Genomic DNA, 72,089 nt, shown 5'->3' on the forward strand with positions numbered 1-72,089 from the left:
TCTTGGCATCACTGACCTGGCCCTCTCCTGGATCACATCATACCTCACAGACCGGACGTTTAGTGTCTCCCACTCCCGCACCACCTCCTCGTCTCATTCCCTCTCTGTTGGTGTCCCGCAAGGCTCTGTCCTAGGACCCCTGCTGACGACACACAAATCTACCTCTCTGGTCCAGACGTCACCACCTTACTATCAAGAATCCCACAATGTCTATCTTCTATATCATCCTTCTTCTCCCCTCGCTTTCTAAAACTTAACATGGATAAAACAGAACTCATCCTCTTTCCCCCATCTTGCTCAACCTCCCCAACAGACCTATCTATCACAATCAATGGCTGCACACTCTCCCTGGTCAACAAAGTCTGCTGCCTTGGAGTGACCTTGGAGTCTGCCCTCTCCTTCAGAACACACATCCAAGCCCTTTCCACCACCTGCCGCCTCCAACTCAAAAACATCTCCCGCATCCGCGCTTACCTTAACTTGGAATCTGCGAAAATGCTTGTACATGCCCTCATCATCTCCTGTCTAGACTACTGTAACACTCTCCTCTGTGGCCTTCCATCTAGCACTTCTCCAATCTATCCTCAACTCTGCTGCCCGACTAATCCACCTCTCACCCTGTTACTCCTCTGCCTCTCCCCTCTGCCAATCCCTTCACTGGCTCCCCATTGCCCAGCGAATTCACTTCAAAGTACTAACAAATACATACAAGGCCGTCCATAACCTGTATCCTCTCTACATCTCTGAGCTACTATCCTGATACACCCCCACACGCACTCTCCAATCCTCACAATACCTCCTTCTCTCCTCTCCTCTTATTGCCTCTTCCCACAATCGACTCCAAGATTTCTCCTGTGCATCCCCCATACTCTGGAACTCGCTACCCCAACATATCAGACTCTCACCTACAGTGGAATCCTTCAAAAGAAACCTGAAAACCCACCTCTTTAGACAAGCCTACAACCAGTGACCCTGCTGCCTCTATACCGCCATGACCAACTTCACCCGCACCTACTGTGTCCTTCTCCCATACCATGTAGATTGTAAGCCCTCATGGGCAGGGCCCTCTCTCCCTCTGTACCACTTTGTAACTCATCTTGTTTATGATTAGTGCAATTGTCTGGAGAGAGTTCAGAGAAGAGCTACTAAACTGGTACATGGATTGCAGGATAAAACTTACCAGGAAAGATTAAAGGAACTTAACATGTATAGCTTGGAAGAAAGACGAGACAGAGGGGATATGATAGAAACTTTTAAATACATAAAGGGAATCAACAAGGTAAAAGAGGAGAAAATAAAAAGAAGAAAAACTGCTACAAGAGGATATGGTTTTAAATTAGCGGGGCAAAGGTTTAAAAGTAATATCAGGCAGTATTACTTTACTGAGAGAGTAGTGGATGCATGGAATAGCCTTCCTGCAGAAGTGGTAGCTGCAAATACAGTGAAGGAGTTTAAGCATGCATGGGATAGGCATAAGGCCATCCTTCATATAAGATAGGGCCAGGGGCTATCCATAGTATTTAGTATATTGGGCAGACTAGATGGGCCAAATGGTTCTTATCTGCCAACGCATTCTATGTTTCTATGTCTGTATTATGTATGTATACCTCTTCTCATATGTACAGTGCTATGGAATGAATGGCACTTTAATAATAAATAATAATAATAACCCCTGGATCACTGAGTTTGCAGGCTTGACCTCTGGCCAGAGCTGACACAATTTGCCATGGAACTTGGCTTGCCCCTCGTCCTCAACACATGTGACCAGTAGACCATGTTTGATTCAAATTCCTCATGACAGCCCACAAATATCCGCCACCACCCAGAACATGGTCCCTATCTTAGGTAAATACAGCGGCATAAAAGACCTTTTATGTCCGTTGAATGCCTAATTTTTGGGGCTTGTACTAGTGGCCTACACTTACTTATTTTTGCTGTAAATGGCTAATGTACCTCCAGCCACATAATACAAAGTTCCTTGCTGTCAGGTGAACGCCTGTTGGCTAATTTTTGGGGCCTGTACTGGCCGACACTTATTTATCTTGTGAATGCCTAATTTTGCTGACTGGAATTGAAAATCAATGGGTCTGTAACCGTTCAGCTAAATTGCGGGAATGGATGCGGACCCATTTTACAGACGTGTGAATGGACCCTATATGTATTTGACATGTATTTACCGGCTGCTGTCAGTTCTGGCTGATTTAGGCCGAGCTATTACACTAAAACAGAGCAATATTACAAAAACCAAAATACACGTTATAACTGTATAAACGATTTATATAACTTATTAGAAAAAAAAATAATATTTAAGGCAACTTTTCCAATAGCAGGAGCATCTCCTACACCCCCTTCATGGCCTGGCGGTGCCTCTCCTACATGGCACTTTTGCCACTTTGGCCTTTAATGTCTTCAGTACTGTTGAAAAAAATATATATATGAATATATATGAACATTATTTGCAATTCCTTTATTTTGTGGTGCATATGACTTTTTGATCGCTATTACACCTTTTTGTGATAAAAGTTGTCCAAAAAATGCCTTTTTGGAGAGTTTTTATTTTTTGTTTTGAAAGGTGTCCACCTGAGGGGTTTCTTTGTATGATATTTTTATACAGCTGGTTGTTACAGATGTGGCAAGACCTAATATGTTTCCTTATTCTTTAGTTATTTCTGTTTTACACAATAAAAGCATTGTTGAACCAAAAAGAATTCATGTTTTAGTGTCTCCATAGTTTGAGAGCCATATTATTATTTTTATTTGGCGATTGCCTAATGGTAGGGTCTCATTTTTGGCTGAATGAAATGACAGATTGGTACTATTTTGGGGGGCATATGCCTTTTTTGATAGCTTGCTGTTGCACTTTTACTGATGTTAGGTGACAAAATAATTATAATTTTTTTGTTTTCAATTTTTTTATTTTTACAGTGAATTACCCCCTTCATCAGGACAGTAGTAGGGTTTTACTGTCCTGATGAAGGGGGTAATTCACCCCCTAAAACGCGTAGACGAATTAAAGCCATTTTAGGTACACACCATCTATATGGTATCCTTGGCAGTGCCCGCAGGTTCATCTATTTTTACCCGGTACAAGTTTCACTTCAACTCCAGCACCCGTATGATTTTGGGTGCAGGTAGGAACCCAGGCTGCAGCCAAGCACCCGTTCGCTGGTCGGGTATACACCAGCAAGAGCCTATACAGCTGTTGTGACTATCTCACAACAACCTCTGGTAAGCGAATTTAATACGCATGTACATCAATATTGTCAGCAGTACCACACATGAGGCGCTGTCCTCTCTCTTTTTTTTTCTCTCCTATTTCACGATCTGTCATTATATATACATACCTATTTTGAAAGGCCCCAAAGGCTGCAACACGTAAGCAAGAGGCATCACTAACCAAACACTGCCATGGAGACCAAGGAGCTCTCCAAATAAGTGAGCGACAATGTTGTTGAAAAGTACAACTCAGGGTTAGGTTATAAAAAAATACCCAAATCTTTAATGATCCCCAGGAGCACCATCAAATCTATCATAACCAAATGGAAAGAACATGGCACAACAGCAAACCTGCCAAGAGACGGCTGCCCACCAAAACTCACGGACCAGGCAAGGAGGGCATTAATCAGAGAGGCAGCACAGAGACCTAAGGTAACCCTGGAGGAGCTTTTCTGTTATTTTGTCCAATTAGTTGTATGCTTTACAATAAACACATTTTAAAAACAGTTCTAAGTTGTGGGCATGTTCTACAAATTACATGATGGAAATCTTCAAACAATCCATGTTAACTCCAGGAGGTGAGGCACCAAAAAAAAGAACAAAGTCAAGGGGGAAGGGGTGAATACTTTTGCTTGGCACTGTATACATTTAAGAGTGTTGGCAAAACATACAAAAGGTATTTACGCATCTACCTGGGCATTTTTCGTCCCGTATTCTTTTTATAAACCGGTGGTGTCTGCGCTTCATGTCTGACCATTTTTTTATGATGGCCAGACGTCGGTGTTTTACCCCCGTTTTGCGCCAGATCTCAAATGACAGCTCCTGCACAATCCGCTGCTTCTTGGCGTGGGACCAGATGCGGTTGTATCCCTGCCCCAACAAGAAGCGCACATGGCGTCATAGCGAGTTAGCAACCAATGACACCGTGCGCTCATACACTCTGCAGGACAGCAACCTGTGTTTTTACGGTCCGTAGTAGTGAAAAAAACACGCACGGGTGCATGCGGTCTTACTGTTACGGTTAGAAGATGGGATTGTATTACGACTGTATGTGGGTGGGGTCTGAGCTATCAGATATTGTCCAGCTAAGAAGAAATGTACCTGTCTAGTAAAGTGACAGTACGGTATGGGGTATATAGCTGGTTCGCCTCCCCGTGGTGCACCCTGGGTAACTCTAAATAAACCAGCAAATACTGGTGTGCGGTATATAGTGTGTGTGTGCGGAATATAGTGTGTGTGCGTTATATAGTGTGTGTGTGTGTGGTATATAGTGTGTGTGTGTGGTATATAGTGTGTGGCTGTGTGTGTGCGGTATATAGTGTGTGTGTGCGGTATATAGTGTGTGTGCGGAATATAGTGTGTGTGCGGTATATAGTGTGTGTGCGGAATATAGTGTGTGTGCGGTATATAGTGTGTGTGTGGTATATAGTGTGTGGCTGTGTGTGTGCGGTATATAGTGTGTGTGTGCGGTATATAGTGTGTGTGTGTAATATAGTGTGTGGCTGTGTGTGTGCGGTATATAGTGTGTGTGTGCGTTATATAGTGTGTGTGTGGTATATAGTGTGTGTGTGTGTAATATAGTGTGTGTGCGGTATATAGTGTGTGTGCGGTATATAGTGTGTGTGCGGTATATAGTGTGTGTGTGGTATATAGTGTGTGTGTGTGGTATATAGTGTGTGTGTGCGGTATATAGTGTGTGTGCGGTATATAGTGTGTGTGTGTGTGGTATATAGTGTGTGTGTGCGGTATATAGTGTGTGTGTGTAATATAGTGTGTGTGCGGTATATAGTGTGTGTGCGGAATATAGTGTGTGTGTGTGTGTGTAATATAGTGTGTGTGTGTGTTATATATAGTGTGTGATTGTGTGGTATATAGTGTGTGTGTGCGGTATATAGTGTGTGTGCGGTATATAGTGTGTGTGTGTGTGGTATATAGTGTGTGTGTGCGGTATATAGTGTGTGTGGTATATAGTGTGTGTGTGTGTGCGGTATATAGTGTGTGTGTGTGTGGTATATAGTGTGTGTGTGGTATATAGTGTGTGTGCAGTATATAGTGTGTGTGCGGTATATAGTGTGTGTGCAGTATATAGTGTGTGTGCGGTATATAGTGTGTGTGAAGTATATAGTGTGTGTGCGGTATATAGTGTGTGTGTGGTATATAGTGTGTGTGCGGTATATAGTGTGTGTGCAGTATATAGTGTGTGTGCAGTATATAGTCTGTGTGTGTGTGTGCAGTATATAGTGTGTGTGCGGTATATAGTGTGTGTGTGTGTGTGTGTGGTATATAGTGTGCAGTATATAGTGTGTGTGCGGTATATAGTGTGTGTGTGTGTGTGTGGTATATAGTGTGCGGCATGACAATGGATGTGCAATGTGCATGTGAAATATATTTCTCTGCTTTCCATACAGATATGATACTAACATACTGGGTGTGATGTCACAGGAATACTTACTGCAACAATCAGTAATATCTAGTGAGACCTTATAAAATGGGAAGTTGAATGCACTTAAGAAAAATTAGAATCGCAGAAGGTCGCACTGGTGATTGAAGGTCGCACATAAAGCGATTGCTCAGACATGCAGGTGAAATGTAATCAGATACACTACTTTAATGTAAGATTACTTACAGTCACCAGGAGTTCTTCCTCTTCGTCGCTGAACTTGGTTCCAACCATCGCATCCATGTCATTTCTAGTCGGTGCAAACCAGTTGCTGTAGGCCACGTCTTCCTAGCGCATGTGCTCTTGCGATTAATACTTTCGCATATAAAAAAATAATGCTTGTCGATCGCAGATTCGCTTAATACTTCTGGTATGTCAGTGTCCATGTTGTGGGACTATGTGTGCACATCTAGTAAGTGTTTTGTGGCTGCAAATATGACCTGGAGGTTTTTCAGGTTCGCCTGCCATTAAAATAAATGGGACCCGCCGGGAACATTTGAGCACGTTCGCGCACCGTCCCAGCAGATGTTCGTCCATCACTATCACTGTAAACGTCTGGACCCTAGGAACAATGGAACTTGTCACTTATACCATTGCATGGTGAATATAGTAAAATAAATGCTTTTTGGTTTCTTTTACTAATAATTTCTTCAATATATGTACCACAAAATGGTGCCTTTAAAAACGGATGAAGAAGATAAGACTGCTTTGATGCAATGTAGATTGTAGATGAGATGTGCTGGATTGTAAAAACTCCTGTAAGCAGCTAAAAAAATTGTAATTACTGATAAACCATTAGCTCAAGCAGTAAATAAATAAAAATCCATTTCATTTCTCACGTTTTCCGTCTCTAAAAGTCTTTAGTACGATTACTATGGATGCGCCACCTCCTTTCACACGCTAGGTGGCGATAGAGCACAAGGCTATAAACTAAACACTGCTCTGCCTTCCTTGCGATTGTGCCACATCGCGCTCCGTAGCTGGAGGAACAACAGTAATGGCGTCTTCCCGTGATGTCCACGTCGAGATCTGTCACCAGGAAATTGTCAAGTATGATCTGGAGATCAAAGCGCTGATCCAGGTACAGAGATGTCTTGTGGGGATGGAGCTGGCCCTCCGGTGTTAACAGCAGGGGCTCTGCCAGTCATGTGTGGCAGCTGCCACCCAGAGGTCTGATCAGCCCTGAAAATGAATGGAAGTTAGCAAAAAAAAAAAATGCATTTCTGCCTCATGCCAGATGTCTGGATTCTATTTCTTAATTATCTTCTTCTGGGAAAGCTGGGTGACAACCAGTTCAGCTGACAGTATAATTGCCAAAATGCTTGTTGCCCATTTGTTCTGGACACATAAAAAGTGAATCTGCCTAGTTATTCAGTGATATAAAGGGGGTATTCAGTAATATAGAAAGGGGGTGTCTCTCATCAGGCAAATGGATGCCAACCTAGTTTGGGATGAGCAAGAGGAAACCTCTAATAACCAGGAGCGGCACTTAAAGAGGACCTTTCACTCATATACAAACTAAAAACTAACTCTATCTGTGAGCAGAGCGGCGTCCAGGGGTCCCCCTGCACTTACTAGTATGCCTGGGCACCGCTCCGTTCGCCCGGTATAGGCTCCGGTGTCTCAGCTCCGTCTGTTGTACTGGACTGATTTTTTGTAGGAGGCGTGTCCCTTGCTGCAGCACTGGCCAATCGCAGCGCACAGCTCATAGCCAGTCTATGAGCGGTGTGCTGCGATTGGCCAGCACTGCAGCAAGGGACACGCCTCCTACAAAAAATCAGTCCAATACAACAGACGGAGCTGAAACACCGGAGCCTATAGCGAGCGAACGGAGCGGTGCCCAGGCATACTAGTAAGTGCAGGGGGACCCCTGGGCGCCGCTCTGCCCACAGATATAGTTAGTTTTTAGTTTGTATACGAGTGAAAGGTCCTCTTTAAGTCATCCATGTCATACCACATTTCACCTGTAGTGGTCACTGCAAACTCATCAGACACATTTCGGCCTGCCGTATGCCAAGAGGACTAGACTAGGTACATGGAATCCTTGCTATACGTTTGCCATCTGTGCCGTGAGCTTTCCTGATGCATAGCACAGTGGCAAAACAATATGTCATCCAAGGAGAAGGAGAAATAAGTCACCAGTAGAAGGGAAAACAGTCATGAAAGCTTTATTGGGGATGACTCATTTCGGCACTGGTTCAGTGCCGAAATGGATTGTCGTCTATAAAGCTTTCATCTTGAACCCTGGTGGCAAGACTGTGTTCCCTTCGTCTGGTGGTTCCAACGGCTCATGTCATAATCCAGCCGTTAGATACAGAATGTCAATTCGGGTTAGTAAACATAAATCCAGCTCCAGCAATTCTTATAACCCTTAAAATTAAAAAACTTTAATTACATATCCTTAAAATAAATGGATTAATAGACAAACAGAACAATAATCACTGAGGGTCAACTCGGATAATTCCACAGCAGGCGACTATAAAGATATCAGGAGATTGGGGAGAACTATCCCTATTAACTCACCCTGGTCTATTGCTCAGCCCAGGGACGACCCCTAATGGTGGGGACTCCCTGTCCTCGAACCTGGACTGCCCTAACACAATGGAAGGGGTTAAGTATTTAAATAGGTGCCTGCAGGTGGGCAGATAAGATTTGACAAAAGACAGTAACAATACATTCACCCTCCCCTATAGAAATAGGGTCAATTGATGGACTATGCATACAGCCCTAGTGCTGTGATGAGACAGCTAACAAGGTACACAGTGCATCAAGGTATACGTCATTAAGTATACCCCATGAATAAATATACGTCATTCATAATACCCCAACGCGATTCCCCCACTATGTGGGATCATCAGGGGGTCAATAAACTTATATGAATTCTTGGATACCGGATACCAATAATAATGTAATGATATCTGTTATTTGGGTGCCCAATACCAATAATGATATATTAGTATCCGTTGTAAATATTATATCAAAACTGTAATAGGGGGGCCATTTGATGATGGCAGGAGGAGATCAGACCCATTAGGACCTAGTGTAGACCATAAGATAGAAAACAGGTCAGACGTCGATATCCAGTGGAGTTAGACTTCCATAAAGGCATAGTCTCTGTGTGCACCAAGGAGGGCCAATGATTTGTTGGATGGCATCAATACACTTAGATATCAGTCAGTCGTCCATCTCTAGGGTAAATCGTCCCCGCTCCTCCATAGGCCCATCAACTGCTCATGTCACCTTCTCATTGGATCAGCTTTGCTTTGGAGGAATACGCAGCAGCCTGCCATACGTGGTGTTCGCCATGTCGCCTTCATTCCAGTTGTGCCTAATTTGCACAACCGCTCGTGGTGAGCCTCCACCTGGTTGAGTTTCCTACACTTGTTTGAGCCATTCCTATTGGTAATACTACCCATGGTGCGCAGTGTATGATTTTATCTTCTCAAAACAGTATAGCCTAATAAAAGATACTCCCGCATAGTGATGACAGGCATCAGTTCAGAAATGGTGAACTGGCATCTAAAAAAGTTACTTTAGAAAACTTATATCTACCAAATTCCGGACAGATGCCTTGGTTAATGAAAGCATTACATACTTTGAAATGGTTTGCAGAGGGACCCATACTTCTGGGATTAGATCTTAACGTAGCTTTAAATCCCCTCTTAGATGCATCCACCTATGGCCAAAAGAGAACGGCAGAAAGAGAGAGACTCCATCCTGGCCCAAATTGCAGCACTAGAAAAGATCTGTAAAATCACAGGCCTTGTTACGGCCCAACAAGAATTAACGGATCTCAGATCTCAATAAAAACAAATTCTTGAGTCTCATTCTGTCCGTCAACACTTAGGTTTATGCCCATGGCAATGGCAAGGGAAGCAAAAAAGCTAGAGCTAAAATGCTGATTCCCTCCATCACTGATGAACATGGGACTTCTTCCAAAGATTCAAGTAAGGGTCCATTCACACGTCTATATGTGTTTTGCGGATCCGCAAAACGCAGACACCGGCAATGTGCGTTCCGCATTTTGCAGACCGCACATCACCGTTACTCCTTTAGAAAATGCCTTTTCTTGTCTGTAATTGCGGACAAGAATAGGACATGTTCTATTTTTTTGCGGGATAGAAGTGCGAATCCGGACATTCTGGCTCCATTGAAAATGAATGGGTCTGCACGGATGCGGACCCATTTTGCAGACATGTGAATGGACCCTAAGATTGCCGGACCCCTTCAGAAGTTTTACTCCAAATCTTTACCAGATAGATGCTATAACTTCCTCAGACTGAAGGCGCACTTACACACACTCAGCGGGGCTCAATTTACATGTAGTGATCACCTCCACAGTATGAGGAGAAGGAATCGCTATTGCAATCACTCGTCCCCATACAGAATCATTATTTCTGGGCAGCAGATCGCTGTTTAAACTGCACAATCTGCTGCCCAGAAATGATAATCTAGGTGCCAGTATGAACGACAGGATCCCACGATGAACGAGTGTTTGGTGCTCATTCATTGGGTGATCGGCGGCACCCCACAGATAAATTGTTGGGAGCGAGTGTTTTCGCCGTAACGTCTGTTCCTGATTTATCTGCCCGATTATCCACTCATGTAAATCCACCTTTAAACCTGTATACACTAGCAGATAATCTTGAGGCTCATCACTAACATGCGTTTTGTAGTGTAATACTGCTGCCGCAAATGCTCATTCATCAGGTAATTGGAATCTTTCATCAGGTTTAAAAATCCTTGTTTGCCGGCAGCCGATCGTGCCGTGTACTAACGCCGTGCCGTCAGCAAACAGTGATTCAGTATAAGGACGAGCGATGACATTAGCGATCACTGCTCCCCATACTGAGGAGAAGAACGCTGCATGTAATAGCAGCGGTCTCCTCCACTAACAAGCAGGCAACTTTCAGGAAGGACCGCTTTCCTTCTGACAATTGCCTGCAGGATCTAATATAAGCTTTAGACTTTATTCACACAGTCAGTGTTTGGTCAGTGATATCCATCAGTGATGGTGACCCTGAAAAGCAGGAGTGGAGCCTATGGAGAGATAAGGTAATGGAAAATTGTTCACCTGTTCTGTGTTTTTTGACCCAGACCTGGTTTAAGCTCAAAATCACTAACCAAACACTGATGTGTGAATAAGGCCTTAGATAGGACTAGAGAAGCTTTAATACAGGAGTTTCTTTAGGCTTCTTTCACACTGTCGTTAAAGGGGTTATCCCACTTCGCCTTTTCATTCTTACCTGCTGCCACCGCGCCGTTCCTGGATTCTGGCTGGGGGCGGGCTTCATCTTGATTTAAGTCTTCTCCCGGCCGGGCCGCACGCTGGACTGAACGCACACGCCGCCGCGCATGCGCCATGGTGACTTATTCCTGGCAGGATAGTACAGAGCCGGCGTGTGTGTTCGCGGCTCTGTAGTATTCTGGCCAGGAAGAAGTCACCATCACGCATGCGCGGCGGCGTGTGTGTTCAGGACAGCGAGCGGCCCGGCCGGGAGAAAAGGAGTCTTCTGCGCAAGCGTGACCATCGGGATTCTGGAGAAGAGTGGTGGCCGTAACCAGTGGAGACCGAATTACAACGGTATGATTTCTTCTTTACTCACAGCCTCCTTTACATTAGAAGAAATCAAAACAACTTGACACAGTTTTGCTCCAGGCAAAACCCCTTGCCCAGATGGCCTCCAATTGCAGTGCTATCTCAGACTAAAGAATGCTCTACTTCCACTCCTTACGAATTCCTGTAATGCGCTTCTGAAGGAGGAGCATTGTCCAAGCAATCTCAAGAGGCCTTTATCACCTCTAGGGCCTATGCACACGGCCAAAGTTTTGGTAATCATGGCTGTGTGCATGAGCCCTTATTAGAGAAGGGAAAGAACCTTATTTTCCATTTCATCCACCATGACGGCTACAGATGAGATTGACCTCTGTAGGGGCAGGAATACACAGAGATAGAGTTTAAAAGACCCACCCACTCTCTCACTTCAGTGTTCTCCTGTACCTACAGGGGCATTACACAGAGAGGCCTCCCAGAAGGGAGGTGAAGAGTTTTTAGTCTCTAAACCAGTGCTTTACCAGAATGGCTATGAGCATTCTAGGTCTTATGACATCCTGCATAACAGCTGAAACTTGGTGTCAGGCTCACACCAAAATTATGCAAACCTGGATCCTAGAGAGTTGGAACAAAACTCCCATACCCAGTAAAGTCGCATCCAAATTGGTGGAAGAAAAAGATAAATCTATCAAAGGGCATCATCTGGATGAAAGACCCAGAGATACAGATTGTGACAGACGCAAGCAGTGTGGGTTGGGGAGCAAACGTAGCCTCCTCAACCTGGCAGGGAAGGTGGTCAGAAAAGATAAAAAAACAGATAATCAAATTACAGAGAGTTGTGAGCTGTCTGGGAGACTCTAAAGGTCTTCTAAGCAAAAAACATCTAAAAATATTTTCAGACAATACAACAGTGGTTGCCTATTTAAAACATCAGTGGAGTACAAGGTCCCCAAGTTTGAGATCGCTAGCGAAAAAAAAAAAATTCTGGGCAGAAAAAATGTCCTGTCCATTACAGTGGTTCATCTCGGTTCATCTCAGAAAATTTAGAGGCAGATTTCTTGAGCAGAAAGACCCAGGGGAATGTTCTTTAAATCCAAGAATATTTCAAGAAATATCTGCCAAATGGGGCTTACCGCAAATAGACCTGTTTGCCTAAAAAAGAAATGCAAAAGTCAAGCACTTTTGCTCCTTAGATCCCAGAGAAAGGCCATGGGCAGTAGACGCATTTTCCATAATATGGACATGGGATCTAGCATACGTCTTCCCTCCTTGGGCTCTAATCCCTCGTGTTCTACTGAAAATTCTAACAGATTCAGTAACAGTGATATTAAAAAAACCCTACTGGCCCAAAAGAAGCTGGTTCTCCATTCTAAAGAAAATAGCACTGAGGATCCTTGGTTAATACCCTTTCAGAAGGACATTCTTTTTCAGGGCCCAATTCTTCATCAAAATCCAAGTCTTTTCAAACTGTCAGCCTGGATCCTGAGAGCGAGGTCTTAAGGAGTAAGGGACTCTTGGACAAAGTTGTATGTACATTAAAGGCCAGTAAACAGAAGGTTACTTCAGCTATCTACCTAAAAATCTGGAAGAAGTACTGTAGTTGGTTGGGGGAAGACTCTCCAAATATGTTCTCCCCATGCTTTCAAAAGATTTTAGATTTTCTTCAGAAAGGGCTAGACCTAGGTCTTAGGCCAAGTACCCTTAAGGTTCAGATCTTTGCCCTAGGTGGATTCTATTATACAAATCTAGCTGATCATAGATGGGTTAGAAGGTTCATAAGAGCAGCATCCAGACTTAGACAATCATTAAATCCTAAAGTTCCTCAATGGGATTTAAATTTAGTCTTAAATTGGTTGAGAAGAGCACCTTTTGCTCCCATTTCAGACATTTCCATTAAGCACCTCTCCTTTAAGACAGCTTTCTTAATAGCCACAACATTAGCTAGACGCCTGGGAGAACTCAAGGCCCTTTCATGCAGAGAACCTTATCTTTCAGTTTTTTTTCCCAAAAGGATAGTTCTAAAATTGGACCCGGGGTTCCTTCCTAAGGTGGTTTCAAACTTCCATAGGGACCAGGAAATTGTCTTACCATCTTTCTGTGGTGACCCAAAAAGCCCCACAGGAGAACAATTTCATATTTTAGACGCGAGGGAGACTATTATCCAGTACCTGGCGGCCACTAAAGTTTTTAGGAAGAATGACAATATATTGATTCAGTTTACGGGTCACAATAAGGGGAAGAAGCTTTCCAAAACATCCATAGGTCGCTGGATAAAATCCACTATAACATGTTGTTATTCCCTAATGGGTTTTTACTGGTCCTGCTAGAATAAAAGCCTACTCCACTAGAGCTATGGCTTCTTCTTGGGTGGAAGAAAATGGTGTATCTCTTGATGTAAGGCTGCTACATGGTCTAGTATCAATACATTCATGAAAACATTATTGTCTAAATATCTGTGCTTCTACAGATCTGGCCTTTGGCCAGAAAGTTCTGCAAGCAGTAGTTCCCCCCCCCCCCCCTTACAATATAATCTCTTAGTTCTCATCTGTAGCCGTCATGGTGGATGAAATGGAAAACCGTAATTAGACTTACATTCTGTTTACTTGAATCCACCATGACTGCTCGTATATTCCCCCCCCCCCCCCTTAATGTACTTATAATGAGTATGAATTTAATATCTAAATAAAAAAAATACTAATTTGTGTGTGTATATATAGATATTATTAATACTTGATAGCACCCAATTAGGTAATTTGTAAACACTGAAGGGAGAGAGTGGGTGGGGCTTTTAAACTCTCTATCTTCCTGCCCCTACAGAGGTGTGGTGAACATGCTGGTTCTCTCTCTCACATTTGATGGGACTGCTCTGGGACTAGTCCTTTCTGGTAGCAGGTGGAGTCGCCTATTGGGAGAGCCTGCTCAACAAATATCACCCATTTGGTGGATTTAATAGTTCTGGCCAGGCTACACCCCCTCTAAGGCAAATTCACTGCAGGTATTCACACTCCCACATGGAGTGTCTTTCACACAGTGAACACGCTTGACTGGTACTGACCTACATCTTCAGCTGCCAACAGCCATGCTCTTTTAGAAGCTGTGGCAATTACAGGGAGAGAGCTGCAGCAGAAAGGACACACCCCTGAGGTGCCAGGCCAAATATAATCTAGCAGAGCAACTGGAGCAGTGAATGGGGAGGTCTCTGGACCCATGTACAGGGCTGGTCCTAACTTTGTTAGAAAGGGATAGTCATGTACTATATGATGTTTTCATTTTTTACATCATTCATGGCGTATCCCCTTTAATACCACTTCACTAGAGGCAAATTCAACATCCTTCACTACAAAATTGGATAGATAGATGTACAATACTTTAGTGTTAAAAAAAAACTAAAAAAAAACTAACCTATTCTACCAGTGATACCTTTTTTGGCTGACTAGAAAAATCCTGCTTGCAAGTCTTCAGCTCAGACACCTCTCCATCAGGAATATATAAATGAACTCTTAAAAGATGTTCTAGACACTTGCACAATTTTCTCTCCCTGCTGATCTTAAAATTGCCTTTCAATACTGAAGTGCGATTTTAAGACCAGCAGGAAGAGAAAAATCTGGGAATTCAAGCTGATGCATGCAGGACTTTTGTCTCTACTTAAAAAATCTTCCTCTGAGCGGAAACCTAACGGACCCCATTATAGTCTATGGGGTCCGTAGACTCCGTTCCGCTCAGTTATGTGCCGAATCCGTCCTTTCAGTTCTTCTGCTCTGTAACGGACCAGAAGGACGAAAAAGCTGAATGCTGATGTGAACTCAGCCATAGGTAGACTTTACCCGCTTGAATTACATGAGCAACTATATGTATATGTTCTTATAATGTTTAATAGATGAGAAACGTTATTAGATTTCTTATTATAGAAACATGACTTTTTTGCCACTTATTAGCCACCCCCTAAACTGTTCACTCGCTATGACTTCAATGCTAAATCTGTCTCTTTTCAGCTTCACCGAGAAATCGGGATACATGCTGCCCATAGAAGTCAATGGGGAGAGAGGCCCGGGAGGAAGCAGGAGGAGGCAGTGAGACACACACAGATGCTGCTGCTGTGTGTTTTACTATCTCATCCCAGTGCTGGATTCAGAGCTTAACTTCATTACTGCTGTTTAATGCCTTCTGTTGCTGCTGCTTCAGAGAGGTAGGGGAGCAAGACCTCCCCTTTGTGCGTGATGTGTATGGGAGACCTCGTAGCAGCTAGTCTACACCCCTCTTCCACTCTCCATAGACCCCTTTAACAAGATATTTTACAGTTCTGCTTGTATTATTGATGTATTATCACGACCGGCGTGCCTATCACATACGTGACACAAAGGGAGGGGAAAAGGGAAGGCCCTGTCCAAGGGAGAGGGAAAGGTGGTGACCCCCTATCTCACCTTGAGGCTGGCCCCTGACTGCCCTGACGTCCCTAGACGGGTTCCTCACGCGTACGCCGATCGCGTGCCTAAAACCCTGGCTTTCTCTAAGATGAGCCCTAGATAGTGAATAGGGCGGTGGGAACACTAGTCCGCACCACTAACTCTAAAGGAAAACACCAAGGGGAAGACAGACAATACAGACAACATATAATCCCAGGTGGGCGACAACAGGAGACAACAAAAAGCCCAACAGGGATCCGGAGGGTAACACTCTGGAACAACAACCAGGGATCACAGCTCCAGTGGGTCAGTATAGAAGTCCAGGCAGGAAGCTCTATATCTGGCAACTAGAGAAGTGTGAGAGGAGAATATAAGGAGGTTGGGAGTGACAGACAAGAAACAGCTGAGGAGAAGAAGCTACGGATCCCTGAGTGAGACAAAAGGGATTGCAAGGCAAACACAGAAAGCTATCACTAAGAAACAACGTGATCTTTAGACATAGAGCACGCAGCCACCCGCTGCGACTTCCTGACCCCGGGTATAACGGAGTCAGACGTGGCTCTTGACACCCTCGTGACATGTATGGAAAGGGGATTCCCAATAAAGGGAATTTTCCAGAAGTACCATCCGTGGTGACTGCAGTTCTTCCTAAGATTCTACAAGCGATCCAGGTGGGGGAGTGGAGCCTATGGGTGTCTTGAGCTTATCCCATAGACTACCTCCCCGGTAAAGTGAGTTACTCATATATATTTATATGTATACTTTTTAAAACATTTCTTTATTTTAATCTGCTTTGATACTCCAAATGTCAGTACTTTTCTGAACTACACTTGACTTATACCATTTATTCCATTCCACATCTCCTAATCCTGACAGAGGCAAACAGGTGTTTGGCGCCTTCTTCGTGGCTGCTCCTCTTTTCCTATACATTACTATCTCACCCCAGTGCTGGATTCACAGCCTAACTCGTCATTACTGCTGTTTAATGCCTTCTGTTGCTGCTTCAGAGAGGAAGGGGAGCAAGACCTCCCCTTGTGCGTGATGTGTATGGGAGACCTCGTAGCAGCTAGTCTACACCCCTCTTCCACTCTCCATAGACCCCTTTAACAAGATATTTTACAGTTTTGCTTGTATTATTGATGTATGAAAAGTCTGTTAAAATCAGATGTACACTTTAAAATAGAAAATCTGATTAGAAAATATAGTACCTTTTAGGAAAAAATCTGTTGTGTGGATTTTGTATTCGCAGCATGTCGATTTATGCTGTGGATTTCCGCCACGGATTTCGCCCTTTGCACCGCATAGGTTTGAAATCTGTATTAAATCTGCAGATAAATTTCCAGCTAATTCTTAGTGAAATCCGCCCTGTGTGTCTGTGTCTTGAAGGAGAAAATTAGTTCTACATCATAATAATAGAACAAATATAAATTAAACTTCCATTCGCTCCAGAACTCAGGTCCCCAGACAGGTCATATATTGAGGCGTTCCTTAATCCGGCATCAGTAAATTCCACCGGTGATTTCTCTAAAGGAAATCTATAAAGGTGTTCTCCGGGCTCCGAGGTAACTTCCAGCCTAGTTCTAGCTGCCCATTTGTTTTATGTTTGTAAAAACAAACTACTTACCAGTTTTGCGCTGTTTCCCCGATCTGAAACCTGGTCACATTACCCTGCTGACCTTTTTCCACTACTTCTTCCCTGACTTTGTTTTTAGGCTAGTTCATTGAACGGCACGTCACTTATGATGTCTGTTACAGGGGACCGGCCATTGCAATGCAGTCCTGCGCATGCGCTATAGCTGTACTTCTTGAGGCCGGTGTGTTTTCTAGCTCTGAGTGAGAAAACATCACTATGAAAAATGGGAAGAATGATGTGAGCGCCTGGAAATGACGAGGCAGGAAGTGAACAATGACCTGAGCATGCGGAGTGGGATGCAGGAGAGTTGGCTGAGCCCTAGTAAGGTCAGAAAATATATATGGGGGTAGGCTGGCGAACTGGGCTTGAAATCACTGATCTAAACCACCGGTGAGAAAAGATTGTTGGGTATTGCCACATGTGCTGAGAGTAATGGGCACCGCAAAGCTCGCCTTTAGTGTTCAGGTCCTAGTTTACAGAAATAGTGGAAATGATTTACTTGTCCCTAGATCTGGTGTCCCCTCTGATCCCTTCACTCACACTGCCCGATTTGCTGGATCTTGTAAAATGAGTTCTTACAGAACTACTGTCTGAGATTCCGTTTTTCTTACAATGACATTTTGATTATTTCTGCTGTTAATAGGATATTCGGGAAAGTACAGGTCCGATAAGTGCACTGAACGATCTCAATGCACAAGTGAAAGACAAGTTCCGACTGCTGAGGTTAAGAATTCAGGTAGGATGGAAATCCGTTAATATAGATCTCTACCTAATTTGCATCAAGGTTACACCCTGAACTGCAGATGACTTGACCTCTGCTCTTCTCTGCTGTCAGACGGACACCTTTCCCTTCATATTAGGGAATTTCAGGGTCTTGAAGGTCAGAACCCAACTGATCAGAGTGTTATGGCATGGGAATAAAATGGAAGTTATTTCTTGAACAGCACTAATATGTATGCACCAATACCACTGATCTAGAGCAGTGGCTCCGCAACTTCTTCACACCAGGGAACACCAAACCAGTTAAAGAACCCACTGTGGAACCCTAACCTGTTGCCTATGTCTACATTTAATCACTAGACTGTGGAAGCTGTGTCATTTGTAATTACATTACTCCTTCGGAGCTGGATGGTGTTGTAGAATAAGGGGGCGCATTCCATAATGCTAGCATAGCCATGACTCCCCAGAATGTGGGTACAGTGAACATATAAATATTAAGTGCTGCGTCATCCGGGCAGCTGTGGGGGTCTGCCATTACCAGTCCCTACTACCCTGGAAACTGTTATTGCCCCCTGTTATTCTGAGGAGCCCATTTTTGGAATTGCTGCTGTAGAGAACACAATTGCTCTTATTAAACTGCCCACCAGGGGGTTAGAAGGTATCTTGCCCGTGCCACATATGTCCTTCCACTCTCTGAGCTCTCTCTGGGGATGTTGAGCTCCCTCTGGCCCAAACATCTGTAAGGGCTCATGCACACAAACATATTTTTTTTCCTGTGTCTGTTCCGTGTTTTTTTTTTTTTTTTTTTTTTTTGCGGCCTGTATGCTGAATCATTCATTTCAGTGCGGCCGAGGAAACAACTGCCGTGTGCCTTCTGTGTCTGCATGGCTGTTCCACAAACAAATGGACCATGTTCTATTATTGTCCACATTACAGACAAGGATAGGACTGTTCTAGTAGGGGCCGGCCCTTCCATTCCGCAAAATGTGCAATGCACACTGCCGGTATCCATGTATTGTGGATCTGCAATTTCGGACCGCAAAACACCCAGCGGTTGTTTGTAGGAGCCCTTAGTCAGAGAAATAGATGTATCCAGAATTTCGGCTGAACACAAACTTCTCATTGTGTTGATCAGTTACCTGTTATTCCACATGATGGTCCTGTGACATGGGTAAACCGTGATGTTTATCAGCTTGTGTATTTCTTACAAGGATCTAGAGCAGATGGCCAAAGAACAGGACAAGGAGTCTGACAAGCAAGCATTGTTGAAGGAGATGGAGTGTCACAAGAAGCAAATGCTCAGGTGTGTATTAGATTGAGGCTAGATGACGACTCTTTGTTGGATTTTTCGGGATTGTGAAGTTGCAGCAACTTACATCACTTGCAATACAAGCAGAGGTGCTCAGCGATTGCCTTGTAGCCATATATCTATTGTAGCCTAACAATTTAGCAGCTAACAGCCAACAGCTATCTCTCCCTACTTCCCCATACATATACAACCTTTGCTGAGCATTTATGTGTTTTCAATGAGGCGGGGACGGGGCCAGACTGTTCTGGTAATGGCTCTGAGAGAACAAATGCATTGGGTGAAAAAAATCAATTCACTGGATCCTTTTTACATAAAAACAACATAATCTGGAGATTGGGAGAATTGAACTTTATGTCGGAGCCCCTAGGCACATCTGCTGGGTTCATCAAACAATACACTGATGTGCACTAGGGTCTTTGGGCTTGCTTAATGCGATTAACCTGACAGAACCACAGGTGTTAACAAAATCTGCTTCAGGCCGCATGTACATGACCATATCTGTTTTTGTGGTCCACAATTTCCCATTTCGCTCGTCCTGTGCTCCAAGGAACAGAACGGCTTCCCCGCACAGAAGAAGCTGTTCATTGGTGGTGATAGGCTGGAGCCTGTACCAAGCTACCAGACCTGTGACAGATATATTTCAATGTAGGCCTGCATGTTGCAGTGCTGCATTGGAATATACAGAATTTCACTACCTACCCTACTGTATTGTCACAGTAGTATACAGGTGAAACTCAAAAAATTAGAATATCGTGCAAAAGTCCATTTATTTCAGTAATGCAAATTAAAAGGAATTGCATTAATGCAGCAGAAAATTTGAATTTGGTGAAAAGGTTCAATATTTTAGGCTCAAAGTGTCACACTGTAGTCAGCTAATTAATCCATACCCCCTGAGCAAAGGGGACCTCAAGATTGTGACTTTGGGGTTTCATAAGCTATAAGCCATAATCATCCAAATTATACCAAATAAAGGCTTGAAATATCTCGCTTTGCATGTAATGAGTCTATCTCCTATGTTAGTTTCACCTTTTAAGTTGCATTCCTGAAATAAATGAATTTTGCACGATATTCAAATTTTTCGAGTTTCACCTATATAGGAAAAGCAATCTAAAGTCCCTTAGGGGGGCTTAAAGTAAAAAAAAAAAAAAAAGTTTAAAATTAAAAATAATTCAAATCACACCCTTTTCCCAATAAAAAAAATAAAGATTATGTGCATTATCGCATCCCTAAAATGCCCAAACTATTAACCCCTTAATGACCAACCATACGCCTTTTTGCGATGGTCACTAAGGGGCCTTACCCTGGGTTCAGACCTGAGCGTTTTACAGCGCGTTCCTACGCGCTGTAAAACGCACAACAGGCAAGAACCAATGATTCCCTATGGGAATGGTTCTCACCTGGGCGCTGTAAAACGCCCGACGCTCAAACAAGTGCTTGAGCTTTTTTTTTGGGCGTTTGTCGCGCGTTCCAGCACATAGAAATTCGGGAACGCGCGACAATGTGTGAACGCCAGTCTCTGTATGCGCGATTGTAAACGCCCGTACAATCGCGCATACAGAGTGCTCGTTTCAGAACGCTCAGGTCTGAACCCAGGGTCAGGCTGGGCCACCCTGCAGCAGAAGAAGAGAGTGAGGGCTTGGCTGTCACATGAGAGCCATGCTCCTGCTCTAACAGCCCGGAGGCAGTGCTGATCCAGGCTGTTTAACCCCCTACATGCCATGGGCAATGGCACCCGCGGCATGTAAATGGTGACAGAGGGAGCGGACTCCGTCTGTCTCCCATCAGCATGCCGTAAATTGTGGGATGTGTGTATAGGCTGGCTGGTAAAATTTCATAGTGGTACTATTAAATAGTTAAAAAAAATAGTAAAATAGTCCTTTGTTGGGACTGTTAAGTAAAAAAAAAAAAAAATTAAATAAAAAATATGCTTTTTTTCCCATTGAAAATACGCTTTTTAAAAAACTTTAAAGACAAGCGATCAAAAAGTGTTATTTACACCAACATGAAACCAATGTAAACTACAAGTTGTTCTGCAAAAATCAAGCCCTCACACAACTCCATAGAAAGAAAAATAAAAAGTTATGGGTTTAGGGATGCGGCGATGCAAAAAGATTGCAGAAAAGTAGTAAATCTTAAAATGTAAAGAAAGCTACAATGATCCCTCAAGATACTATGGCCTCAGGATACAATATTTTCAACATACAATGGTCATCCTGGAACCAATTAATATTGTAAATTGAGGGACCACTGTATATGTATTTGGTATCGCTGTAATTTTACTGACCTAGCTATTATGTTATTTATAGCAAAAATTAACGCCGCAAAATTTATAATGTAAAAACTCAGTGGCGGTATTACTGTTTTTCCCTATCTCCTTCCCAGAAAGAGTTAATGGTTAATCAGAAAGTTATGTGTACCCTAAAATGGCACAATTAAAACTACAACTTGTCCTGCAAAAAGCAAGGAGAGAGAAATAGAGCTACATAGACAGAAAAATAATAAAGCTATAGCTCTTGGAAGGTGACGATGAAAAAAGGAAGAAAAACTCTTGGTCAGTAAGATCCAAAACAGACCGGTCACATTCAGTGAACGCCGTAACGGTAAAAAAAAAAAAAAAAAAAACTGATTTCAATTTATTATTTTTGGCGCTTCACCTCCCAAAAATTGCCACACAAAAAATTAACCCTCTTACAGCTCCATAGATGGAAATATAGCTGTTATGGTTGTTATGACAGTGCAAAGAAAAACATTTCAAAAGGTTTTTCATTTTTTCCCCCCAATATTACAACAGAATGAAAACTAAATATAATAGCATCTTTGTAATTATACTGGCCCAGATGAAGGGAACAGGTCAGTTTTGCTGCTTAGGGAACGCTGTAAAAATTAAACCCATAAAACTATGGTGCGTTTTTTTTTTTCCAATTTCATCCTATTTGGAATTTTTTCTAGCTTCCCACTACATCATATGCAATATTAGAAACTGCAACTAGTCCCAAAAAAAGCAAGCCATCATACATCTATAGGAATGGAAAAATAAAAAAAATATGGCACTGGGAAGGCAGGGAGTAAAAAATGAACATGCAAAAACGTTAAACTGCCTGGTCCTGTAAGGTTTAAAGGGAACCTGTCACCTGGATTTTGGGTATAGAGCTGAGGACATGAGTTGCTAGAGGACCGCAAGCACATCCGCACTATCCAGTCCCCATAGCTCTGTGTGCTTTTATTGTGTAAAAAAAACGATTTGATACATATGCAAATGACTCATCTCACGGTAATTTGCATATGGATCAAATAGTTTTTTTTTTCCACAATAAAAGCACACAGAGCTATGGGGACTGGATATTGTGGATGTGCTAGCGGCCATCTAGCAACCCATGTCCTCAGCTCTATACCCAAAATCCAGGTGACAGGTTCCCTTTAATAACATAAATTCTGTCAATCATTGAGATTGATTGTGATACAATAATGATCCAGGTTACCTTGGTGATGGAAATGCTGTGTGTATGTGCACAGAAAATGAAATGCTCCCAATCTGCCATCTGTGTGATCACTTGTACAACTTCTTCATTGTAGCAATCAGACTGTTTGGAGGAAAGCAAATCTGTCTTGTAAACTGGCGATAGATCACGCTGAAAAGGATGAGCTTCTTGAAGGAGGTGATACTACAAGACAGAGGTATGCTCCCTTTATTTCCCTGATGAAGGACGTTTTCAACTAAATTATTTAAGGTGGCCATAGTAAACATTATTAATTATTATATTAAAGGGAGTCTTTCATGTCAATTTCGCTAATATAACAGCATTGCCCCACAGAACATTGCAAACACATTCCAAACATATCTGGCCATGAAAAGCAATTTTATTCTGCTGGAAAATGGATTCCAAGTGCCCAGCTGGGCGGGCTTTGTTATAGCAGGTGCCCAGCTGGGCGGGCTTTGTTATAGCAGGTGCCCAGCTGGGCGGGCTTTGTTATAGCAGGTGCCCAGCTGGGCGGGCTTTGTTATAGCAGGTGCCCAGCTGGGCGGGCTTTGTTATAGCAGGTGCCCAGCTGGGCGGGCTTTGTTATAGCAGGTGCCCAGCTGGGCGGGCTTTGTTATAGCAGGTGCCCAGCTGGGCGGGCTTTGTTGTAGCAGGTGCCCAGCTTGGCGGGCTTTGTTGTAGCAGGTGCCCAGCTTGGCGGGCTTTGTTGTAGCAGGTGCCCAGCTGGGCAGGGTTTGCTATTCCAGGTGCCCAGCTTAACGGGCTTTGCTATTCCAGGTGCCCTGCTTGGCGAGCTTTGCTGTTCAAAGTTCTCAAGCCCCCCACCCTGTTCCACCCCTAACTTCCCAAGTCTTCCTTCCCTCTCCTCTGACATCATGTGAAAGAATCTCAAACTCTCACGTTACACTCCCTGCTGTGGCCTACGCTTGTGAAGATCGCCAGAATCCGATTGGCTTATTCCCAAGCAGTACGCGAGATTTTAAGATGCTGCATTGTGATGTCAGGGGAGAGGGGAGGAACCCTTGGGAGGTTAGGGTAGGAGCAGAGTGGCGTGCTTGGCCACTTGGAACAGCAAAATCTGCCCAGCTGGGTACTTGGGAGCCGTTTGTCAGCAGAATAAAAGTGCTTGTCATGGACACGGCATGAATGCTTTTGCAAACTTCTGAGGGGCAATGCTGTTCGTTATATTAGTGAACAGGATGTGACAGACTCCCTTTTAGGGTACATTCACACCACCGTATAATTTTATCCTCGTCAGGTCTGCATCCGTTCCGCATTTTGCGGAATAGATGCGGATCCATTCGTTCCTATGGGTGAATAAAATGTAAGGATAACGTTCAGTATGTTGTCCGCATCCGTGTTTCCAAATTTCTAGTCCGCAAAAATATGAAGCTTGTACTACTATTGTCTGCACAGATCGGTCCGCAGCCCCATTCAAGTCAATGGATCCACAAATTGCGGATGACATACGGAATGGTTTCCGTATGTCATCCGTTTTTTGCGGATCTGTTTCCGTATTATTTAAGGCTTTAATAATTTATTTATTTTTTTCTGTTTTTTTTTCCTTTTGTTTTTTGCGGACCGTAAAAAACGGAAGACATACGAAACACAAACGGAAGTTATTCATCCGCAAAATGCGGACACACTGTTCTGTTATTTGCGGATTGCAAAACGGAAAGGATTACACACAGTCGTGTGACTGTACCCATAATATCATTAATTAAAGGGATTTTGTCACCAGGATTTCACTTACTGAGCTGTTAACATGACCACATCAGTCTTCACGATTTATATTACAATATACTAGTATTACTGCGCTGTGTCTTGCAATTTGTCTGTAAAATCGCTTTTATTGATATGCAAATTACCTAAATAAGGAGCCCAAGGGGCTGTCCCTCTGTCCGGTGGAGCCCAGCCGCACCCCTTCTCCTTGAGCCCAGCACCACCCCACTGCTAATTTATTCACTCCTCATCGCCGACCTCATATGCCTGGTGCGCTGTAATCTCGTGCATGCGCCGTGGAAAGACCAGTCAGCGCATGCACAATGTGTTCTGTGAGGCTGATGCCAGGACACCGTGAGGGCGCTGACAGGTCTATCCAAGGCGCATGCACGAGATTACGGCGCATGAGGCATATGAGGTCGGCGAAGAGGAGTGAATAAGTTAGCAGTGGGGCGGTGCTGGGCTCAAGGAGAAGGGGTGCGGCTAGGCTCCACCGGACAGAGGGACAGCCCCTTGGGCTCCTTATTTAGGTAATTTGCATATCAATAAAAGCGATTTTACAGACAAATTGCAAGACACAGCGCAGTAATACTAGTATATTGTAATATAAATCGTGAAGACTGATGTGGTCATGTTAACAGCTCAGTAAGTGAAATCCGGGAGACAGAATCCCTTTAATATAATATTTATAATATGAATATCTCAGTATTATGAAAATTAACGAAAAAGAAAAATCATGTTTTTGGTTAAAAGCCTGGCCCATGCAGAAGAATAGATGCATAACACCTCCTAAAAATAAAGGTTCAAGATGTGCCGCTTATGCCTGTGTCTGTGTGCATGGCATCTCATATTGTACACAACTGAAGAGGCAAAATATCACACACCTTAATGTATATGTCTGATATATATTTCCTGACAGCAGACTACCTGACAATTGGTCTTGATGTGCTGTTGACACCCATGGCCACCTGCATGTTACCTAACATGAGTAATAAAATAAAAATGAAGGCCCAGTTCACACTGTTATTTGATCAGTTACTTCCATCAGTTATTGGGAGCCAGAACCAGTAGTGAAGCCTACTCAGAGGTAAGGTGTAAGGGAAAGATCTGTACCTGTTCTGTGGTTTTAGCTCACAATAAATTATGGAAATAACTGACCAAATTGAAGTGTGAATTCAGCCTAAGGGCTAATGTACACGACCGTGTGCGGCCTGCGCCCGTATTGTGGCCCGCGAACAGCCAGTCTGCTGTATACAGGCACCGGCTGTGTGTGCTTCGTATCACAGTTGTGGACCCATTCACTTGAATGGGTCCGCATCCGCAAATGGCCGACACACGGCTGGTGCCTGTGCATTGCGGACCGCGCACCTTCATGTGCATGAGCCCTTGCTCTTACATTTGCACCTAAAAATCGCACCCAAGCAGAGGCTTACATTCAAAAGCAATGTAAACATTAGAGATTTCAAGGTTTTCAAAGTTTTTTTTCTATCCACACATATGTCTACTGCCTCAACAAGATCTAAAACATATGCCATGAAATATTTGACCTTCACCTCTGAATGTGATAAAAATACAAAAGGCCCACACTAAAGAGCTACTATGCTACCTAAATGTACAAAGCAGGCAGCACAGAACTCAGTTTATACACACATGCACCTTCATACAACTTTGCATCAAACAGCCATTATTGGCAAAAAGTGCATCACGGTTTCTCCTCCTCTCACTGCTCGATGTCGGCACTGTCCACGCTGGTCTTCTCTTGGCATCTTCACACAGGCAGGATCAGGAACTTCAGATCTAACCTGGGGAGAGTCTTGGATTTAACACAAGACCAAGGTTGGTACTCCAGCTGAGCTCTAACCTGCACTAGAGTCATTTGCGGCAAGGAAGTATCAGTGCTTGGCCGCCAGGACATATGAGACACATTTTGACACCATGTCATTTTTACGTCTAAATTAAACTGATTCATTGATTGATCTATCTTTATCAGGGTCAGTGTTTTTTGTTTTTTTACTGAAGATACAAAGAAGTGAATTGGGACAGAATTTTGAACCTAGTTGTAGTAAATGACTTAGTCACCACTACTATGTCAGGTCTGCACACAAACAATCCATACTTTCATTACCATAATATCTATGGATAACAGCCATAACCCTACACAGAACTTTCTCAATTTCAATATCTTTTTAAGGATTTTTTTTTTTCCTTTCAGTCAATCATACCGGATATGTGTTGTTATTTCTGTGGTAGAAATGAAACTGAACGGATTATTTCAACCTTTTATTTTTTTTTATCCTCCAACAGAAAAGTAACAAAAGAAAACCTGGCTCAGTCTGCAGGTAGCATCACAGAGAGTCTGATGAGCATCAGTCGAATGATGTCCCAGCAGGTGCAGCAGAGTGAAGTAACCATGCATACTCTAGGTATGATCATAGAGATGAACGAAGCAAAAAGAGCACAAACGTCCCTGACCACCGCGTTTCCCCCGAAAATAAGCCCTACCCTGATAATAAGCCAAAGCACTATTTTGCAGGGTTTTTGGAGTAGGCTTAAAATATACCGGTAGTACAACACCCTATTTTACTAAAAAAATTAAATAAAAGTACCATAATGACATAAGGTCTGCATTCACCCTAGGCCCATTTCAAGGAGTTTGTACGTGGAGTGATAACTACCCCCCTAATTGGGGAGCTACACTCATTGTAAACAAGCACATCAAATTCAGCACATAGTCATGCTACATCCATGAACAAACATTAGTAGTTATATGGCTTTATAGTGTACATTTTATGGCATGGAGATGTGCCCCTTCAGCTTTGATCATCTCTCATCGGAGCAGTGTAGCGTACAAGCTCATAGGTAGTCTATGGCTCCATGCACCGCCAACCCCATCTCTCCAACAAAGGCCAAGCAAAGCCAAAGTGCTGAGATGAGTGCTTTAGGGTTGTTTCCGGTATTACATTTACCGGGTTTTGCCTTTTATCGATACTAGGCTGTGCTACTGCAGTCTCCCTCCCCCGTGCTGCTGCCACCAATGGGAACCAAGTGGAGGGGGGGCGGGCGCACTGCGCCACCAATGATAATTGAAGTTTAATACAAATACAGCCGGCGGCAGAAACACATTGCTGGCACCCGACCTCTGACAGGGCGCTGCGATCCGCGGCAATTAACCCCTCAGGTGCCGCACCTGAAGGGTTAACTGCCGCTGATCGCAGCTCCCTGTCAGAGGTCGGGTGCCAGCAATGTGTTTCTGCCGCCGGCTGTATTTTTATTAAACTTCAATTATCATTGGTGGCGCAGTGCGCCCTCCCCCTTCCTCAGCATTAAAATCATTGGTGGCGCAGTGCGCCCCTTCCCCCCATTACCCCAGTATTAAAATCATTGGTGGCAGTGGCCACAGGGTCCCCTCACCTCTCATTGGCGGCAGTGGCAGTTGTGATCGGAGCCCCAGCAGTGTAATCCTGGGGCTCCGATCGGTTACCATGGCAGCCAGGACGCTACTGAAGCCCTGGCTGCCATGGTCAGCTCCTTGCTGCCATGTGCGCAGGGCAGCAGGGAGAGTGTAAGATCCTATTCACCCTAATAGATCTCTATTAGGGTGAATAGGACAAGGGATTAAAAGATCCCAGGTTCTAGCCCCTAAGGGGGAAATGGTTATTAAATAAAAAGTAAAAAAAACACATCAAAATGTTAAGTATAAATCACCTTTCCCAATTTTACATATAAAATATATAATCAATAAATAAATAAACATATTACATATCGCCACATCCTAAAAGTCCAAACTATTAAAATATTAAAAAATTCTCCTATGTGGTGAACGCTGTAAAAGAAAAAAAAAACGCGTGATTCGCCATTTTTTTACATAATTATTTTTTGGGGTCTTTACATTATAATTTTTTGTCGCCTTGTCCCCCCAAAAAATAGCATAGGACTGTTTGATTATGGGCCGGACGTTCCATAAAATGTGGAATGCACACGGCTTTTTTGGCGTTTTTTTTGCATAGTATCACAATACTTTTTATGGTATCGAAACCGAATCAAAATTTTGGTATCGAAACAACCCTAGAGTGCTTATGTCTCTTTGTTTCAGCAGACCGTGTTTGAAGTTTTTTTAAATGATCCCCTTCAGTTTTTGCATGTATTGCTGAAAATCCTGTCTGGATTGAGGCACAGAATCTACAGTCGTGGGCAAAAGTTTTGAGAATTGCATAAATATTGGAAAAGTTGCTGCTTAAGTTTTTATAATATCAATTTGCATATACTCCAGAATGTTATGAGGAGTAATCAGATGAATTGCATAGTCCTTCTTTGCCATGAAAAGTAACTTAATCCCCAAAAAAACTTTCTTTTGCATTTCATTGCTGTCATTAAAGGACCTGCTGAGATCATTTCAGTAATCGTCTTGTTAACTCAGGTGAGAATGTTGACGAGCACAAGGCTGGAGATCATTATGTAAGGCTGATTGGGTTAAAATGGCAGACTTGACCTGTTAAAAGGAGGGTGATGCTTAAAATCATTGTTCTTCCATTGTTAACCATGGTGACCTGCAAAGAAACGCATGCAGCCATCATTGCGTTGCATAAAAATGGCTTCACAGGCAAGGATATTGTGGCTACTAAGATTGCACCTCAATCAACAATTTATAGGATCATCAAGAACTTCAAGGAAAAAAGGTTCAATTCTTGTTAAGAAGGCTTCAGGGCATCCAAAAAAGTCAAGCAAGTGCCAGGATCGTCTCCTAAAGAGGATTCAGCTGCGGGATCGGAGTGCCACCAGTGCAGAGCTTGCTCAGGAATGGCAGCAGGCAGGTGTGAGCGCATCTGCACACACAGTGAGGCGAAGACTTTTGGAAGATGGCCTGGTGTAAAGAAGGGCAGCAAAGAAGCCACTTCTCTCAAAAAAAAAACATCAGGGACAGATTGATCTTCTGCAGAAAATATGGTGAATGGACTGCTGAGGAGTGGGGCAAAGTCATATTCTCCGATGAAGCCTCTTTCCAATTGTTTGGGGCATCAGGAAAAAGTCTTGTCCGGAGAAGAAAAGGTGAGCTCTACCATCAGTCATGTGTCATGCCAACAGTAAAGCATCCTGAGACCATTCATGTGTGGGGTTGCTTCTCATCCAAGGGAGTGGGCTCACTCACAATTTTGCCCAAGAACACAGCCATGAATAAAGAATGGTACCAAAACACCCTCCAACAGCAACTTCTTCCAACAATCCAACAACAGTTTGGTGAAGAACAATGCATTTTCCAGCACGATGGAGCACCGTGCCATGAGGCAAAAGTGATAACCAAGTGGCTCGGGGACCAAAACGTTGACATTTTGGGTCCATGGCCTGGAAACTCCCCAGATCCTATTCCCATTGAGAACTTGTGGTCAATCCTCAAAAGGCGGGTGGACCAACAAAAACCCACTAATTCTGACAAACTCCAAGAAGTGATTATGAAAGAATAGGTTGCTATCAGTCAGGAATTGGCCCAGAAGTTGATTGAGAGCATGCCCAGTCCAATTGCAGAGGTCCTGAAAAAGAAGGGCCAACACTGCAAATACTGACTCTTTGCATAAATGTAATTGTCGATAAAAGCCTTTGAAACGTATGAAGTGCGTGTAATTATATTTCACTACATCACAGAAACAACTGAAACAAAGATCTAAAAGCAGTTTAGGAGCAAACTTTGTGAAAACTAATATTTGTGTCATTCTCAAAACTTTTTGGGTCACGACTGTACATATGAATCCTGACAGAAGCCACGACATGTTAACATGGCCTTAGATTGACAAGCACATCTTGATTAGATGGACCAATCCAACAGTGCGGTTAAATTCTTCTGAAATATAGGAAATAAAGTTTTAACTCGTTGGCACTTGGGCTTGCCTGGAAACCTGAAGCCTTATATTGTATATCAAGCACTGGTTACTGGGTCGAAATTGCAGTCTGTCTTTGACATCATGTCCTCTCTTTATCTGAAACTAAATAGTTTTAAAACTGAACTGCTTGTGTTTTCTCCATCTACTAACCTACCTAACCCTGATCTTCATCTCATTGTGCATTACCATAACTCCTAGGGTCCCTCACCCTGTCTGTTCAATTACGTGCCCGCTCATGTTGCCTGGACTTCAAAATATCTCTAAATATGATTACTCTGATTCATTCTTTTCCCCTCTCTAATTTCTCTCCTGTCCAGTCTATCCTGAATGCAGCAGCCATTTTCATCTGTCTGTCACTTCACTAGTTGCTCATACAGTATAGATTTTAAATTAAACTTCTCATTCTCATGCACAAAGCTCTCCATAATGCTGCATCACCTATATTTCATCTCTTACCTCTGTCCACCACCCTATCCATGCTGTACACTCTGCCATTGATTTACGACTAACTTCTTCCATAATCAAACCTCTCACTCCTGTCTCCGAGACTTCTCTTCAGCTACACCAGTAATTTTGAATGCACTACCCCACACAGTCAGGTTAGATCCTAACCACCATGGCTCCCTCAAAACAGATCTTTCTTTAGCCTCATTCTCCAGAGCCTGATCCATCATTCATCAGTATCCAACACACTCCATGCACCACAGATATTGGCTGGTGATGGCTCCTGCAGCTTTATATCTGCTCCCCTATTTAGTTAAGATGGCTGGACCATTGTACAAAACAGTCACTTTCTCATCCGTATCATTGGGGGAAACAGGCTTGACCATGGATATAACTGTTGCTGCTAGGAGGCAGACACTAAGCACAAAAAGTGGAAGCTCCTCCCCTTCAGCTATACCCTTCCTACAGGGACTAAGCTAAATCAGCTAAGTGTCTATGGGAGGCAGACCTCCTTGCGTTGCAGGTCTGCTGTTTTTTGTTTTTTTTGTTTTTTTTTCTAGCAGGAGTTTCAGGCAGTCCTTAGAGCTTCCTGCACTCCCACATGGGAGACCAGGGGGTTCCCCAAGCCCGCTCCTCCTTCCCGTTCTCCAGAAGCAAAGGAGGACCAGAGGTTCCTAAAAAGCCTCTGTATCCCGCCAGAGTTTGGATCTACCACTGCAAGTCCCCACTTGGTGCGGGCCGTCTGTTTTACAGTTTCTTTAATGATCGGCGCATTGGCTCTGGTCCTGGGCGCCGCTGGGCCCACTGCAAATTGAGACCCCGGCTTCTTTTGCAACCTACTCCTGCAGGGTCCCAGCGCAGCTTCTTTTTCCCCGGCCAGCGTATTGGTTCGGCCAGGGATGCGGTGTGGTGTTCTGGGGAGGAAGGGGGCGGTGACGGAGGTTGGTAGGGCCGGAATCGTTTTGGGGGCGGGGCATGAGTTCTCCCCGCTCCCACGCCGGCAGCTGAGCTGAGGCTGGATGAGGAGTGCTGGCTCAGCCCACATCCGGTTTTTAAAGGCACCTGTGGCGGGACGCTGACATGGCTCATCTGGTCATGCTGCCTGGATGGACACAGGCTGGGTAAGTGCTGTTTTTCCCTTCTTACAGGGTCTAACCTTCCCCCCTCATCCTCCTTCCTGTCATGGGAGGGTTGTCATTATGTCCGAGCCCAGGCCCCGAAGCAGGTGTTCAAAGATGTGCGCCATTACGCTTGTGCGTCGTGTTGCACAAAATATCTGCTCAGTCATATCCCCTCTGTGAAGCATCTTTGGACACGGCCAGGCTTATGGCTCGCTCGTCAGCCCTGTTGGTGGCTATTTGCCATACCCTATGGCTCTCCTGCTTGGCGGCAGATAATGCTTTAAAGCGGACCCTGACGGCCCTCCCCTTTACCGGCAGCAGACTGTTTGGTATGCACCTGGATGAAATCATTTTGGACGCTACAGGTGCTAAGAGCACTCATTTACCATAGAGCAGGGGGTGGTTTAATAAGTCAAAAAAGCGGAAGCCTTTTTTTCTCCCCTTTTTGGTGTTTTTCCAGTCCTAAGAGGTTGACCGACAAGTCTGCTTCGATCAGAAGCGCAAGCCTTCCTTCAAGCCTCGCCGTTCCTGGCGTCCCCGTCAACAGGGCTCCAAGTCCTTTAACCCCAAGACCTCCGCTGCATGACGGCCGGCTTCATTTGTTTCGGCATGTCTGGCTGGCTCATGTCGGATGCGTGGGTGAGAGAGGTCATTGCAGAGGGCTACAAGCTGGAATTCAAGTCCTCCCCTCCGTCCCAATTTTTTCAGTCATCGCCTCCGACCTCTCTCCATCTGCCGCAGATAGCTTCTTTTCAGGCGATTCGCACACTCTTGAGGCAGGGAGTGAATGTTCCGGTTCCTGCACAAGACCGTTTTCGAGGGTTTTACTCCAATCTTTTTGTGATTCCCAAAAAAGAGGGGACAGTCCGTCCCGTTCTGACCTCAAGGCACTCAACTGCTTCCTTCGCATCCGCAGTTTCTGGATGGAGTCCCTGAGATCGGTCATTGCGTCCATGAAACTGGGGAGTACCTATCCTCTATAGACATCAAGGATACTTATCTTCACGTGCACATCTACTTCAGACATCAGAGATTTCTCCGGTTTACAGTGGGTCCATTTCACTTCCAGTTTGTAGCCCTCCCGTTCGTCCTGGCCATGGCTCCCAGGGTCTTTATGAAGATTTTGTCCGCAGTCATGGCCCTGCTCCATACCAGGGGGATCGACATAGATACTTAGACGACATCCTGGTAAAGGGTCCGTCGTTCCGGGTGACAGCATAATCTTGGACACCCTGGATCGCTTCGGATGGATCCTGAACAGACAGAAGTCCTGTCTTTATCCATCGCAGCGGCTGACTTATCGGGTCATGGTGCTCGACACATTTCAGGCCATGGTATTCTTTCCTCTGGAGAAGCGATCCACTCTCCGTCTTCAGGTTCTCTCCTTGTTGCAGCCAGGTTCTATTCCCATTCGTCGCTGCATGTGGGCTCTGGGTCACATGGTCTGTGCCTTTTGAAGTAGTGCCCTATGCTCAGTTCCATACCAGGACTCTTCAGCGAGCCATTCTGTACAGCTGGAAGTTTTGGTTCGGGTTCAGTACGACAATTCCACGGCGGTGGCGTACCCCAATCACCAGGGCAGCACCTGGAGCCTGGCAGCCATGGCGGAGACGGCTCTGATCCTCAGTTGGGTGGAGAACCATGTTCCGGCGCTGTCAGCAGTTCACAACCCCAGCATCGACAATTGGATTGCCGACTTCCTCAGCCGAGAGCGTCTCGATCCCGCAGAGTGGGCTCTTCACCTGTTGGTCTTTCGAGCCATCTGCAAGCAGTCTGGTCGGTCAGACGTGGATCTCATGGCCTGCTGCTTCAACAACAAGGTCGAGGACTTTGTCGCGCGGTCCAGGGACCCCACGTCCCTGCCAAGGCCCAAACGATTGCCTGTCATTCTCGTGGCCCCCGATTGGCCTTGCTATGTGTGGTATGCGTCTCTGGTCACCCTCCTCGCCAACGAACCCTGGCGTCTTCCTCTTCGGGAGGACTTCCTGTCGCAGGGGACGATCTGCTACCCAAATTTAGGGTTGCTGCATTTAACAGCATGGCTGTTGAAGCCACCGTACTAAAGGCTCGGGGGTTCTCGGAGGCCGTGGTCCAAACCATGATTTGTGTCTTCTCTGATCTACCACCGGACCTGGAAGTCCTACTTTAGTTGGTGCGAGCGGCGTCAGCTGTCTCCCATTCGGTTCTCTTTGCCGCGACTCTTGGCTTTCCTGCAGTCGAGCATGGACTTGGGGCTGGCTCTCAGCTCCCTCAAAGGGCAAGTGTCTGCTCTCTCCATTCTTTTTCAGCAAAATTTGGCTTCGCTTTCGGCTCAGACTTTTCTGCAGGGGGTGGTGCATGCTGCGCCCCCTTTCCGTCCTCCATTGAATCCTTGGGATCTTAACCTCTTAGGGATGCATGACATACCGGTACGGCATGTTTCCCGAGTCCTTAAGGACTCCTGACGTACCGGTACGTCATGAGTTTAAAACGGGATTGTGGAAATGCGGGGGTTAATTGGAACAGGATGCCCGCTAAAATCATTCAGCGGGCATCCTGTCACAACGCCCCCCCCCCCCCCCCCGTATCGGCAATCTGCGGTTTGCAGCGCTTTCTGCAGTTTCTGATCCCAGAAACTTTAAAATGCCCAAAATATAGATTTTCACCATTCCCCCCCCCCCCCTTCCCCTGCACCCCTGAATGATTTTATGCTGGCAGGTGGTGCAGGGGGGGAGTGTCCAGTGGTTATACTAGAGTGTCAGCACATTGCTGACACTCTGGTATAAACGGCTGACATCTGTGCTGCGATGTCAGCCGTTTAACCCTTTATGGACCGCTGTATGGATAGGGTTAAGCGTCAGGGAGCTCCCTGCCTCTCCCATCGGGGGGCTGCTGTGCCTTTGCAGCCCCCAGACAGGATGTGGTGACAGAGGGAGGGAGCCCCCAGACAGCTCCCCTCCTTACTCTTCCCCGTCTGCTCAGTTGTGGCAGACGGGGAAGGTTCCCATGGCAACAGGACGCCTTCTCAGGCATCCTGCTGTCCATGGTGCTGAACAGATCTGTGCTAAAGGCATAGATCTGTTCAGACAAAGTGTAAGTACAATACACTATATAGTGTACTGTATTATACAGACATCAGACCCACTGGATCTTGAAGAACCAAGTGGGTCTGGGTCAAAAAAAATATATAAAAATGTAAAAAAAAGTGAAAAAAGTAAAGATAAAAACAAACAAACACATTTATCACTGAATTAAATAAATAAATACACTACACATATTAGGTATTGCCGCGTCCGTAACGACCTGATCTATAAAACAGTCATGTTACTTTCCCCGCACGGTGAACGCCATAAAAATAAAAAAATAAAAACTATGAGGAAATATACATTTTGCCCACCTTACTTCCCAAAAAAGGTAATAAAAGTGATCAAAAAAGTTGCATGTACGCCAAAATAGTACCAATTAAACCGTCATTTCATCCCGCAAAAATCATACCCTACCCAAGATAATCGCCCAAAAACTGAAAAAACTATGGCTCTTAGACTATGGAGACACTAAAACCATAATTTTTTTTGTTTAAAAAATGAAATCATTGTGTAAAACTTACATAAATAAAAAAAATTGTATACATATTAGGTATTGCCGCGTCCGTGACAACCTGCTCTATAAAAATACCATATGATCTAAGCCTTCAGATGAATGTTGTAAATAACAAAAGAAAATTGCCATTTCTTGTTACCTTGCCTCACAAAAAGTGTAATATAGAGCAACCAAAAATCATATGTACCCTAACCTAGTACCAACAATACTGCCCCCCTATCCTGTAGTTTCTAAAATGGGGCCACTTTTTTGGAGTTTCTACTCTAGGGGTGCATCGGGGGGGCTTCAAATGGGACATGGTGTAAATAAACCAGTCCAGCAAAATCTGCTTTCCAAAAACCATACGGCACACCTTTCCCTCTACGCCCTGCCGTGTGCCCGTACAGTAGTTTATGGCCACATATGGGGTGTTTCTGCAAACTACAGAATCGAGGCAATAAATATAGCATTTTGTTTGGCTGTTAACCCTTGCTTTGTTATTGGAAAAAACTTTTAAGCCTTGTAACATCCCCCAAAAATAAAATATAATTCCCAAATTGATCCAAACATGAAGTAGACATATGGGAAATGTAAAGTAATAACTATTTTTGTAGGTATTACTATGTATTATAGAAGTAGAGAAATTGAAACTTGGACATTTGCAAATTTGGTATATTTTTTTTAAACTCAGAATGGCCTGGATAAGTCAAAGCATTTTAAAGGATAACTGTCACACTTAGACCCTAATTTCAATTTTCATATATGTAGTTACTAATAACATGATATTCCAGAATCAGTTACTATTAGACTGACTTACCCCATATTTAATAAGATTCAGCCCCTAGCAACCAGTCTGCATAAAACTGCAATTTCACTAATCAGTTAAGATGGCCGCCACTGCCCTAACCCTGAGGCTAATCCCGCCTGCCCTCACTAGCCAGTAACAATAGCCCCCCAAAAGTGTCAGTAACCAGAGCCCTCCCCCCCAAAGGGTTAATCTCCTGCAGCACAAAGGGGTCCTCTTACTACATGTTGCTTTCATTTATACGCTGAGCAGACGGCAGATCTCCCTTCCCTTCCCTGCTCTGCGCTGCTTCGGCTCTGCATTGTCCAGCTCTGCTGAGTGAGGGTGCGTCTGCCAAGCGCAGGGAGAAGTGCACACAGCCCAGGCACTGTTATCAGCTGCTGGGGAGGACCTGGCTTTAATTATTTACTTACAGTCTCTAGATGCCAGTAATCTGACCTTGCAGGCTGCGTGCTTCTGTGTCCTCCGTCCTTCAGCACATAGACAGACCTTGCCTAGCAACCTTATTTTAAGCAGAGGTAAAAGTAGGCATTACAGGGAACAAAACTGTGGAATTAAGGGGTAATTGAATACACAGTGAAAAGTTGAAATAGGGCCACCAAGGAGATATTAACCGCCGGATCGCGTTCCGGAGGCGGCTGTCCCAGGCAGAGTCGTGCGTCATCTCGCGAGACGCGAGATTTCCTGTGAACGCGCGCACACAGGTGACTGTTAGGTTGAGGTACCAGCAACGACATTGGAGAAATGTCGCTCATGTAGACGGCTCACTACACTGGTGGATGGGGCCACGGAACCTCCTGGATACAGGAGGTTCTCGATGATCTCTTCCTAAAAATTTGAGGAAGGATCCTGTTCTCCCAGCCTTACTGTAGAGAACAAAACTATTGTACATAGCCAATTGAATCAAATATACAGACACCTTCTTATACCAGCGTCTGGTGAGTCGGGAAACTAAATAAGGAGCCAACATCTGGTCATTGAAGTCCACCTCTCCCATGAGCAAATTATAGTCGTGGACTGAGAGGAGCTTTTCAATGACACTGGTTGCCCGTTCTATTTGTATTGTCGTGTCTGCATGAATGGAGGAGAGCATGTAAACGTCACGCTTGTCTCTCCATTTCACCGTGAGCAGTTCTTCATTACACAAGGCAGCCCTCTCCCCCCTTGCAAGATGGGTGGTAACGAGCCGTTGGGGGAAGCCCCTGCAACTAGGTCGCGCGGTGCCACAGCAGCCAATCTGTTCTAGGAACAAATGCCTGAAGAGGGGCACACTTGTGTAGAAATTGTCACATAAAGATGGTACCCCTTGCCAAATAAGGGTGACACCAAGTCCCAGACTGTCTTCCCACTGCTCCCCAGGTAGTCAGGGCAACCGACCGGCTCCAGGGTCTGATCTTTACCCTCATAGATCCGAAATTTGTGGGTATAGCCTGTGGCCCTTTCACAGAGCTTATACAATTTGACCCCATACCGGGCGCGCTTGTTTAGTCCTGTGAATGATCATTCATATATATTATATATACTATTATTTCTTTTCAGCCACCTCATCCAGAACCATCCAAGAAGCCAATGAAGAGTTCAAATCCATGTCTGGAACCATTCAGCTCGGGCGAAAACTTATTACCAAGTATAATCGTAGAGAACTGACGGACAAGCTACTCATTTTCCTAGCACTTGCCTTGTTCTTAGCAACCGTACTTTATATCATAAAGAAAAGACTGTTTCCATTCTAGCAGCAACTGTGTGCTCACTTATTTCCAGGACCTTATTTAAGGATGGCTGCTGGCATAAACAAGTGAGGTTGTTCATGTGATGATCAGAAGAGGCCTTGAGGCAGTACATTCAGAGTGTGTCATCTCCACTACAGTTCATTCATGTCTTAATCAGAAATCAAGTGGCAGCAAAGAAATCTGGAGCCATAATCTCAATATAATTTTCCATGTAGACATTAACTAAAATACAGTCTGCCATACAGAAAGCAAATGTATGCTTAGGTGATAACACTTTTGTCTGCTGTCCCTCCATGTTTACAAATCTCTTTGGTTACTTTTATGCATGTCTTAAAGGGATACTAAACCTAGAAAGAGAAGCGTTTCCTGGCGTGTATGACTTTCTGCAAGCTCCTGAATCTGATGGAGAAATCAGGGATCCTCTTGGTCACCTCCTTCATTGGTTGATGAGGCTTTTGTTTATAGAATGAGTGGATGATTTCTACTGTGGCAGGCTACTTCCACACGTAGCTGATCTCACCAATTTCAAAAAGCCTGGCCAACCGTCTAATGTGTATGGGGGCCTCTTGACTCTCCTCTGACAGCAGATGTCTGGGGATGTTAGATTTCAACTGCCCAAACCATTTGTTCTACCGAAAAAGCATGCATGCTCGGCTGAGATGAGCAGGTATACAGTGCTGCCCATAATTATTCATACCCCTGGCAAATTTTGACTTAAAGTTACTTTTATTCAACCAGCAAGTAATTTTTTGACAGGAAATGACATGGGTGTCTCCCAAAAGATATAACGATGTATATAAAAGAGGCATTATTGTGAAAAAAAAAAATGCATTTCTCGGCTTTTATTTACATTTGAGCAAAAAATACGCACTGTGGAAAATCTCAGAGGATGTGGTTGGAAGCCAAAAGTGACACCTGTGCTGGCCAGGAGGATAGTTGGAGAGGTGAAAAAGAATCCAAGGATCACCACCAAGGCCATCCTGGTGAATCTGGGCTCTGCTGGTGGCAATGTCTCAAGGCAGACAATCTAACGGACACTGCACACTGCTGGGTTCCACGGATGCAGACCAAGGTGGACGCAACTTCTCGAGATAAGGCACACAAAAGCTCGCTTGGCCTTTGCAAAAGCTCATCTGGACAAAGAAGACTTCTGGTCTTCTGTGTTATGGTCAGATGACACATAAAAATTGAATTGTTTGGTCACAATGATGTTTCCTTCATTTGGCATAAAAAAGGAGAAGCCTTCAACCAAAAGAACACCATCCCCACTGTCAAACATGGTGGTGGAAACCTAATACTTTTTTTTTTTTTTTTTTTTTTTTTTTCAGCCAATGGACCAGGGAACCTAATCACAGTAAATGGCACCATGAAAAAAGAGCAATACATGAGGATTCTCAACTACATCAGGCACTCTGCAGAGAAACTTGGCCTTGGGCACCAGTGGACATTTCAGCATGACAATGACCCAAAACACACAGCAAAAGCTGTGAAGAATTGGTTAGCAGACAACAACATTAACGTTTTGAAGTGGCCCAGCCAGAGTCCAGACTTGAATCCAATTGAGAATCTGTGGAGGGAGCTAAAGATCAGGGTGATGGTAAGAAGACCCTCCAACCTGAAAGATTTGGAGCTCATTGCTAAAGATGAATGGGCAAAAATACCTGTGGAGACATGCAAAAAGCTGGTCTGCAATTATAGGAAGCTGTAATAGCCAATAAAGGCTTTTCTATTGATTATTAAGAAGGGTATGAATAATTTTGGACTGGACACTTTTTGCTCAAATGTAAATAAAAGCTGAGAAATGTTTTTTCCACAATAATGCCTCTTGTACGTCGTCTTATTATTTTTTGGGAGACACCTGTGTCATTTCCGGTCAAAAAATTACTTGCTGGTTAAATAAATAACTTTAAGTCAAAATTTGCCTGGGGTATGAATAATTATGGGGAGCACTGTATGTTTAAGGGGGTGGGGAGTGGTATCTGTCAAATGAACAAGTGTTTGACCAGCTTTAGGGAATCCTTCTTTACCATGTAAGAACTTCATAAGTAACCAAAATGATGCCTCTCATGTACCATAGACCTATACTTCAGGATCAGCCATTTGTACTTACACGCATTGACACAGGGTGATGTATAGTATGCTAAATTGTATGATAGATCTTTCTTTTTTAACAACCATATGACATGTATTACAGATCAGTTGGGACAATGCTGGGGAACATATGGGTGAAAAACACTGACACAAGATAGCTGAAAGACCACAATACTGACATAATAGCTAATACACAAGAAATATTGTCATTTTTCTAGTAGTAGTATGAATTCGCTTAAATCTTATTCCCATTATCATCATATTTTCCGGGGAAACAGTTGTATTACACACAATTATTTTAACAATGGTACAGACTTTATTTAACCATTATGGGGGAGATTTATCAAAACTGGTGTAAAGGAAAACTGGCTTAGTTGCCCATAGCAACCAATCGGATTCCACCTTTCATTTTTCAGAGCCCTTTTGGAAAATGTTAGGTTGAATCTGGTTGCTATGGGCAACTAAGCCAGTTTTTCTTTACACTAATTTTGATCTCCCCCTATGTGTTAGAACAGGGCTGGCCAACCTGCGGCTCTCCAGCTGTTGCAAAACTACATTGTAGTTTTACAACAGCTGGAGAGCCGCAGGTTGGCCAGCCCTGTGTTAGAATGAAATGTATTTTTATCTACCCAAAGGACCCCAAACCCTACATATTTTCCCCCTATATACCTTTTTTTTTTCATAGCAGCACTTCCACTGCATCTTGGTAAGATGTTTACAAGGCTTCCTGTTTTTCTAAGCTTCCTGCTAAGTTTTCTAACCAAACCCAGCATGCATTGCTCTGTAATGTTTCACAGGGCCTCCTCCGCTTGCCACGCTCTTCTCTGTGCAGTAATCATGCCCCTTCACGTCTCATGTGAGTTAGGGCTCATGCACACAAACGTATATTTTTTGTCCACATCCAATCTGCATTTTTGCAGATTGGATGTAGACACATTCACTGCACTTCATTCACTTCAATATGGGATGCTGTCCACATCTGTATGTCTGTTCCATAGCACCCGCAAAAAAAATAGAACATGTCTTTTTCTTGTCCGTTTTACGTACAAGGATAGGACTATTCTACAGAGGGCAGGAGGTTCCGTTCCACAAAATGCTGAACACACATGGGCGGTATCCATGTTTTGTGTATCCACAATTTGCGACCGTATACCAGGCTACAGTTGTGTGCATGAGTCCTTAGGCAGAGCAAACCCTGTGAAATGTTATAGAGCAAAAAATGCCGGGTTTGGTAAAAAAAAAATTGTCAGGAAGCTGAGGAAAAAAGTAGGTTCTGCATGTAAACATCCTGCCAGGATGCAGTGATGCTAAGAAAAGAGGAAGGAAAGTTCTGCCATGAAAAACAGGTATACGGGCCAAAAATATGCAGTCCTTTGGGGTACTTTGAACAGATGAAAATAAAATTAATTATGAATCTGAAGAACCCCTTTAATAAAAACAGGTCAAAATTGTATGTGTAGTATACTCCCTTTAGGGGTGAAGCCCTATTCTTGCTGAATGGCTTCTCATCTACAGGGTGGGCCATTTATATGGATACACCTTAATAAAATGGGAATGGTTGGTGATATTAACTTCCTGTTTGTGGCACATTAGTATATGTGAGGGGGGAAACTTTTCAAGATGGGTGGTGACCATGGTGGCCATTTTGAAGTCAGCCATTTTGAATCCAACTTTTGTTTTTTCAATAGAAAGAGGGTCATGTGACACATCAAACTTATTGGGAATTTCACAAGAAAAACAATGGTGTGCTTGGTTTTAACGTAACTTTATTCTTTCATTGTGTTGGATTGTCAATGCAACCCTCTTTTCCCACTCTTCACACACTGATAGCAACACTGCAGGAGAAATGCTAGCACAGGCTTCCAGTATCCGTAGTTTCAGGTGCTGCACATCTCGTATCTTCACAGCATATGCTGCAAGGAGTTTACATGCAGGGGCTGAGAGTACAGGGATGAAGCCTGGGACCCATGGAGCCAGAACCAAGCGGTGGGAAGTGGGTAAATATACTTACTTCCCTTTACAGTTCTGGTGTGGTGGGATTTAACAAAAAAAAAAGTAGAACGTGGACAACCCCCTTAAGTCTACTTTACATGACTGTGTTCCATTCTTTTAAAAATATTTTTGCCAAAAACAGGAATAAATTTCAGTTTATGGATGAAGTGAAAATGGAATGTGACTATATAAAATACTGTTATATAAAAGAGCCAATATTCTGGAGTTTGTGCATTTACAGGGTTATAAAGGTTAATTTTTAAAATTTCCAAGCAGCAGTTTTAAGATTAGAGATGGAGTCCAAAGAAGCGACTGTTGGATTTTAAGGAAAAGTCTTCCTTATGAGTGAGCCCGATGTTAGCCGGACATCTGATTAAAAATAGCAGGCATGTTGCAAGAGAAGAGACGTGGTATAAATCATGTATTCATGTGGCAGAGAGAATTTGTCTTCTTTTCAACTCCCTTTTTACTTACTATGTATTCCGGATTTAGAAAAGCTGTTCTTGTTGACTTATTTAATATTTAACTGTCAATCCAATGGAAGGACATGAGGTCAGATTTCCTGTGACCTAAAGGACCAATTACTTCCTCTTGGAACTACTGATCTCCTGATTCTCAAGAAAAGGTTTAGTGCCTATTGCCTAACTTTTGTCATACCGGTTATAGTATCTAATAAATCATATTGATTATGGATGTATTCTGTTTTGTTACCTTGTATGAATGCCTGTATTATGGTCACAAGCCCAGAAGGTCTACTAAAAGGAACTAAGATCACCATAGAACCTGATAATGATTGGAGTTCAGTTCAGTAGACCTGTTCTGGTCATAATATAGATGTTAAAATGTATCTGTATTTACATCCATGTGAAACTTGGATGCTCTTATGATATAGATAAAAACACTGCAGTTTTTATTATTATTTTTTATTATTTTTTTCCCAAACCATGAAGTGGCTACAAAGTAAATGAGAAATGCAAAGGATGGGTCTTAACCTTCCCGCAGGATCCACCTCTGGCTTTGGCTAAAAAAACTGCATTAAAACATGCCGTTTCCAAGAAATGCTGTGTGTGAAACCACCCTAAAAAGATGAATGATTTAAAATCAAACACAACAGAGTTTGCAAGAAGTGGTGGTCCTGCGCAGTGGTGTACATAGAGAAGTAAGGGCCCCATAGCAATGATCAAACCAGGCCCCTCACACAGGACAGAAGGGTTTCCGCCTAAACCCCTTTCAGTGACCCTTGGGCCATTTTTTCCACTGCCTCATTTGCTAAAATTTGTTCCTTTTTAGAGGGTAGATTTCTGCCCAGGTTTTCACCTCCAGTAGAAGAGGAGAGCATCACAACTAAGACTGGGCCCCCTCTTGCCCTGTGCCCCATAGCAGTCGCATGGCCTGCCGCTATGGAACTTACGCCCCTGGTCCTGTGGCTAGGTCTAGTGCTCCAGAATTGTATTAAGTTGCCTTCCCTTTAAAGGCTGATAACTAGTATCTGGTGTTACTGCTACTGATCGCCTGATCACAGATGGTAAGAAATCGGTATCATACTGCAGCTCAGCTCATCTTTTTCTTTTTGGAGAATGCGGGATCATCCATCCAATATAACAGGCTGAGCATGTGGCCTGTGAAAGCAGCCAAGTGGAGTTAGGTGGCTGCCTTCCTAGCAGCAGAGTGAAAACAATACACTCTGCATTTACTGTTCGACTATAGTTTCGGCACTGTTAGCAGCTAGTGGCTTTGGAAAACTGTATTGACCTACACGTCAGGTTGTTTTTGACCACATCATAGTGACAACTTGAGGTTCCAGATAGGGATTATACAAAATGGATGCAAATGTTGTCCTTAGGCCCTAACCACTTTTCCCTCCCCTTGACTGACAGGGCTAGGCGTCATCAGCATCGTTTCACCTGGCCTTGCAATCCTATGTCTGCAGTGTTCATTGAACTGTCAGTGCATGCGCAGTAATCATCCATGCAGTGGGGCATGCTAAAACATATAAACTACATATGCACTGTTGAATGTTCGTTGCAGGTACGTGATTACAGGGGCAGGCGAGAGGATGCTGATGATGCCTGGCCCCCTGTCAAGGTGAGGGGAGAGTGGCCAGTGCTGGAAAGCAGAAGACCTAAGGTACATTGAGACCCGACCCTAGGTGCACTGAAGTTCTCATTTGCATAAGAATTGAAAGTGGACAGTTTTCTAGGCATCGATGCAATAAACTTTCACAATAAAGGCATGTTTTTAATCAGTGGGATGAGCCCTACCAGGTACTTTGCATTGTTTTAGTAAGGTTGATTCTTCTGAGAAATGTTCTTAAATGTTCTATCTGTTTCTCAATACCAATGTACTAAACATCACAGCAGGATCTAAAGCTGACCATACACTTGTGATACAAGTCAGGCAGCAATCTTGTTACGGAAGCCTTACAAACGTCCTTCTTTGGTGAGATTATTGATCCATACACTTGCATATTGTGAATTAATTTTGAGTTATATCTTTATTGCGTAATATCCTAATCAAATCCCCATTTCACATTCAGTCCATGTTGACATGGCATTTTCCTAAACATACATTTCTAGGGACAATCCCCTAATCAAAGAAAATTCAACTCCATAGTCAACATGTAAAAAGAAAAGCCCCAAAATAACAAAATAGACCATGCTTTTAATACTGTGGTAGCACGGTTCCATCAGAATAATAATTGTATTCTCGTTGCTAATATATTTTTAGGACTATTTTGGACTTCTTACTGACAACCTTTGATGTTTCGGCTTCTTATCAGATAAGGAGTATGAAAGAGTGACTGAAGGAGATATACAAGGAGCACACAATGTGCCTGGCATTGTTCCAGCAACCTGCACAAACGAGGACATGAAAGACTGGCCGTCGCCATACTGCTTGCTGATACAGATAGTTACAGTTAGGAATATTAATATACTAAAAGCTTCCACAATATCAAAGACTTTATAGATTACACGTGTCTTCTTTGATTCTGTCATCACTTGATATTTCATCCCCCCATGGCCAAAACGACCCACCTTGACTTTACTGTGTTAAAGTAGCTGTTCCATTTCAACAACTTATCCTGTATGCACAGCATAAGGGATAAGTGTCTAATTGGTGGAGATGTGACCACTGGGGCCTCAGATCACAAAAATGGGTGTCCATGTTGCCCTGTTTAAGTGGACATGCATGCGCTCTACCGCTCCATTCAGCTCTGTGAGGCTGCCACAGATAGCCAGGTGCTTGTACTTGGCTATCTCTTGCAGTCCCGTAGAGTTGACTGCAGCAGAGGACACACATGCGTGTTTGCCACTCCATTCAAACAAGGGAATGCGGCCAACGTTCTGCTGATCAGACACTTATCCCCTGTGAAAAAGGTATACGTTGTTGTAAAGGGAGTCCCAATCTTTACTGTAGAGAAGTTTCTCAAAAGAAAAATGGTAATCCCAAAGACCAGTGTACCCCATTGTTTTTTCTATAGAGGAAAGATGTGGTGACTGGTTCTCTTTACATGCTCCCATTGTGACCCTTTAAAATCTTTCTCTGCTTTCATCCACTCGATGATTGGCTCATTATAAATATAGGGGGACATGTACTATGCTGAAATCTGCTTAAATTAGGCATATTTCAGGCTGAAATCTGCAACTTCTCTCCGCTCACGCTGGGACTGAAAAAGTGGGAAGGGGAAGGGCTGGCAGGCCTGTCTCAGTCACCATTTTCTACGCCTGTTTTAGGCACAGAAAAAGGTCTAAATGTCAATCCCTCAGAACTGGCGCTGTATGCTCTGAAGTTATGAAGAGGCCTTCACCTATTCATAACTTTGGCAGATCCACCGCCAGTTTAGGGCTTTATTACAGCCGACATCTAAAACGCAGGTCTTAATAAATGTGCACCATAGTTTGTAGAACATCAGTAAGAAGTGCCTAGCCTTATTGCTTAGTTGTGGGAAGCTGGAGCTTCTGCTTCAGACTTTTGGTCCAAAAGTGACATCAGGCTTGGAGGCCTATTTAAAGTGGAATCATTCTCAATACCTTGCCTGTTGTTTGAGATTTATTCCTGTCCTGGCTCTAGTTCTCTGTGCTACTACTACTGATTTGACTGCTAATTAGCCCTGATCTTGGCCTTGTCCTGGATATTTCCTCAGGATAGTGTGGGGATTCGCTCTGGTAGGCAGATTAGCGGATGCAGTACAGAGGCAAAAACTAAGTCTTTGACTTAAACAGTGCAGTGTTTATTCATACATAAATAAAAATGACAGTTCGTCATCGTGGTGTTCATTCACCCCATGGCAAGTCCACAGAACAAAAAGCATTCACCTTGTCAGCGGTTTTGGCAGTAGCAGTTCACAACAGACTTCAGGGCCTGCTTCCCAGCAATACGGCTCTCAGCCCTTTAGTACGGCACACAAAATGCAGATCCCAAACCACAGAGGCTCCACAGATATTCACTGTGAAATTGAGGATAATCCACACCCAGCTTAGACTGCTGGCTGAGTTTTATATCCCTAGCCTAAACCCGGCCTGGAACGTGGGGAACAGCCACCCACTCTGCACTTTGGCTGCTCCCAGTAAGAGCTGGCCGGATCGGCTTTACAGCCACACTAAATAGCACTAGCTGCCGCTGACACTTAAAATTACCGGCTCTTGCCTCACCTAGGCCAGGAACCTCGGTGACACATACCATTTCCCCGAAAATAAGACAGTGTCATATAAATTTTTGCTCCCAAAGATGTGCTAGGTCTTATTTTCAGGGATGTCTTATTTTTCCATGACACAGGGGGATCAGAGGGGGGAATCAAAATGGCACAGGAGGATCAGAGGGGGGGATTGCCATTTTAGTACCCCCTTCTGATCCTCCTGTGTCATTTTGATTCCCCCCTCTGATCCCCGTGTAATTTTAAGTGATCCCCCTCCCCTGTGCCAGCGGACAGTGGATTATTTAGTCTCCCCCCCCCCCCCCCCCCCCCTCCTCCCACCTTCACCAGACATCCCCAACCACTTTATCAGACATTTCCACCGCCCACCTCAGTCACCCCTGTGTGTGCGTGCCGGCCAGATTCCACACAATGTGCCCGACTCCTGCCCTGCGCGACTCACTAACTGTCTAATTGTGAGCCAGCCAGACTCCGTCAGGGCAGAGCGAGCAGCAGGCGGCAGCTTGTCCTGATGGTGGCGTGGGCTCTCTGATTTAAAGAGACTTTGCACTGCCTGAACAGCTCTGGCTGTGCTGCGGGCAATCAGCAAGCTGTGTGGCGGCGTCTGCCGCTACGGTCCAGAGGAGTCAGACGCCTTACAGTAGCTTTGGGGGCCTTATATTCCGGGGAGGCCTTATTATCGGGGAGGTCTTATTTTCGGGGGGATGCCTTATATTACAGCGAGAGGCAAAACTGGAAGTAGGTCTTATTTTAGAGGGATGTCTTATTTTCGGGGAAACACGGTATCTTCCGGCAACGACAGCCCTTTGCGCTTTCCTACAATAGTTAATCTGGTACCTGTTCTTCTACCCCCAGCTCTGATCCTTGGCTACGTTTCTGACTGCACTCCTACAGATTTAGCGTATCTATTTTTAGTGAGGAGGTCTAGCCAATGGGCAACATGGTGTTACTTAAAAACCACCTAGATACCACTGGAAAAATAGCCAATGAGGAATACATTTCCTAATTTTGCCTAAAATCATCAAATATATTTGTTTCACACAGTTTTACATTGTTTTAAATTATTTCACCCTGGAAGTCATGAGAAATTTCTGTGGGATATATTGTGGAACTCATCTCCAGTAAAATACACTGGAGCCAGATATTTGTATTAGGAAAATAAAATGCAACTACAATTCCATTTACATCCTGCTATTCCAACCTTAGTAGAGTTTCATATAATTGACTTTGCTAATGTAACCTGATGATATTATTTGCAGTCTAGCCAGTCATTGGTCACACTGGTTTATTTATCCTAGTGAAGACCAGACAGTCCAGAGCCATGATTTTGCATATCTAGACATTTAATATTATACATACAGGCCTGGAATATAAAGTAAAAAATACTGTGAAAAATGTTTGAATAACTTGTTAAAAGATAGAGGGTTCGTCCCCACCACTTCCTTGACGCAGTACATAACTATCTCTGCTCTAGAAGTAGGAATTGGTGATATGGACCTTACTGCCTGGTATCAAGCAGGAGTTAGGGATGCAACACAATTGGTGGAGGGCAATTCGATGAAACCCTTTGAATCTATCCAAAAGGTATTTCCGATCCCACATAGGGAATTTTATAATTACCTGAAAATAAGACATTTCTTAAACCCACTTCTCCCCCCCCCCCCCAGACTTATTGTAGACATACTTAGATTTTTAAAGGGCCCTTTGCTTTATATCAATATCTATCTATATATATATATATATATATATATATATATATAGAATCCTAGGTGATAAAGGTACCTTTGTAAAGCTTCCTCCCTTGACAGCATGGGAAACCGATTTAGGCTACTTTTACACTTGCGGCATAGTGATCCGGCAAAACGTATGCCAACTTATGGCATTTGTAAGACTGATCAGTCTGAAAAATGTATTGAAATGCCAGATCCGTTTTTCCGGCAAAACCTATCCGGCATTTATTTATTTTTACTTTTTTTGCGCAGACTGGAAGGACTGATCCGGCATTCCGGTATTTTGAATGCCGGATCGGGCACTAATACATTCCTATGGAAAGAAATGGCATCCGGCATTCAGGCAAGTCTTCAGTTTTTTTGGCCGGAGATAAAACCATAGCATGCAGCGGTTTTATCTTTTGCCTGATCAGTCAAAACGAGTGAACTAAAGACATCCTGATGTATCCTGAACGGATTGCTCTCCATTCAGAATGCATAGGGATAAAACTGATCAGTTGTTTTCCAGTATTGAGCCCCTATGACGGAGCTTAACAAATCTTTACTGGTGAGGACTGGGTTAAAGCCATGGCCTATTTAGCTACCACATTTTGATGTACAACGCATTATTAAGCAGGAGTAAAGACCCTCCTTTGTTGGTACTTGACTCCACATAGATTAAGTAGAATGTACCCAGGGGTATCCGCGTGTTGTTGGAGAGAATGTGGACAAACACAAACTTTACTGCATATCTTGTGAAGTTGTCCAAAATTAGGGGCATATTGGCAGGAGATCTTTGCGTTAATATCAGAAATATGTGCAACTAAAACAGCGCCAGCCCCATCTTTGGCAATATTGTTCTTAGTTATACAGCAATTTGCGTTGTCAGTAAGATCACTCCTAGGCCATATACTTCTCAGCGCTAAGTTGGTAATAACGCGTCATTGGAAAACGCTGTACTCCCCACCAATAGAGGAAGTATACCGAACCTTAAACATGCCGCTATGATAAAATGTTACCAAATACCATGATTAACCCCTTCCCGACTACCATACGGCTATATACGTGCTAGCTGCACATACCGTGTGCAGCTAGCACGTGTATAGACGTCAGGCAGCTCTTTAATCCAAGCGCTGCAAAACGCTTGGATTAAAGCTTCTGCCACTACCCTGCTGCTGTCACGGACAGCATACAGTGCAGTAATGCCGGCAAGGGACCAATCGGAGTGGTCCCTTACTGGCAATCGATCCGATTGGTTAGTTTATGCAGACTAACCAATCGGATCGCGGCAGTGTAAAAAAGCCTGTTCCAGACTCTGATCTGCACTCTGCTAAGTGCCCCCCTGATCTGTGCCTCCCCTGTGTGCCTCCAATCCCCCCCTTCCCCTGTGAGCCCTGCGCCCTGCATCTTTGCTGGGCAGGCGCTCTCCCGTCCGGCCATCTGTCCCCGCCTGCCCCTGATGCGGCCCCCCCATGTATCCGGCCCCCAGCAAGTGTCAGCCTGATTTGTCCCCCCCCCCCATCTGCCCCAGATGCGGTCCCCCTGCTGTGTGTGATGGCGGCGGTTCTGTGCTGACACTCTGCTGTAACCCCTTAGATGCAGCGGCATCCATGGGGTTAATAGAGGGAGAGGGCTCCCTCTCTCAACCATCGGGGCTGCCGCACTGCGATGGCAGCGCCCGATGGTTGCCATGGCAACCGGACGCTTTGCAAAGGCGTCCAGTGTTGCCATCTACAGTACATCTGATAGTATTGTACTTTGCAATGCAAGAGCATTGCAAAGTACAGTACAGCCACCAGCCTCACTAGATCTTCGAGATCCAAATGGGACTTAATAAAAAAATGTGAAAACAAAAAATAAAAATAAATAAATAAAAATGTAAATGAAAAATAAAATAAATAGCCTTTTCCTATAAAAAATGTTTTCTTTTTTTTTTTTTTTTTAAATAGACATATTAGGTATCACCGCGTACGTAACAACCAGCTCTCTTAATATCACATGATCCACCCTGTCTGATAAACACCATAAAAAAATAAAAACTGTATCAAAAAAAGCCTTTTTTGTCACCTTACATCACAAAAAGTGCAACACCGAGCGATCAAAAAGGCATATTTCAAACAAAATGGTACAAATAAAACCGTCACCTCATCCCGCAAAAAAAGAGTCCCTACATAAGAAAATCGCTAAAAAATATAAAAAAAAACTATAGCTCTCAGAACATGGAGACTCTAAAACATCATTTTTTTAATTTCAAATATGCTATTATTGTGTTAAAGTGAAATGAAAAAAAAAAAAGTGTACATATTAGGTAACGCCGTGTCCGTAACAACATGCTCAATAAAAATATCACATAACCTAGCCCCTCAGGTCAACACCGTAAAGAAATTAAACAGTGCCAAAAAAGCCATTTTTCTCACCTTACATCACAAAAAGTGGAACACCAAGTGATCAAAAAGGAGCATGCCCCCCCCAAAATAGTACCTCATTCTGCAAAAAATTTGACTCTACCTAAGACAATCGGTCAAATATATAAAAATAAAAAAGCTATGGCTCTCAGACTATGGAGACTATTCCTATTATTGTGTAAAACTTAAATAAGAAAAAGTATACATATTAGGTATTGCCACGTCTGTAACGATCTGCTCTGTAAAACTGTCACATGACCTAACCCCTCAGATAAATGCTGTAAAAAAATAAATAAAAAAAACTGGTACAAAACAACCAATTTTTTGGTCACCTTGCCCTATAAAGTTAGTAAAATCAGTTTTGAGTAACTTGAGGGGTGTAGTTTCTACAATGGGGTCATTTATGGGGGGTTTCCACTAGGTAAGCCCCGCAAAGTGACTTCATACCTAAACTGGTCCTTAAAAAGTGGGTTTTGGAAATTTTCTAAAAAATTTTAAGAATTGCTTCTAAACTTCTAAGCCTTCGAACGTCCTAAAAAAATTAAATGACATTTACAAAATGATGCCAACATAAAGTAGACATATGGGGAATGTTAAGTTATAAATATTTTATGAGGTATCACTTTCTGTTTTAAAAGCAGAGAAATTTAAAGCTTTCAAAATTTTTGGTAAATTTGAGATTTTTTCATAAATAAAGGTGAAATATATTGACTCAAATTTATGACTGTCATGAGGTACAATGTGTCATGAGAAAACAATCTCAGAATGGCTTGGATAAGTAAAAGCGTTCCAAAGTTATTACCACATAAAGTGACGCATGTCAGATTTGTAAATTTTGACCTGGACACTGGGGCATCAGTGACCCTTGGTCATGAAAGGGTTAATAGAGAAGGGGTGGAGAAAACCTGGGCGCCCTAAAATGCTAGATACACAACTTGACATTTTTCGATAGATACTCATAAACACTCCAAAATAACAAACTAAATGGGATCTGAGGGAACCAGAGTTATAGTTAGTTCTTGCCTGTTTATTTGACGATCTATTTTATGTGTTGATATACGTAGAGGTACTAGGTATGGCAGCATCCATGCAGATCCCCTGGTGCCTATGCATAGAGATAGCGATATAATATATTTGAATGGATGGAGACATGGGGTGATGTTGAGCATTTCTACATACGTGGCTGTGTCCACGAAAAGTATGTTTATTCTTATTGTACTGTTGAAAAATTCAATAAAAAGATTGAAAGAGAAAAAGATAGAGGGTTCGTAACATATTGTGGCGCAGCACCAATGCTTCAGGATAAATAAATGTGCATGTCACCTGTAGGATGAACTGAAGTCCTTACACAGAATCCAAAAGACAAAATCCCCCAAAAAAGGTTCTTTATTGCATTATGCTCTTGAATACGAAGAGCATTTCTGCTCATTTATATTGTGGAGTCTTGTTTTTGCTATTTTTTGGATTCAGAAGACATAGACCCTGATTCATCAAGGTTGGCATGTCCTCCGGCTCTCTGTGCATTCACTGGAATAAAGTCTACAGCAACTCCGAGCTGCCGTAGATGTCATTCATTATTAAAACCAGTTTCTGGTAACAATGAATTAGTCGGAGCCAACCACACCCCTTTTTTGAAGATTGGGCGAGGGCAGTGTAAAATGCAGGTTGCAACTACAAAAGTCACAAATGCATTGAAAAGTCTGGTGTATTTGCAACTTTTCTAAGCCAAAAAGGAGTAAGGAGAAAGATAAATCCCCCCTATGGAGTTGTCCTCAAAGGGGTTATCCCATGACTAATGTAAAAAATGAAAATCACACATCATATAGTACATGCCAGTACCTTTCTAACAAAGCTAAAAGCAGCTCTGTACCTCACTTCAGAGATCTCCCCACTCATTGCTCTGCTAGATTTATATCAAGTTGGCAGCTCAGGGGGGCGTGTCTCAGATCTCCCTATCACAGCTCAGGTAGCAGTTAAAGGATAAAACTGAGCATGTGCGGCCATCTCAGTGAGCAGGACAAAGAAATAAGATAAAAACAAACAGCAGGTGGCGCTATAAAGATACATTTTATTGAAAAGCTCAGTGGCTATGCTAAATATTTAATTACATGTAATTACAAAAGTATTCAGATCCAGGTGCTGGTTTGAAAACTGTAGAATATTTTTTGTGGGACAACTCCTTTTAATGCAGAATTCCAGTTGAGATCTGAAAACTAATACTGGACCCGTTACCCCATGGGGGTTTCTTACCTGCTATTTACATTGGCTGCTTTTTAGTTTTTGCTCCAGTAGAGTATTAAGATTATTTATTATCAGTCAGGGATGGACTGGGAACTTAAAGTGGCCCTGGAAAAAAATACTAAAAGTTGCCCCATTTTGTAGTCAGGTCCAAATTTATGGAAGGCGGGGCCAACACAAGTAGGCAGGGCCAGCAATACTATATTTTGGCACATTATACTACCCCAACAGAGCCTAATACCACCACAAAATACAGAGAGCAGCACAAAATACATCCCCAAAAACTTCCACTGTCCGCCATAAGGAGGACTCAGGTGGCCCCCAGGGCATTGGCCAACCGTGAAATTTCCCTGTAAGGTCTATGGCCAATCCGGCCCTGTTATCAGTTATTACTATAAGGTTTAAAGGGGTTTTACTGCAGTAAAATATTGATGATCTATCAATATCCTACTCCTGACACTCCTGGCTTTCAGCTACTTGAAGAGGCGCAGTGCTCTAGTACGCTCTGTGACCTGTTCCTAGGCCAGTGACATCACATTTATCGGTCACATGTGCAGCCCTGTCCTATTCTTATGAACGGGCCTGGACTGCAATACCAAGCACAGCCACTTTACTTTGTGTGGCGCTGTACTTAGTATGTTATGATGAGGAAGCAGCACTCACTGGAGTGCCGCGGCCTCTTCAAACAGCTGATCAGCAGGGGTGCCTGGAGTCAGACCCCCGCCATTCAGATACTAAGGATCACTCATCAATATTGTACTCCTGGAAAACCCCTTTAATATCAGCATTTTTTTAAACTGAATATTGAGTCAAATGTCAATATTTGCAGTTGATATAGACTAATTGACACTAAAAATTATACAATATTATACTGTACTTTATATTACAGAGAAATATGTGAAAGTCAGTGATGTAGAGTTGAGTACAGAACATATTTCAAAATTATGTTCTGCAGTACTCAGCAATGTTAGCACAATTTGGACAATTTAGTTTAGAGAAATGACAACTAAAGTGTGCCGTCCACTAAACGGTACATAGCATATCCAGTAGATAAGTATACATATTACAGTCCAGCATGCTCAATCCTTGTTTCTCTAATAGCAGACGTTGAGAGACAGATGGACTGTCACACATTGGACTGTTGACAGGATGCTATTGACTGCACTATCTATATGTGTATGACTGGTGTGACCTAATAACTATTGGTCTCATTTATCAAACTGGTGTAAATGGTTGCCTATAGCAACCAATCAGACTCCACCTTTCATTTTTCACAGCTCCTTTGGAAAATGAAAAGTGGAATCTGATTGGTTGCTATAGGTAGCTAAGCCAGTTCTACTTTACACCAGTTTGATAAATGACACTATATGTGTCATACAGTCAGGTCCATAAATATTGGGACATGGACACAATTCTAACATTTTTGGCTTTATACACCACCACAATGGATTTGAAATGAAACAACCAAGGTGCTTTAACTGCAGACGGTCAGCTTTAATTTGAGGGTATTTACATCCAATCAGGTGAACAGTGTAGGAATTACAACAGTTTGCATATGTGCCTCCCACTTGTTAATGAACCAAAAGTAATGGGACATAATAATCATAAATCAAACTTTCACTTTTTAATACTTGGTTATAAATCCTTTGCAGTCAATTACAGTCTGAAGTCTGGAAAGCATAGACATCACCAGACGCTGGGTTTCATCCCTGGTGATGCTCTGCCAGGCCTCTACTGCAACTGTCTTCAGTTCCTGCTTGTTCTTGGGGCATTTTCCCTTCAGTTTTGTCTTCAGCAAGTGAAATGCATGCTCAATCAGATTCAGGTCAGATGACTGACTTGGCCATTGCATAACATTCCACTTCTTTTGCTGCATCGGCCTTCAGGAAGAAAGGCATCAACAGAAACACGCTGCTGGCTACACGCAGGTACTGCTGGCGGCTTGGGATGGTTTTGGGAGGTGACAGGTTCCCTTTAACATTTATTAAGTCTTAGGGGGTTAATTACTATCCAGAAATACGCCTATATTATGCCATAGAGCTCAATGTTACCAAGTTAGGCCTCTTTCACACGGATTTTGCGCGCGCGTGAGAAAAATCGGCATGTTTGTTACCCAAACACGGACTTCTTCACAGAAGTTCGGGCTTGGGATCGGTGTTGTGTAGATTGTATTATTTTCCCTTATAACATGGTTATAAGGGAAAATAATAGCATTCTTAATACAGAATGCTAAGTGAAATAGGGAGGGGTTAAAAAAAAATTATAATAATTTAACTCCCCTTAATCCACTTGTTCGCGCAGCCCGGCTTCTCTTCTTTCTTCTTTGAGGAAAAGGACCTGTGGTGAGTTGGTCACTGCGCTCAACACATGGTCCGTCACATGATCCATCACCAAGTTTTGTTGCCCATTGTAACCAATCAGGGATCAGCTTTCTTTTCTTAAACGGCTCTGCTTTGGAAAACAAACAAAGATTTTTATTTTAGGCTAGTTTCACATTTGCGCACAGCCCTCCGGCAGGCTATTATAGCGGGGAGCATCCTGCTGGAGTTCTCTAGATCCGGCATTGCTGGATGTTATTGGAATGCCGCCGGCCCCATTGACTATAATGGGGTCTGCTGGAGATCCAGCTGCTACACGAAAAATATAACAGGATTCAGGCTGCACGTAACAGTTTTGTCTGGACTATTCCTGGCATTATATGCCGACACAGCTTGCTGGAGAGCTGTGCCGCAAATATCAAAGTAGCCAAAATTGGTTAAATCTGTCCCAGTTTGTCGATACATGTATTATAGGATTTTTAATGAGATTCACCCTTTTACTAATCCTGCTTTAGGACAACATCTATAAAAAGAATTGTGACCACTGAGCTTGGTTCTTTTACTTTATCCATGGAGTAAACTTGGTTCTGTTATACCGTGTATGCTCTATGCGTGATCTAGTTACCATAAATATAAACTGAACTTGGTTCTGATACTGTATCTGTACATTGGGCTTTGATCTGTTACTTCCTCTGTGTGTTGGGCTTCGTTCTCTTAACTTTTATATGTGTTGGGCTTGGTTCTGGCGCCATAGTTATACTCTGGCGGGGGGCTCACAATTGCCATACAGCCTGGGGACCATGGTACCCTTAATCCACCTCTGATCACAAGATACACTGCATGTCATGATTGCGTGGATAACTGATCCAGGGGGTTATCCTATCATATTTGGAGCCAGGCTGGACAATCTGTTACAGTTCTTACAGACAATTGGATTTGTTTTGCCTTCTTCTGGATCAACACTGCAGGTTGGGGCTCATGCACACAAACATATTTTTTGTCTGTGTCTGTCCTGTTATTTTTGCGACCCGTATGCGGAACCATTCATTTCAATCGGACCACAAAAACATTGAAATTACTCTGTGTGCATTCAATATCCGTATGTCCGCAAATCCGTTCTGCAAAAAAATGAAACATGTCCTATTCTTGTCTTGACCGTTTTGCGGACAAGGAGAGGCATTGTTACAATGGATCCACAAAAATACGGATGTAACACAGACATCACATGGATGTCGTCCATTTATTTTGCGAATCCGTGTTTTGCGGACTGCATAATACATATTGTCATATGCATGAGCCCTTAACAGGATTTGTACTGGACGCCAGTGCTGCAAAGTAGTAATTCTTACCAAGGGGTTGTCCAGGATGTTGACTGTGGCCTATCCCCACGATTGGCCATAAATATCAGATTTGTGGGGGTCTGACACCCTGCACACCTCAACCTATTGTATAGTGGATGGAGCTGTAACCATTGAAGGGGACAGAATCAGTTTTGCAGTAACCAGCATCACCTGCTACACAATGGATGGAGCTGTGTAGTTCTGGCGCATACTTCCAGCGCCATAGCTACTTTGGAACAGCTAAGGGTACTTTCACATTAGTGGCAGGGGAGTCCGGCGGGTGAACAGCCTGATCTGTCCTACCGCTAGTTCACGTGTGCCCCCGGACGGGGGCGGAGTTCCGGCGGCAGCACGGCTGCCTCTCACCATGCGCCGCCGGAACTCCGTCCCCGCCCAGGTGCACACTTAAACTAGTGGCAGGACGGATCCGACAGGCTGTTCACCCGCCGGAACAGCCTGACGGACTTCCCTGCCGCTAGTGTGAAAATAGCCTAAGGCTACATTCACATGACCGTATGTGTTTTGCAGTCCGCAAATTGCGGATCAGCAAAACACGGATACTGGCTGATAGAAATGCCTATTCTTGTTTGCAATTGCGGACAAGAATAGGATATGCACTATCTTTTTTGCGGGGCTGTAGAATGGATTTTTTGCGGCCCCATTGAAATGAATGGGTCCGCACCCATTCCGCAAAATTGCGGAACGGACGTGAAGCCAAAAATACGGTCGTGTGAATGCACCCTAATCGGCAGGATGCAGTGTTTTGGATACCTTCCATTCTGATATTAATGGCCTGTCCCGAGGACAGTCCATCAATATCCAAATCCTGGAATACCTGTTAAAGGGAAATAGAGCAGAGAAGCATTTAAAACCTCAGTATATTAGTTCATTATTTAAAATATTAAAACAAAGTAACAATCCGTTTAAATAACCTTATACTTTTTAGTGACAGTTTAGCCCAGTTTTAGGGTCTTATGGAAATAAAAGGTGAAATAACATAGATCCACAGTCGTGTCCTGATGGCCACATTTGCCATATTTGTATGGACCTTCCTTCCAGCTGCTAATATTATGTATGCATTCCCGGTCTATGGATTTTGGAAAGTTCTGTCAACAGGTCACTCACATTTCATTGAACTGTTTCCTGTTGTAGACATCTATGAGAATGCTGTAATACACTGTGACTTTGATGGTAAAAGAACAGCTGCAATGTCCAGATTTTAGACATTTGTGACAAAGGATTAATTGCAATTAGCTCTTCAATTAGAGGACTCATGACCACATGAAAATGTTTCACAGTAGATCATTCTAAATCACAGGAGCCATGGGATGGATAAGGCAAAACACTGACAAAATAGTCTGGCAGTCTGAAGACAAAGCGTCCTCGAGGGACTGATCCATCACACATATGACATGTTATATGGTCTGCTAGAGACGGACAAGAAATCTTCACAGGAATCCCGGAAAGATCTCTCATTCCCAGTCTGCTGCTCCTAAATAGAGGACATTGGAGGTAATAATAGAACAGAACTACTGGGTGACAGACTTCAAACCATTGCTGATCTGAAGTCACAATCATCTTCCTGTCTGGAATAGGAGTCTGCCTTTGTATAACCTATCACCTTCTGGGTCACTTCTCAATGACCTTTGACATACAGATATATTAGTTGGATTGATGCTATCTATTGCAATAAAATAAATGCATATCAACTGTTGCCTCAGTTAAAATATGTATCAGACATGCTTCAAACTTTCCTTTTCATATATTCGAGGGGGAGCTATAAAGCAATGTGAGAATTGTCAACCATGAATTTCTCATGCAAGGCATGTGTAATCTCATTTATTACTAGCACCAGAGTATTTTTCCTCTTAAAAAGGTCATAGCAATAAATATAAACATCATTTTTTTGGGGTAATTTTTCATGCTTTGTATGTTTCTAACTAACCAAATGTAAGGGATTTTCATTTTACTTACTTCTTCTACAGTGGCCCTATTCTCCTAGTAAGCTGAGTGTCACATGACCTGTGATGTCGGCTTCGTCTCCTGCTCTGATGATGTTCCGTGCACAAGCCTGAGGGAGCAGGAGGAGCAGGTCTGCCTCTGTGCACGGAACTACACTGTTATGGCTGTGCTGGTGCTGCCCCTGCACTGCCCTATCGGCTGTTGTCTGCCCTACCCTATCTCCCCTCCCACTGGATTCTTCAGCAGCACAGACTTAGGGTTGGAGCCTCTGCCTCAGGTACTGAGCAGTTGCAGGGAGATAAATGCTGTGCACAGGATCTTCCCTACCTCCTCGCAAACACAGAGCTGATAAAGGCTGGAGGAGCTCCCTCCTCTGTACTCTTCTGCTGGCTGTGAGTGTCTGCAGAGCATTGCACATGAACAGGTAGGGGGAAGATCCTATGTGTATCAGCAATGTTATTGTACTGTACAGCTTGGGATTTGTAGTCCTACACATACAACATGAGTATCCCAGCAGTCAGACTGCACACAGGGCTGCACTTTTATTCACTCCCTTTGCAGAGCAGGGGGAGGGGAAAGCAGTCTTGTCGACACCCACTAATACTTATAAAGAAAACCTCAGCGATTGCTGTTACACACCCCCACAGCTCTGCAACTGCATGTCAACAGAGGCCCAGAACAGAACTAGGGAAATGAGAAAATATATATTTTTTGCTTGCTTAGCACTAACACTTGCTTAGCTTCTGTATACATTGCTGACCATCAGATTTACATATATATATATATATATATATATGAAAAAATTACGTATCTCTGACAACTACATTTTTTGGTGTTAAAATAATTTACAAAACACTGCAATCAATACCCCATAGTAAGAAAGTAAAAGCAGAATTTTCAAAATTTACCTACATAAATATTAAATGGAAGAAGTTTGGACTCTTCGTAGAGCTGACCTCCACATCAAACTAAGTAATCAGGGGAGTGGACCTTGATAAGAGTTGACCAAAAACCCAATGGTCAAGCTGGCTGAACTCCAAAGACCCTGTGTGCATATAGGAGAGACTTCCAGAAGGTCAATCATCACTGTGCATGCCACGTATCTGGGCTTTATGGCAGAGTGGCCAGAAAGAAGTCTCTCCTCAGTAGAAGTCACACGAAAGACCACCTGGAGTTTGCAAAAAAGCACCTAAAGGACCTGTGGGAAGCAAGATTTTCTGGTCTAATGTAATCAAGATTAAACTTTTTGGCCTCAATTCGAAGCATCATGCCTGGAAGAAACCAGGCACTGCTCATCTCCTGTCTAATACTATTCCTACAGTGAACTATGGCAGCATCATGCTATGGGGGTGTTTTCAGTGGCTGGAATAGGGAGACTGATTAGCATTGAGGGAAAGCTAAATGGAACAAAGCAACGACCCCAATGGCATAGCCAAGACAACACTGGACTGGCTTAGAGAAAACCCTGTCCACTGATGATCCCCTTCCAACCTGTGTAAACCTTGTGGCATCATACCCAATAAGACTGGAGGCTGTAATAGCTGCCAAAGGTGCTTAAAAGAAGTACTGGGTAAAAGGTCTGAATACTTATGTCAATGCAAGATTTTAGTTTTTCCTTTTCAATAAATTAGCAAAGATTTCTAACATTCAGTTTTTGTCATTATAGGGAAAACTTACATTTTTATTTTAGCACAAGGCCACAACATAACAAAATTAGAAAAAATGAAAGGTAAGTACTTTTCAAATGCATTGTATATCAAAAGTCTATGCAAAGTTAGTCAGCGTATAAAATTATGCAGAAAGTCCTCTCCGGTATAGTCACATCTTCCTCCATAATCACTCTCTCCCTTCGATCGGATCCATGATGTTACTAAAAACGTATGTATGTGGAAAATATCCTCTTAGATATAATTACAGACAATTCAACATTACAATATAGTCACACCCTAGGGCCTAAGGCAAAGATGGAAAATAATGTGCTTTAAAATGTGTAAACAATTATAAAAAAAAGTAACACTCACAGTATTCAATTTCAGCATTCAGGGTTCACTCCCAGGTACGTGATCACATCTAACTACTAACAGTCATATCCACCATTGGTCAGGGGACAAAAAAGAAACATTAAAATAAAAATAAAACAACCAACCTAAAAACATACAAAAAAAAATAAAGAAACCACAAAGTCAGAGTTTAATTAAATAAATCCCAGACCATATGCTGACAATCAATCAACCCATTACTCAAGTGGTATTCCTGTATCAGACATTGATGGCATATCACTAGGATAGACCCACCTCCGGAACAGGCCCGCTAAGGTGATGGTGAGCGCACAGTGCATGCACTGTGCACACTATTCACCCTTTGGAAGTTCCACAAATACAGAAAATCCTTCACTTTGGGGGCCCCAGTCTGGAGTTAACAGCAGGTCCCAGAGGTGGGACTAACACCTCTCTGACATTGATGGCATATCCTAGCGATGTCTGAGATGAACCAACCTCTTTAAGTATTAAAATCCATTTTAGTTCACATTGGGCAAGTAACTTCTTCAAGTTTCTACTTCTCACATTTATCAAAACACGATCAGCTCCATGGATTTTTAGTAAAGTCTCATCACAATTGTGGGCCATTTTGTGTTGTGGAATAAGTTTTAAATGTTTCATGTCTGTACATTCCCTAGCTTGGCATATATCCTGGAAAAGTTCCCTCATCCTCTTTCAGAATTCTGTATAGATAAGTCCCACATAAATTTTATTACAAGGATCTATGGCATAGTAAATGACTGCCTGGGTATTACTGTTAATGTGATTGGTAATCCGATATTGTTTTGTTCCCATGGAGTCCTCAAACACTTCTTTTTCAACATTTGGACAAGCAACACACATGGGTAATACTAACATCCCTATTTTTGCCCTTAGAGCCAAAAGCTGTAACGGGACTTTTGCCAGGGTGGTAACTGCGCACCAACATATCTTTTAAATTCTTAGATCACCTATAGGAAACTAAAGGATTCCCAGGTCAGTATTTACATAGTACCTGATCAGACAGGAGGATGGGCCAAAGTTTTGTCAGTGCTTCACATACCTCCCTACTTTTAGCGTAAGAATTACCATTCTTTGTTGGTAATTTCATCTGTAATAAAGTTCTCCTCTAACTTGTTTTGGCATGTTCAAATGCCCATTTAAAGGGAACCTGTCGCCGGGATTTTGTGTATAAAGCTGAGGACATGGGCTGCTAGATGGCCACTAGCACATCCGCAATATCCAGTCCCCATAGCTCTGTGTGCTTTTATTGTGTAAAAAACCCGATTTGATCATATGCAAATTAACATAAAAGAGTCATATCTTACTTGTGTGACCAGAGAAGAGTCATATTTTCAAGCTCTGACTCATCTCAGGTTAATTTGCATATGTATCAAATCGGTTTTTATACACAATAAAATCGCACAGAGCTATGGGGACTGGATATTGCGGATGTGCTTGCTGTATCCCTTATACTGGAATCTCTTGTAAATTTAAATTTTATTAAATTTTTTGAATAATAAAGCGAAAAGAAAAACATTTTTTTACAACAATGTAAAATAAATAAATAAAAATAAATTATAAAATATTTTTATAAAAAAATATATATAAATATAAATATATAAAAATATAAAAAAATATAAAAATATATATATATATATATATAAAAAAAAATGTATCCCTTATACTGGAATCTCTGTTTCAGACGGCTAGCTTATTTCTTAAAACGCTCTTCATCAAAACAAATTGTCTGGGCTGGTAATTATTTGACCAGGATCTTCTGCAGCAAGTGTGGGGGAATGTGAAAAGGGAATTCACCGCTGTACTTTTCTGAAAAATGTCTGTTTGTAGGAAGCCATCCTCATCCACCTGTAACTGTAAATAAATAAAAAACAATAATCATCTTACTCATCCTATAAGTAAGTTTAAAGTTACAATTATTGCCATTTAAACTGGTCATAAATCCATGTAGTTCCTCCTCTGTTCCATGCCAGAATAGTAAGATATCAATGAAGCAACTGCAGTATTGTACCTTCTCAATGTTAAAAAATGTTCTCCTCTCCTACAATCCCAGGAACAAATTCACATGTGAGTGCACACGAGCACTGCTTCCAGTCCACAATGACGTCTGATGGATGTTTTGAGTGACACCATGTCACATGTCACTAACCAAATCTCTGTCTCCAATTGAACATCTAATCTGAGGTACACATCATTGATGTCCTTAATGTATGACTGGAGTGTCCAGCGTCGGACTGAAGTCCTTTCGGCCCACCAGAGGAAATGATTCTGCGCGCCCAAACTCTGTGTATATAGGACCTGTTTTATTAGAGGTTTGTTATTGTCAGAGCTTGATCCCATCGGTGGATCTTCTGATATTCTGGTGGGCAAGTCCACAATCGGATGAAGAAAGAAATCTACAGTAAGTACTTACACAATGATTCACAGATGTTATTGCACCCAGACACAATTGGTCTCTCAGATGGATTGCTGGAATTTTGTGTATCTATGGCAGTAGTAAATAAATGCAGTAGTTACAACAGTAGGTTTGGGAATTAGGAGACCCTCCTTTTGGTGTTTTGTTAAGACCACTGTTAAGGGAAATATGGCTTTCAGCCAGAACCTCATCCTGATGACCACACAAATATGCTTAATAATTGGACCCAGTGGTATTCACCCATTCAGTATGGCCAGTAGCATTGTGTCCCTTGTTAGCATATCTAAGGCAGTTGAACAACATCCTCTTGACCAAGAGATGGGGGAAGATATTTGGGTGGTCACATGGTGGAGTCTATGGTGGGGGGCTGGGACACAGCAACATATAGGTGAAAGTTGGGAGTGAGGTGCGCTCTCTTCCTGCCACCCACTGGAACAACAGCACTTCAGGAGGAAGCTAAGTTATATGTGTGCGTATGTGGGTATGTACATAAGTATAATATCCCAGTAGACTTTATATGTGTACATATAGATATTTGTAGTCGGCGATTGTATTACCAATAGATTATATATGCTGTTTATGCAGGACTCTCTATATGTACATATACTAATGGTCAGGTACTGGATGGTTGTAGATCCAGTAGGCTGTATATTAGTGGACTCTGGATATACTGTATATACAGTACAGACCAAAAGTTTGGACACACCTTCTCATTCAAAGAGTTTTCTTTATTTTCATGACTATGAAAATTGTAGATTCACACTGAAGGCATCAAAACTATGAATTAACACATGCGGAATTATATACACAACAAAAAAGTGTGAAACAACCATATTCTAGGTTCTTCAAAGTAGCCACCTTTTGTTTTGATTACTGCTTTGCACACTCCTGGCATTCTCTTGATGAGCTTCAAGAGGTAGTCACCTGAAATGGTTTTCACTTCACAGGTGTGCCCTGTCAGGTTTAATAAGTGGAATTTCCTGCCTTATAAATGGGGTTGGGACCATCAGTTGCGTTGTGGAGAAGTCAGGTGGATACACAGCTGATAGTCCTACTGAATAGACTGTTAGAATTTGTATTATGGCAAGAAAAAAGCAGCTAAGTAAAGAAAAACGAGTGGCCATCATTACTTTAAGAAATGAAGGTCAGTCAGTCCGAAAAATGGGGAAAACTTTGAAAGTGTCCCCAAGTGCAGTCACAAAAACCATCAAGCGCTACAAAGAAACTGGTTCACATGCGGACCGGCCCCCAGGAAAGGAAGACCAAGAGTCACCTCTGCTGCGGAGGATAAGTTCATCCGAGACACCAGCCTCAGAAATCGCAGGTTAACAGCAGCTCAGATTAGAGACCAGGTCAATGCCACACAGAGTTCTAGCAGCAGACACATCTCTAGAACAACTGTTAAGAGGAGACTGTGTGAATCGGGCCTTCATGGTAGAATATCTTCTAGGAAACCACTGCTTAGGACAGGCAACAAGCAGAAGATACTTGTTTGGGCTAAAGGACACAAGGAATGGACATTAGACCAGTGGAGATTTGTGCTTTGGTCTGATGAGTACAAATTTGAGATCTTTGGTTCCAACCACTGTGTCTTTGTGCGACGCAGAAAAGGTGAATGGATGGACTCTACATGCCTGGTTCCCACCGTGAAGCACGGAGGAGGAGGTGTGATGGTGTGGGGGTGCTTTGCTGGTGACACTGTTGGGGATTTATTCAAAATTTAAGGCATACTGAACCAGCATGGCTACCACAGCATCTTGCAGCGGCATGCTATTCCATCCGGTTTGCGTTTAGTTGGACCATCATTTATTTTTCAACAGGACAATGACCCCAAACACAACTCCAGGCTGTATAAGGGCTATTTGACCATGAAGGAGAGTGATGGGGTGCTGCGCCAGATGACCTGGCCTCCACAGTCACCGGACCTGAACCCAATCGAGATGGTTTGGGGTGAGCTGGACCGCAGAGTGAAAGCAAAAGGGCCAACAAGTGCTAAGCATCTCTGGGAACTCCTTCAAGACTGTTGGAAGACCATTTTAGGTGACTACCTCTTGAAGCTCATCAAGAGAATGCCAAGAGTGTGCAAAGCAGTAATCAAAGCAAAAGGTGGCTACTTTAAAGAACCTAGAATCTTACATATTTTCAGTTGTTTCACACTTTTTTGTTATGTATATAATTCCACATGTGTTAATTCATAGTTTTGATGCCTTCAGTGTGAATCTACAATTTGTATAGTCATGAAAATAAAGAAAACTCTTTGAATGAGAAGGTGTGTCCAAACTTTTGGTCTGTACTGTACATACACATTATTAGCCACATTTGCTTAGCATCCAGGGTGCGCAGGAACTGAGGGGGCTGTGTTGTGTGGTGGTGTTCTCTATGTATTGTGTTATCTGTATCTTTATGTATAATGTCCATTGCTTTGTCATCTCTATGTTACCAGTAAACTATTTTTATGTATATGTATCTGCGAGGGTTGTGAGTTGCTCCTGGGGGTATATGAAGGACTGGAAGAGGTGTAATTATACACAGGATAATCAGGTTGTATGGGAAACAAGGGCAACATGCTAGGAATAGAATAGAAGGGATGGAAAATGGAGATATACATAAATCTCCATTTTCCAAGAAGCAAAAATCCCCTCTTCAACCACCATGCTGTAAGTCAGATATAATCCAGTTGAATCCCATATTGAAAGGGGTTTAAATATTAATTTCTTATAGCAATCATTATTCTGTAATTGCCTGAACATTTCTCATTCATAACTCTTCACCAGCCAGATGACAATGTTACCCCCAAAGGTTTTCTAACTGCCTCCTTTTCTCAGTTGCGTTCTTCAGAGTGTGGGGTTTCGCTCTGGTAGATAGGGTTAGCAGACACAGTACAGAGGCAAAAAACAAGTTCTTAACATAAAACTTCTGTGTTTATTCACACTTGAGGCAAATGCACAAAACAATGCGTTTTGTGCATTTGGTGTTTACTTCACACACAATCGAAAGTACATCTTGGTGTTACTTCACACAAATTGGAAAGTTCATATAAGACAAGTCACCTTTATGACAGTTCCGCCTCCAACAGTCCACGGCAGGCTTTAGGAGGCCTGTTTCCTCGGCCCATGGGTCTCAGCCCTCCAACCTGGCACCAAGCCTCAGATCCCAACACAGAGATCCTGCTGCTGAGTCCAACTGCCTATTTAAGGACAGCCAGGTGTCACCACCAGATCTCTGAGAAGTTCTGATAGACGTTCTTCAGTACCTCCTGCATGATGTTCTTTTGTTTTGGTTTCGCTTTGACATCTCTTCTCCCTCTCCCAGCTGTCATCTATTAGCAGTGATTAAAAAATTGTGGTGGGGCGGCTCACTAAAGCCCAAAAAATGGAATAAGGTGCTCAATCCAAACAGCGTACCCGACGCTTGTGGTGAGAATTAAGGATTAGGATAGAGGGATGGCACTCTAATCATAGGTAGTGGAAGAGGAATATTTATTATGAGCTGGCTGGTTGTGCCAGGAAACAATGATAAAAAGAGTATAAAATACAATGAGTATAAAATACAATGAAATACAGTGTAGGTGATGGGCCTTCAGTTAGATGCTCCTAGTAAAATCAGGCAGAAATAGTGGATATAGGATAAAATACAATAATAATAATATAATATAATAGTATTTAATAGTGGATAAAAAATGAAAAAAATGGAAAAAATGAAAAATTGAAAAAAATGAGGAAACATAAGATAAAAAAAAATTCTTTGGATACAAAAGTCTGAGGTAGTAGTATGGTCAGAGTTCTGTGGACCTACTGGAAATAAGTGTAGGTAACTGATCCAATAGTGTCCCAAAAAGAATAGATAAGTCACTTGGGTGGGCAGGTAGGGACCTCCTTTAGGAGGTATAGTACTGTTCTAGTTCTGTTCTTTTTTCCCAGATAGATGAGATGTACACCTCTAATTAAGGGTTAATCCAAAATTGGTACTGATCACTCATGTCTCAGATAAATAGCATAGTGTCTCCCATTGATATCTGTTTAATTTGGTAGAGGGTGGTCCAGTGGTCATAGATTATGTTGTAAATACTGCTATATTAGCAGGTACATTACCCTCCTTCGATCGGCTGGTGAGCGGCTCCCGGCAGGCGTGCGGCGTCCATGTGTGTTGTTCCCGCTCGCGGGGCTGGATGCTCTGCCTATTCGTTACTGTAGGTGTTCGTCACTTCCGGTGACGTCACCTATACTCACTGGTCTTCCCGCTCGATTCTCATCGGCGTTCCACATGGGGGCCGGTTGGCGGGAAAAAAGCTGGAACTTTCAAATAGATGTTATGCTCCGGAGTACTATAGTTTTTAGGATCCTTTTTGTTGCTAGCTAGCTTGGCTTGGATATGGCTACCACAAAAAACCCCATACGCGTTTCGGAGCGTACTGCTCCTTCAGTGGGAATGGGTAGCCTTTCTCATTTGGACCAGATATAGGGTCCTAATTGGATCCAATTAGTAGTTAGAGGAGTGGTCTCAAATGATGTCTCTTGGTGTTTAGTAACATCTGGCATGGACCAGTGGATCAAGGGAATGGGATTAATATATCTCAAAACAATCGGATCAATGATACTCCCAGTTGTAGAGTGGATATAAGTAAAAATATAATAAAAATAAAAATATAATAAAAATAAAAGTTGAAGAATACAATACAGCAATATATCTGGACTTAAAGATGGGAACAATATTAATAATCATTTCATGAATGTCAATATGAGCCCTAGAATTGGGGGTAATATCGAATCTAATGTATTCTTAGGGATATTATGGTGAGTCAACAAATATGGAACAAGGGAGAGGTATATAATTCCGTAGTTGTAGATTTCAAGGCTAGACATAGAATAACTTTGAGGGCAATAGAGGATTATCTTCAGTTTTATATCTTAGGTTTGATCAAATAATTTCTGCCTATATTATGGTGTATGGAAGAGTCCAGATTGTGGATTTGGTAAGCGAAAAATGAAAAATTATAGGGGGATGTTGATTGAGGAGGAGGGGGAGGGACCCACCTGGGAGGAGGGGTCGGAGTGCTGATAGACAGCCAGACTACGATCCCAAATCTCAAGGGGGGCACCCCACCCATTGGTGTTGGGTCCTATTCATAAAAATCCGAAGATTTCCATCTCCATTTAATCCATTTGGGATTATTGTGTTGAACTCGAATATTCTTCTAGATTCGATCCTGGACATCGCCGCTATACGATTGCCGCCTCTCCATTGATGTGTAATTTTTTTCTATAGCTGTATAGGTGAGTGATGACGGGTCGCAATTATGTTTTTCTTTGTAGTGTCTAGAGACAGAGTGTAGTTCATAGCCTTTTTTAATGTTCGATATGTGTTCTGATATTCGCGTTTTAAGAAGTCTTTTTGTACGTCCAATGTACTGTTTGGAACAGGGTCATTGTAGAACATAGATAACGTCACTGGAACAGCACGATAGGTGTTCCTGAATCTGGTGTATGTATGTGCTGTGTGTCGCATTTACCGTGGTCGTCTTTCTCGGAAAATTTGTGATTTTACAGTTACGGCATTTGCCACACCTAAAAAACCCCTTCAATGTTAGCCAACTTGAATTGAGTTTAGTCATAGTCTTCTTTATTGTTGGTGCCACTTTTAATCCAAGGTTAGGAGCTCTAGTGTAGGTGATCTGTGGTTTGTCGGGTAATATCTGACCGATGATTTTATCTCTTAGGATATGTTGCCAATGCTTATGGATGCTCGTCTCTAGTTTTTTATAGTGTGCATTGTATGGTAGAATGATTCTGGGGGTTTCTTCTTTTTTTATCATGTTTCTAGTGGTTTGGTCAAAGAATGTTGTTCTGTCCATTGCCCTTACTTTGTCCAATGATCTGTCTATTATTGTTAGTGGATAGTCCTTAGCTATAAATTGTCTCTTCAAATTCTCTGCTTCTATCTCAAATTGGCTGTCTAATGTGCAGTTCCTCTTGAGTCGTCTAAATTGACTCGTCGGGATATTTAATAGCCAACTTGGTAGGTGGCTGCTTGAGTGTAAGATAAAGTTGTTTTTCATCACTGGTTTCTGATATGTACTACAGTGAAGTTTGTTTTCCGTTATTTGAATCAGTAGATCGAGGAATTCGACTTGCGTCTCGCTTATGTTCATTGTAAGTGTTATGTTTCTATCATTGGCATTGATGTCCTCCAGAAATGTGTCTAATTTGTTCCTTGTGTCACTCCAAATGAAAATGATGTCATCTATGTACCTCCGCCATAGTACCAGGCTCATCCCCAGTAGAGGGGTGATGTAATCGTGTTCCCACTGGGCCATGAAAATATTGGCATAACTGGGGGCGAACCTGGTACCCATGGCGGTGCCACGTTGCTGTAGATAAAATGATGAGTCAAACATGAAATAGTTGTGTGTAAGGATGCAGAGTACACTTTCTATTAAGAAATCAATCTGATCTGTGTGTAGGGTCCGATAATGATTCAATTGTTCTCTCAGGGCGGCAGTACCATGGTTATGGTTGATAATAGTGTAAAGTGAATTTACATCCATTGTACACAGGAGCCAGTGTTTTTGATATTCCACCTGTTCTAATGTCTTCACTATGTCTGTTGTATCTTTGATGTAGGATGGTATTAGTTTAACTGTGGGCTGGAGTAGTCTGTCTATATACTGGGAGAGATTTGAAGTGAGGGATCCGATTCCTGAGATTATTGGTCTACCGGGTGGATTGGTTGGATTTTTATGGATTTTTGGTAGACAATAGAAAATGGGAATTCTATTCTGTGAGTTGGTTATGAATGTAAATTCCTGTTCGTTTAGGATACTCTTTTCTCTACCAGCTTGTGTCAGTATTACTAGTTCTTTGTAAAAATTCTCTGTCGGATCTTTTTTAAGGATGGTATATGTATGGAGGTCTAATAGTTGTCTTTTACATTCTATATTGTAGTCTTCTGTATTTTGCAGAACAATTCCCCCCCCCCCCCCCCCCCCCCCTTTGTCTGCTGGTCTTATAGTTAAGTTCTGGGTAGATTGTAGTTGTTTTATTGCATGTATCTCTCTTTTGGTCATGTTGAAGTGTGTTTTATTTACGTTCATTTTCCTAATTTCTGACTCTATACATTTCCGGAATGTAGCGATATCGTCTCCCATTTCTTGTTTTGGGTACTTTGTGGATTTCATTTTAAGGTCAGTATGACTAGATATTGGGTTCTTGATAAAATATTTTTTTAGGCAGAGTTTTCTCACAAACTTCTTTATTCCTATATATGCGTTAAACTTGTCCATTTTAGCTGTAGGGGAGAATTTGAGTCCTTTATTCAATCATCTCTGTTGTGGTTCATTTAGGGTCACGTTACTTAGGTTGACAATAATATTTGTTGTATTTTCTAGGTCCTGTGACAACAGACATCACAGGACCTAGAAAATACAACGAATATTATTGTCAACCTAAAAGATAATCCTCTATTGCCCTCAAAGTTATTCTATGTCTAGCATTGAAATCTACAACTACGGAATTATATATCTCTCCCTTGTTCCATATTTGTTGACTCGCCATAATATCCCTAAGAATACATTAGATTCGATATTACCCCCGATTCTAGGGCTCATATTGCCATTCATGAAAACTATAGTACTCCGGAGCATAACATCTATTTGAAAGTTCCAGCTTTTTTCCCGCCAACCGGCCCCCACGTGGAACGCCGACGAGAATCGAGCGGGAAGACCAGTGAGTATAGGTGATGTCACTGGAAGTGACGAACACATACAGTAATGAATAGGCAGAGCATCCAGCCCCGCGAGCAGGAACAACACACGTGGACGCCGCACGCCTGCCGGGAGCCGCTCACCAGCCGAACGAAGGAGGGTAATGTACCTGCTAATATAGCAGTATTTACAACACAATCTATGACCACTGGACCACCCTCTACAAAATTAAACAGATATCAATGGGAGACACTATGCTATTTATCTGAGACATGAGTGATCAGTACCAATTTTGGATTAACCCTTAATTAGAGGTGTACATCTCATCTATCTGGGACAAAAGAACAGAACTAGAACAGTACTATACCTCCTAAAGGAAGTCCCTACCTGCCCACCCAAGTGACTTATCTATTCTTTTTGGGACACTATTGGATCAGTTACCTACACTTATTTCCAGTAGGTCCACAGTACTCTGACCATACTACTACCTCAGACTTTTGTATCCAAAGAATTTTTTTATCTTATGTTTTATCATTTTTTCCTCATTTTTTTTAATTTTTTTTAATTTTTTAATTTTTTTTAATTTTTTATCCACTATTAAATACTATTATATTATATTATTATTATTGTATTTTATCCTATATCCACTATTTCTGCCTGATTTTACTAGGAGCATCTAACTGAAGGCCCATCCTACATTGTATTTCATTGTATTTTATACTCATTGTATTTTATACTCTTTTTATCATTGTTTCCTGGCACAACCAGCCAGCTCATAATAAATATTCCTCTTCCATACACTACCTATGATTAGAGTGCCATCCCTCTATCTTAATCCTATTAGCAGTGATTGCCTCCCTTTATATCCCCTCCCATACTGCCTCACTTTGCGGTTTATACTACTTCCTGGATTGTGCTCACTGCTAGAAGTTTGCTACTGCTGGTTTCTTAGATAAGTCTTTCCCTTTATTTGTGTTTTCCTGTTGGCTTGATTCTAGGTGACCCCGACTCCCTCCGTATTAAGTGCAGGGAGCCGGTGGTCGTGTCCCCTCACTATTATAGTGTTTTCAGGTGTCACTCAGTCTAGGTACGTGGACATGCAACTTTCTATCACAGAGATCTTTGCATGGGCTGAGCAGTCAGGGGGAGCTATAGGGCTTTAATAGGGCTCACCCTTTTGGTTTCTTAGTTTGGGATCAAGTCAGTCGGATCTTTATTT

General features: G+C 42.8%; 1 protein-coding gene across 1 annotated transcript; it reads left to right on the forward strand.

Annotated features, from left to right (window-relative positions):
- The first annotated feature begins 6,627 nt into the window (after nucleotides 1-6,627).
- Nucleotides 6,628-38,751, forward strand: BNIP1 (BCL2 interacting protein 1). The gene is made up of 6 exons (XM_044277512.1): nucleotides 6,628-6,737; nucleotides 17,890-17,982; nucleotides 19,178-19,269; nucleotides 22,849-22,950; nucleotides 26,781-26,899; nucleotides 37,817-38,751. The coding sequence occupies exons 1-6, from the start codon at nucleotides 6,654-6,656 to the stop codon at nucleotides 38,008-38,010; spliced, it is 684 nt and encodes a 227-aa protein (XP_044133447.1). The 5' UTR covers nucleotides 6,628-6,653; the 3' UTR covers nucleotides 38,011-38,751.
- Nucleotides 38,752-72,089: the final 33,338 nt, after the last annotated feature.

This window comes from Bufo gargarizans, chromosome 2 (assembly GCF_014858855.1).
Source record: "Bufo gargarizans isolate SCDJY-AF-19 chromosome 2, ASM1485885v1, whole genome shotgun sequence".
In the NCBI taxonomy this organism is placed as follows: domain Eukaryota; kingdom Metazoa; phylum Chordata; class Amphibia; order Anura; family Bufonidae; genus Bufo; species Bufo gargarizans.

Bases quoted from the DNA above. Each gene is read 5' to 3' on its own strand.
- BNIP1 (XM_044277512.1), top strand. From the start codon at position 6,654: ATGGCGTCTTCCCGTGATGTCCACGTCGAGATCTGTCACCAGGAAATT. The intron at 19,270-22,848 runs GTGTGTATTAGA...TCTTCATTGTAG, and splicing joins CACAAGAAGCAAATGCTCAG to CAATCAGACTGTTTGGAGGA. The intron at 22,951-26,780 runs GTATGCTCCCTT...ATCCTCCAACAG, and splicing joins GGTGATACTACAAGACAGAG to AAAAGTAACAAAAGAAAACC.